A 72,089-nucleotide genomic window follows, 5' to 3' on the forward strand; every position below is an offset into this window, starting at 1 on the left:
CACCTGATGTTTTCTCTCTGAATCACAGGATTCTGACTGTGTGCATATTGAACTGGAGACACATTGTTTTGTTGTTGCATCAAATGCAGATTGTGCGCCTCATCCACCCAAAACCCGAGATTCTCTTTATCCTCCGGAGTGATCTTAGAAAAAATGCCCAAAAACTTCAACATCTTCATTGCAAGTCTCAGATGCATATAGCCGAAGGGGGCCATTTCTTACTGTATCATCCTGCATCCTCTCTTCTTCTCTGTAGCCTGGCATGAGACTTTTTTTTGACATTTTCTTCATTTTTTTTACTTTGACTTTGATCTGCACTGCTTTCAACTCTTCACATATGTTGGTAATAGCCTTGGTGTTCATGGAGATTTTCTTCTTCAGTGCAGAGCAACGGTGGATAATGTATTCACGCCTTTTGAAATGACAGTACTGGAGACAGTGCCCTCTTATCTAAAAACCTGTCTCTGCTGCTCAATCTCTTTGGTTCAGGACTGCGACAGGTAAAGGTGTAAGGGGTGCAGTCCGTGTTTTACAAGTTCAAACTTAAGTTTGCTTTGGAGTTTTGAAGAAAGATGATTTTCACTTGCTTTCTAAATTTCAAGTACTGCTAAATACAGCCATACAGCCATAGTTTTCTACAGACTAAGGTTCCATTAGTGACTGACTTTTTACTGGAAACATAGCAGATATTCATCTCCTCTGTCTATGCTACTGTAGGTTCAACAATAAGTAGTGTGTGTACATAAAATATTACCTTAACAACAACCTTAACTAACCTGAAACAACCTTATTACCATACCTTAACATTAAAAGTAGAGTGGAACATTCCTTTAATGGCAGTGTTATCACCAAATTAGTTTCAAACCTGCGAAATGATTTAAAGTATGTGACTGAGGCAAAATAAAAATACAGCACATACAAGATTTAGTTCAGATCATACAAAAAAGTTTTCGAGCATTGACTGTATTCCATCTCTAGAGTACAGCCAACATGTAGACATTCTCCTGTCTGTTGTGAAAGTTTGTGGGTTTGCTTGCTGAGGTTTCAGTTCTTCTCCAAGAAAAGATAAGGTTAGCAGTTATAATTCTCAGAAAGCTTAGCAGAATAAAATGAACTGAATGAACAAAGAAAACTAAATGCATCATGCTTTGATAAAGTTGAAATTGAGAAATTAATTTATTCTGAACTCGTCTGGGAATTTATTGCATCAACGTGTTTTATTATATTTTAAGCCATTTGACAGGTATATTTAGTGGCATTGTGACACATCTTACATTATTTTTCAATTAATTAACCTTAAGTACATGCTACAGTCCTAATGCAGGCCTTCTTTGTCACTTGCCAAAATGTACAGAGTAGAGGTCCACTCACTCAGTCTGTTGTCTTCTATATATTTTTCTGCAAAGCTGAAACACTAACAGGAGTCCAATGTCTAATCTGTCACAATATAAAATATATATATGTTGATAGATTCCTTAATTCTTTGCTGTAAAGTGAACAAAGGTCAGTCATGGGAAGTCACTGTCTGAGCAAAGGCTACATGATCATTTATAGATGAGCACTACCCACAGCAATTACAGTGAGCAATTACTCTGAGAATCATCCTCCGGAGACCTTTACGCCTTTTACACCAAAGAAAATACAGAGCGGCAAGAGGGGAGCGCTCTCTTCTTAGTGCTGCACAGCACAGAGGTATTTAAGGCTACAATTTGAAAATGTTCATTCACTTATTCTAATAACTCTGCCAGTGCCCAGGAGAATATTCATTTTCTAGTTGTTTTATGGTAAGCGCATAGTATTAAACTGTGCAGTGTAATTATAGATGTTTAACAAGTTAATCAAGGTATGAGGAGGGATGGGAATGAGTTCAACACAGTAGGTAAGACAACGGGGAAAAGGGAGCTTCTTCTTGCTAGTAAATGGTGAGTATTCTCCATATATAGGGCAATGAACAGCTTGGTGACTGTCTTCAACACTGGTAAGGGCTATAACGGGATAAACCTTTCATTTGCATGTGTACTGTGTTGTATTTGTGTTGTTGGGAGACATAGGTTACAGGGAATGGTCTTTTTGGGTAGAAATAAACTGTATCTCTGTGTTGCCAGTGGCAAAAAAAGCAATGATATTGACTTAAATATGGGGAAATGAGAGGCTGCCATAATATGTTCTGTGTGCTTTGTTTCCAGCAGATAGGCAGAGAGCTTTGAAGTGTGGATAGGCACAGCAGGGTGCTAGCTTCTGTAAAGGCAAGATGCTAAACGCTAAGGATGAGAAGGACATGAGGTAGTCTATTACCAATACAGGAGCAAAAAGAGGAAAAAAAAAGGCAAATCCAATGATAATGTACATCTGTTCCAGTGAATTTATGAGCTTTGAACATTTTTTCATGTGGGATAAGTGGATCCTTTTTCTTACAGAATCTCAGAACTTCAAAGCAGATTCGCTTTGGATAATGCAAATGATCGGAATATGCCGGTTTCAGCCTACTCAAGAGCATGAAACGAAAGAGGCAAAAGGGAGAATTAATGCTAATTGGCATGGCAGTCTTTTATGTGCGGAAAGAAGGGCAAAAATAAAACACTTCAATTATTGTCAAGTTCATTCAATTAGGAAACAAGCTGACAAAGTGCTAAAGTTCAGTGTGCCTGACCCAGTGGCCATTTGCATTAAATGTCACTTTTCACTGTCAACATTTCCCTCGTTATATCTGATGAAATTATAATTAGCAGGATTAAATCCGCCCAATAATCACCAAGCTGGCACGGGAGAGAGAGGCTGCTTTGTTCAGCTCTGATGCTGTGGTGGAGGATATTCCTCCACTAGTCCAATTTTGCTAATGAATAATTTTGCTAATGAATAACATTTAAATGAAAAGAAATCAGTTTGTAAACAAATTCAAGGAATGATGCAATAGAAAGCAGCCATGGCCAAAAGCTGGAGCCAATGTGAAAGTGACTCAAGATGCACTCCAACTAATGGCCACAAAATTGAGTTTTTCCCCTGTTTTTTTTTTATTTTTTTAAATGACACCCCAGATTAATGACAGGCAACCGCACCACAAAAGAGCCATTTGTGTCCAAGAGAGATTTTTCATTTTGTAGTGTCTTATATCTGTCTGACACCTGGAAAATATTTACTGTTAACTAGCTTTATTTGTCACCGACAGGAAAAGCAAAGTGAAAACACATTTATCATCCGCAGAAAGCAAAGTTCCATTGAGAACAAAACACTGGGTATAAAAAGACAAACACTTTCAAACTGATAACTTTTAGATAGAGTGGACAAGTTTCATGTGTGTGTGTGTGTGCATGTCAGTGTGAGTGTGATCCATATCCTGAAACAGAATTTAACTACTTCCTCATTTATTGTACATCCAAGAGTTTTCAACTATGTAGTGTGGTATGCTGGTGATATATTTTTCTCATTGTCCACAAATTCCAAGAGTAAAACCAACAATGAATTAATCCTTCTAACAAGTGTTGTATATAGCTTTCTCATCTGTGCCATAGACCTCCATTGTTATCCAACAACTATTAAAACCACATTAATGAGCCACATCACTGCACTGGCTCACATATTCCCTCATAACAATGAACACAGCCATTACAGTTTATTTTTAGGGAGAGGCTGCTTTGTTATCCCACATACATACATGGTGCTGCTGTTGTAAATACTCACTAATGCATACATCAAATGTGTATTCATATACTGTTGAAAATAGTCCCTGACTAATGTACTATTTACTTCTGTTTGAGTAATTTTTGGTGAAAACTACAGTGCCCAGCTGTTTTAGGAAGCTACTTTTAAGCCTTTAGCCTTTTTTTTTTTTTTTAAAAAGAAAAGTTTCACTTCTTTAAACCCCATTTTAAAGATTTACATCTTCAATAGGAACAAATGGGCTTGCAGCTGAGTGCCACTGACAGGTTATAGGAAACAGTAAAGTATTGAAAGATGGACTAACACATTGTCAGTTTGGCCATTTTATGGGATCTGTTCACCATAAGAAAAACATAGAATAATGTGAGGCTAATCCTCTCAGTACCTAAATGGCTAAGTGAGAACTACATTTGCACTAAAAAAACATTTATACTATTGTGAAAGTTTCAGTCAAAAACTCTTGTTGTCAAGGATGTTGCAGTATATGAACCTTTAACCTGGGTTAGTTAACACTGTATTTAAACAGTATACAATATTACAATATAATGTTGGCGTTGATGATGTGATGTGAATGTTGTTGTATGAAGAAGCAGCTAAATCCTTGATAGAAAGACTTGCATATCTATTGATTTGTGACATGAACTTTCCATTTACCACGGTATCAATAAAGGCCGTCACATGCATGCATTAATATGATACCCTGCATACAGGGGCTTATTAGTAGTTATAGTTGAAAGTAATGAATGTTTGCTCAGTTTTCTCTCTGAACAGCACTTTAAACATGAAAAAGTGAAAGCCCCATTCAACATTCAATTATAAGATATGACACCCACTATAAGAAATGCAATGCTGAAAACAAACCTCACCCCTACGCACCTCATGCACGTGAAAACAAACCTCACTACTACTATAAAACATGTAGTACATTTCTCTTTTCACCAGTTGTTCATTCACTTCATCTCTCAGTGAGCACAGTTCAACTTTTCCAAATTCCAAGTCCAGACTTCTAGAGAGTGACTCCAGATAAATGAATAAAACAAGGCTCCAGAAAGTTGCATTGGTTTTTAGTAGATCATTGGAGCCCTTTCTTTTTGCAACATCAAAGGCAGCCGCAGCTCTTTGATGTGGCAGCATGCTGTTTAAGGTACAGAGTGAATGGAGAGATGTCAAGCTGCAAGGTGCCTCTGTAGTTTACGTTGAGTGCTGCAGAGAGCTGCAGATGAAAGGAGCAAACAGAGTTTGATAATGAATGTCCAACAAGTAGGACCCATCTCAGACAGCGCACACTCAGCGGGGTGCCCGCGCTAACCTTGAGCGCAGCACCCCAAACCTCGGGCAGACGCTGGAGACCAGACTCCTTCAACTTGGCTGCCCCTGAAAAAAGGAGGGCTCTCAGATGTGAGCTTTAATCTTCCTGTCAATTAAATCCTGATTGACACACACACCCATACACACATGGTCATGCACACGTGCTCCTCTCAACCAATTACCTCTAAAAGAGATGCCATGCACTTCCTCTCTTGAATACCTCTCTTTTTGGCTTGGAGAGGCCTTTTTAAATTATACACTGATCCCTCCAATGTATGAGTCAATTTGTGGTTTGAACATGTGCATAGCTATTGCTATATATAATAATCCTCTTACAGTTAATGTCTCCATTAATGAAATGAGGTAATATACCTTTATTTGTCAGGTTCTCATTACAGGTTGTTGATAATGTATAATTTACAGCTTATTTACTTGACATCATTAATAAAGTGCTTGTCATTGCTCTTTGAATTTTATAATCCACTGGTAATAAACATAAGATCCTTGCTTGTGATAAAGGCCTATATAAATAAATACACTGGTCAGAGAAATATTTCTTGCATTATATGTTAGGAGACTCTTGCTAAGTGTAAGTTTTTTTAATTGTTCTTTATTCAAAAGATGAATGTATAGTCGTACCGACTGCAATTTACACTCTATCACAGCACCACTCAAAACATGTTAAATCTTGAGTTTATTCCTTTTCTCTAGCTTACTACAAACACTGTATGAATCCCCTTCTTGATGCACTCTACATCTCTGACATCCAAATGTATTATTTTTTCCCAAAATTTCAACAATCTTGTGTTTTGCTTTGAAGATATGCAAATTCTTTTCTCTGAAAGCAATAAAAACACAATTTAAATCTATGAAATTTCTGGGTTACATTTCATATACTGTATGTGCAACAAAAACAAAAATCTATACCTAAACTAATACATAAAGTACAATAATGTCTCATTTGGATTAAATGATTATTTGTTTTGTTTATTATTACTTGTTGAAAGATAGATAAATTGACATGGGATGATTGGTTGTAAATCCTTATATACAGTTATTGTGTCTTATCAGATTTTTATGGTGTGCTGTGACTGTATGTGTTGTTGTGGGTTGTCATGTGCAATTTCCGTTGCAGGGGTAAAACAGTTGCTTTTGCTTTGTTTGATGGATATTGATGGGTGGATTCAGTGACATTTTGCTCTGTGTGCAGTACAATTGTGTGTTCAGTTAAATTTCACAATATAAAGAAAAAAATGATTATTTCTTAGCAACAGGAGAATTGGTTATGCGTACCATCTTGCAAAATACATAGAAGATGAGAGGATGATTTGCTTCTGGGAGTTCTGTGTCTCTGGCAAACCAATCAGTACATGTACAGTACATCAGTGCACCTGGCCTGACTCTGAGCTCAACACATGTGCTTTTGATATCTGCCAAAGAAAGAATGCACAACGATGAATTCACTGGAGCCAAAGTATTCCGTCTCTGCTATGAGGGAGGGATGGATCCAGCACTGAACTGTACTGTTATTCATTGACATACAGGTTAAACTGACTTGGTGGATGAGGTTATTTAGTGCTGTGCAGCAGTTTTAGTGGAGTATTCAGAGCTGAACTGACTCCATATGGAGCAAGACTTAACTTTCATGCCCAATAAACTGCAAGCTGAGAGGGAGGTCCTCGAGGCCAAGTTTAAGTCAACCTATCTGTGCATCTATGGTGGAAAAATGAATACTATCTCTTAACATAATCTTCTGTAAAATAATGAAAGGACTCTGAATCAGTCCAAAAGCCTGGACTTTGAAGTCTGTGTTGAGAACATACATAAAACAGCATTAGGCAGCAGAGGTTGATGCCTATTAAAAAGTCAGACATTGGTCCAATCAAGGTTGAGCAGTTTGACCAGTCACTTGACCTTTGACCCTTTGCTATTACAATGCAAGGCATTACGTTTTTTCCCACTCGCATTCTGCGAAGACCTGCCCTTACTCTGCCTCTGATTGGCTCTGACCCTGATATTTTTACCCTAACCCTCACCATCTCACTCCTCGTGCCTAAACCTAAACAACCTAACCAACGAAGGCAAGGAGCACTAGCCAATCAGAGGCAGGGTAGGGTGGGTCTTCGCATAATGTGGGTAGGAAAAAAAATAAGGCCAATGCAACACATGCAACGATATGATATCCTCTCAACATACACTGGATATGTGATTTATAGTAGTCTCAAAACATCTTATTCAAACTCATTTTTCTGACTCTTTGGAGAAACAAGGTTAACAGCAACAAGACAGTCTATCCAAACATGTGTGTGAGTTGAAGAAAATAATTTAGACTTTATTCAGTACTTATTTGTTAGTAATCGAGTCGTAGCTTTAATAATTTGTATAAAGAATTGGAACCTTTGTTTGGCCACATATGTCTCTTTGCTAGTTTACAGGTCCAAAGATCTCTTCAGATGGTTATATAGTTATCTGTACTTTCACACAAGTCATTAAGAATTCTGCTGCAAGAGAGGACAGAAATTGTCAAAGATGTCATTTGGGATTATATCTGTATTTTCTTATTGTCAATTTCTTACTTTCTTTCTTATCCATCCAAACTTGTCTGGACCCCTTGCTGTGATTTGGATGACAGGACACCACTTTGGCGCTTCATGTAGGATGCCTGACAGAGAAGTCCAGTACACTGCCTTACACTCCTCTTGATAGAGTTGCCTGTTTTATAGACAAGAACAAGAGAAAAGAAGAAACTCACTTTAAAAAGTTTTATTCCAGTCTGTCTTTGATTACTCCTGCCTTTGTGTGTTTGAGGATTTTCCCCCACAGTGCACAGTGAAGAAGCACAATAAACTAATCATGGCGCTCAGGAGGGAGCTATAATTGCAATAATGGTAAATCATCTGACTGTCCAAAAAGTCATTCTTGCACTTACTTTATCTTGACATCAGAAAATGCAAGGGGAGTAAAAAGCAATCACAATGTGAGCTGTTTCCAGGGCTGTGTTTTACATGAACTGTTTGATGTCCATATCAGAAACACAACATGCTGGCTGCAGGTTCTCAGTTGCTACAATAGTAATAACACTGCAAAATTATTGCCATACCAAGTAATACCACTTTCTGTTTATTTCCAACAAACAATTCAAGCCATACTCATAACAGCTTGCAATCATCAAAGTATTGCCAATTAAACTTCTAACAATCAGTGGAAACATACAATATTGCTAAATTATCACTGTGCACTCTGCACAAAGAGAGAGAGAGAGGAAGTCAGCCTTAAAGGAATAAAGAGGGAAAAGAAAGTCTAACAGAAAGGGGAACGAAGACTTAATAAATGTGTCAAAAGAGAAGAAAATAAAAAGTGAACAAAGCAGTTTTGGTTTATTTATGCAATACTTCCATCAAGTGGTTGAATGACAAAATTGCAACCAGTAAGAGACTACCAACAGGAACCTGCAGTTTTCCCCACGAGTATACTTACCAGCATATCTTCTAAATATGCAAAATGATCCAATTCTATTCCAAAGTCCAAGAACTTCTGCTTTTTAAAAACTAAATTTCCTCTTTATGGCACTGCCCATTGCTATGAAAACCTCAGGCAAGAGGATGTGGTAATGTCATCACATCACAGTGAACAGGTGGTCCTAGCATACAGCAAACAATAACTTCCTCTTAACTGAGCCATCTTTGAAACATTGCTTTTGTTCTATTTTGAAATAATATGGGAAGTGCAGTGAGCTGCAGGTCAGTCCTGTTGGTGTTTGAGTTTTGTTAAAGTTTAATCATATTTGCTGTCAGAGTTTGGTTTCCATTTTATAGGGGGGTGTGGTAGCAAGTAGAGCAAGTTTCGCTTTTGGCTGTGGAATGAGGAAGAGGCAGTCTGAAATAGTGCAGTCTCTGCTCAAATGAGAGATAGCGAGAAGAAAGCTTTCCGATGGAGAGAAGGAGGCTCTAACGTGAGTGACAATGACCATGCTGTATATTATTTAATGTGTTTGTACATGTTTTAAAATGGTCAGTGTTTATGAATCAACAACACATCATATATGGTGTTAAATGTTGAGTAACAAAATAAGAATGAAACTACTGATGACTAGTGGCAGAATGATGATGTGGGTATTCACAGGTTGTGAAACTGGCAGCGGTGTAAATATGTGTTAGATGTTGCTGAGTATGGAAGCTGGCAGTCAGAAAGCATGCTTGCCCAGGAGCTGGTGCTGAAACAACGGGCAGAGATACTGCATTCATTGTGCAGCAGCGGATCAACTGAACATCTGGAAAGGGTTCTGGACATACTGCTGGCCCAAGGGGAGCTCATATGGGAGGAGTACCAGAACATACAGGTACAGGGTAGGGCACTGTACACCAATGTCAGACAGTTGCTCGACCTGGTGTGCATGAAGGGTGAGGACACCTGTGATTTCTTCCTTGCTGCTATCAAAGAGGTCCTGCCCGAAGCACAGCGAGCTGGCATCTCCTTTTTAGGGTGCTGTTCAAATTTAGAAAAAAGAGAAGAATCTCAAAGCACATTGACCCAGACTCTTCTGACTCAAAGACCAAGCCTGGTCAGCAAGCTACAAGGCTGCATTGATGGTGCTCTAGACGCTCTGGTTGAATCAGGACACTTTGCCTCAGCAGACTGTGATGATGTGCTGTTACCTATACACACCCCCTCACAGCAGGTACTGTATATATCCTGAGTTTTATTCACATCATTAAACTGTGGCTTGACATTGCTGTTCTTTACCTATTCAGCTGTTTTGGAATGAAGCTAATGCTATGGTCTTTTCATTCCTTATATTGACAACTTGAGATTATACAGGAACTGAAGCTGTTACTGGTTTCAAATTATTCAGTCTACCAGAAGTCTTTTTTTTTTGCTTAAAATAGATTTGATATTGTAATAAAATACATTTTACCCATGTTAATTATAAAGCAATAGTTCAACTTTTTTGGAAATTGCACTTATCCGTTTCTTTGCTGAGTATTAGATTAGAAGATTAATACTACACTTAGAATACTATCTTCTCATCTATGTCTAGGAAAGAAAGCAAATAAGCATATTTCCAAAAATGTCAAACTTTTCCTGTAATAATGGATTTGTTGCCATTCACGTCAAGCAGGCAAGACGTTTGCTAGACCACGTCAGATCAAAAGGCGAGTCAGCAGCAAAGGTTGTACTGCACTACATTCAGGAATCAGGGTCCTCATTGAACCAAGAGAAATGGACCCCTCCCAAAGGTATGTCATTATCATAATCATGTTGAAAACTAATATAGTATGCAATTATACAGACAACACTAGGTAACAGAAGATTGTACATGCTGAACCTGATCACATACTTGCTTGAAAAATATGGAAGTGGTACAGCTCCAAAAATGAAACTTGGTTGAAAAATTACTCATTCAAAGAAGTGACGTGAAGATAATTGACAACGTAAAACATTTCCAATATTACAAAACACATACAAATATACAGCACATACGATTTTGCATTTATTGTAATGTATGTCACGTGTGCACTTTCTGCCACAGAGTTCTCAAAATATCAGAAGAAGCTCAGCAGTTCTGTATCTGCCCAGTCCTGCTTTCTCAGCAACTATGGAGGGACCAGCCATATGCCTCTGGATGAGATCTACACTGAAGGCCAACTGGAACTAGCCCATGACTGTACTGATCTTAGTGGAGCTTTGGACCTGGAGGACATAGTTGGCATGGTGGGTACAGTGAACAAGGAGGCAGACACGGTGCTAGTATCCGGCGAGGCAGGCAGTGGGAAGAGCACCTTACTCCAGAGGCTGCACTTGCTTTGGGCTCAGGGGGTGGCCCTCAAGGAATTTCTCCTCCTGTTTCCATTCAGCTGTCGCAGGTTGAACTCAGAGCAGAAGGAATTGTCTGTCCAAGAACTGCTGTTTCAGCATTGCTGCTGGCCTGATAAGGAGCAGGAGGAGATTTTCCAGTTTATCCTGGACCAGCCGCATCTCATCCTCTTCAGTTTTGATGGCCTGGATGAGCTCAAGCAGGGCTTTTCAGATGAGTGCAGGGTCTGCTGCCCTACCCTGCGTGCACCTGTTCATATACTGTTGTTCAACTTACTTCAGGGTTCCTTAATGAAGGGTGTGAGGAAAGTGGTAACAAGTCGCCCAGAGGCAGTAGGCCCACTGTTGAAGAAGCACCTTCGCAAAGAGGTCCTCCTGAAAGGCTTTTCCCCTACTGGCATTGACTATTTTGTAAAGAAGCATCACAGTGACCCCACAGTGGCAACTAAGGTTTTAGAGTCCCTACAGACAAACACAGCTTTGCTTGGACTTTGTCATAGTCCAGTCCTCTGCTGGATTGTCTCAGAGTGCCATAAGGAGCTGCTGGGCTGTGGAGAGGGCAGCCCACAAACCATAACAGATCTTTACTTTATGATCTTACAGCACTTTCTTCAGCACCAAAGCCCCACGAAGAGCACCATGGGGCTACACTGGCTACAGGAGCACATAAAAGCAGTCTTGCATCTAGGGCAGCTTGCTTTTGAAGGGATAGGAACCTCCTGTTACATCTTCACAGACACAGACCTGGAGACTTGTTACGTAACTGAAAAGGATATCTGCATAGGCTTTCTCATCCTGAGCAAAGATATGTCTTCCAACCACAGTAAACGGTATGAATTCCTTCATGTGACTGTGCAGTGTTTCTTTGCTGCTCTGTACATTGTTTTGTCAAGTAACATTAACCGTTCAACCATCCATAAGCTCTTTGAGTTGGAGGATATGAGGGAGACAGGCCTGAGTAGCACATGCCTCCTAGCCTGCTTGACCTCCATTGACCAACAAGAGCAGAGTTTAGAGGGGGAATCCATAGCAGCAGAAACACCAAATCTGCAAATCACAGCCACCTTTGTGTCTGGGCTACTGTCCCAGCGGTATCAAGACCTATGGCTCCACTGCTGTCCCAGTGCTATGATAGAGAAGAAGGTCAGGCAGGTGGTTAAATGTCTCTCCAAAGGCATGCATAAACACTTCAAATCTATCCCTCAACCTGTAGAAGGGGAGAAGAAGAGCATGCATGCAATGCCAGGCTTTATCTGGCTTATCAAATGCATCTATGAGATGCAGCAGAGCAAGATTGCTAAAGATGCTATGAGTAAGCTGGAGGTGGACCATCTGAAACTGACCTACTGTAACATTGGCCCTGTAGAGTGCACTGCACTAGCCTTTGTGCTCCAGCATTTAAGGAACCCTGTAGGCCTCCAGCTGGACAACAACTCTGTAGGCGACGTGGGTGTGGAGCAGCTTCTTCCCTGCATGCATATTTGTAATTCCCTGTAGTGAGTATGAAAAAGATTTAATTTCTTCTTTTGTTTATTTGGCCATGTATTCATTATAGTGAACAGAATTTCCCAAACAGCATTTACTGTAATGCAGAAAAATCCATGATATGCTTAAGTTTCCTGTTTTTGGGGGTTTCTACCTTCATCAGCCTCAGAAATAATAACGTCACAGATGAGGGGATTCACAAACTGATTGCCAAGGGTATCCAGTGTGAAAACTTCCAGAAAATTGCGTAAGTCTTTTAAAGATGATCAATAACACTATTGTGAAGTTACAAATGACATTTGATCAATTACCATGCATAATCATTTTGTTTCCCTTTAGGCTCTTCAACAATAAGTTAACTGATGCTTGCACACAGCACTTTTCTCTTCTTCTGAAGACCAAGCAGAATTTTCTTGCTCTGAGGTTAGCACATAATTTTAGCACTTATCAGATGTGCTGCTTATATGGAACTTTATTTATACAGTACTAAGTTTGTGTAGTTTAAAGAGAATAGCAAATGACCTTCTCTATTTTCTTTCAGGCTTGGCAACAACAATATAACAGCAGAAGGAGCAAAGCAGCTGGCAGAAGGACTGAAATTCAACCATTCACTGCAGTATTTAGGGTAAGTTAAGTGTCTTTCTGCAGAATTCCATGCAATTTATTGATTATTCATTTTCATTTACTTATCCTTCTTTTTATTCCCAGGCTTTGGGGCAATAAGATAGGTGACGCAGGAGCAGAGGCCCTTGCTAGTGCCCTAGAGGGCAGCAAAACTCTTGTGTGGCTCAGGTAATATTTTCTTAAAATATTGGTACATGATAGGTACACTGAGGCATTGAGGAAAATGCATTACAAATAAAATATAAAAATATATGCTGTATAATGACCACTATCGGGGTTCTGTTACTTTCTAAATGTATATTGCTGCCCCAACAGTACATCTTACTGCAGATGTTGAATACTGTACTCAACAATGTATGTGAATCTAATTTTAATGTTATATAATGGCAGCTTGGTAGGCAATGGTGTAGGGAGTGCAGGAGCTTGTGCCCTCGCCAAAATGATCAAGAACAGTACGTCACTGGAAGAGCTTTGGTAAGACTTGGATCAGACATTCACAACAGTTTGTACTTGTATTTATGATGCACATGACATTTGTATAAGTGGCTGATTTGATGTTTGAGCACATATAGTAGTACTTACATTGCTCCACCCTCTCTCCACCCTCTTATTTCCTGTAAAAGGTTGACAGAAAACTGCATAACCAGATCAGGGGTAGAAGGTCTGATTCAAGCCCTAGAACACAATACTCATGTGAAGTCAGTGTGGTACGTATTTTACAATGAGTCATACACTCACAAATACAATGGTTCTAACTGTTTCTTCTTCTTGTGGTTTTACAGTAAATATATGTGATCGAAGGTTGTTTATGTCCAAGACTTTGGGCAATACATTGTCCTACTGCTAGTTTCAGTGTCAAGAAAAACTTTTGCTGTGGACACCAAGTCCTGTTTCGGCTTAACTACAATGTTATTTTGGCTTCAAACTTTTCAAACTTGCTTTGCATTGTCATTGACTGAGTGTTTTCCTGTTACACTGCAGGTTGAAAAAGAATGAACTCAGTTTGGAGGAGATAGAGGAGATGACACAACGTGAATCAAGACTGATGTTCTGATTTTTGCATTCAAGCTAGGGACTGTGTAATCTTTTTATTTATTATTTGAAAATATATTGAAATGTGAAATGTAAAATGTTGCTTAAGTTTATTTCAGTTTGACGCTTAGAGAAACAAAATCTCATTTGTTCAGGTTTTGTCCAAATATACAAAACATATCAACCTATGTACGTCTTGTGTTTCTTTTCAAGGTGTAGGTGGTGATGAGATCAAATAACACCACACCATATATCACCACAACCACCACAACAACTACTACTATTACTAATAACTAGTACTACTAACAATATTACAATTTATAGAAAAATAAAAATAAGCAGTCAGTGGTGTACATTCCAGAAGGAAATATTGAATGTTTTGTTGCACTACAGCTATTTGACAGCTACAGTTATTATTTTGAGATTCACATTTCCATCCAAAACATAAGATCATAGAAATTATGACACATTGTGATATATTAAACCTCCCAACAATGAGGCTGTGGTAAATAGCTCTACCTAAACCAGTTGCAACAAAAAAGTCTGCTCACAGTGCATATGAAGGCCTCATTAATAATAATCCAACATAATCAATGTAATGTATAGTAGCATTACAGTATAACTCACAAATTTTATTTGTGATTCTTAAGTACATTTTGCTCATAATAGTACTTCTCAAGTTTTAAATATGTAAACATTTTAATGTTACTTTAGTATTATTACTACTTTTATTTAAGTATAAAACAGCATCCTCTGCCTTGGAAGCTACAATCCAACCTAACTATATGCTCTACCATTCATGGGGGAAAACCCCACAGAGTGGGACTTGGTAATAGAAACAAGGGGCAGCCAATCAACGCTTGAGAACAAAGCTATTGACCAATGCCTGACCGGGGTTGTCATGACATCATGTATTCAGTTTAGTGAGGTCGTTCTCCTGTAAATAATATATCTCATCGCTGTAGCGTTACACTGTATGATTTCACGTATTTCCCGTGGAGAACAGGTTCATCTAAATGCTGTTAGCATACCGTAGAGGGTGGCAGTCCTCTGCCGGCCTGCTTTGCAGTTCATCAGCTGGCGAGGCTAACTTTAGCGTGATACTTCGCTGGTTAGGACGCTAGCATTAGCTAGCAATTGAGCTAATCAGAGGTTATCACAGGAGGAATCGTTATTGTTTTCAGAGGCCTGTATCTAATTAAGATGGACATTTGAAATGACAGTCACCTGTGACATCTAACTGAACCAACGCGTATCAAAGGTAAAGTATTCATGTCGTTGGCAATATACGTAAATGACTTACTGGTGCATTTTAGAGCACGGTACGTTAGCTACTTCCCTCTCTTAAAGGGCCTTTGACTGACAGCTTTTTCTGGATGATGACACACTGCATGTTCATTAAGACGAGTCATGTTATTGCTCTTTAGAGACGCCGGCTGGAATAATACAAACTGTATCAACATTGTGGTTGTCACCTCCCCCCCCCAAAAAAACACCCCAAAAATAAATGTCTTATCAGGTCAGCGGCTAGCCCCTGTCAGGTGGAAATTACTTTCAGTTCTCTACCTGTGTTGTCTTGACGTTAACATGTTATTACGCTGACGTAATAGAATTCATTTATAAAACCACAAGATGATAGTAAGGCTAATAACTGAAAAACAACCTTTCACTGTCACGCTAAACTAATGACGGATGTAGCGTGAGTTCTTGACTGTCGGATGGTTTATCATCATATCCGAGGTGTCATCAGGGGAAGTCCACTTCTCTAGTATGCGAGTCTTACCCCTGGGTGTCAGAATAAGTCAACTGTCTGCTCAACGTCTATTTTTGGAATATTCAAATCAGCAGATATGAATAGTTTCACATGAGGTCCTGCTTAAAAAACATGGGCATTGTACAGGGATGACTGGATATGAGAGAGGAGAATACACAGCTTAGACCATCAGGATCGATTACATTTAACATTAAGAATAATTTAAGCCTATGTCTGCTTTTACACAAATGAACCAAACATTTTGCCGGGTAGCTGGTTTCAGTCTGTGCTTAGGAATGAGATGTGCACTGTTACTAGCTGAAATACTATTTTTGTAATGAATTGTGTATTCCTCCTACTTTATTTAAGTCTTTCCCGGTGTTGTACTTGTGCTTTATTTGTTGTGTTATGGAAACACTGTATTCACGACTGTAAAATTTCAAAACAAAACATACAAACGTTTACATATGTGCAGATACATATGTGTGTATCCCACCTGATTCAAAAACAAAAAAATTCAATGGAAAGTAATGAGAATTAACTGTGTTGTGACTTTTTCACAATACCTTTTTGAGGAATATTGTATTTTAATTTATTAATCATTCTTGCTCTTATCTTTTCAGTTGTACATGTCTTGATATGAACTGGCTTGAATACATTTAAAAAAAAAAATCAAATGTTATTCTTTACTACAGACCACAGGTCAAACTTGCCATGACATTGGACCTCCTGTCTAGCATGCAGCCATGAGCTCTGCCCTGTGGAGCCAGGAGAAGCCCAGTGGGGGCTTCAGGGAGGACTGGCGCTTCTACATGGTGGTGAAGGAGTGTACGGTGGAGAAGTCTCCCCAAAAGACCCTGAGGATCCCCCGAGGCAGTCTCGGCCAGGCTTGCCAGGAGCGCAACAGCCTGGGGCGCACACTCCCCCCCTGCAAGGGCAAGAAAAGTCTCCGCATTCTGGACCAGACCAACGTGGTGCTGAGCCTGGACGAGCGTGATGTCCTGGAGCTGGACGAGAAGCTGGCTGAGCTGCTGTTTCCTATTACCAACTGTGAGGAGCGATATGCCCTGCTCTGCAACAAGTCTAGGCTAGAGCGCGTCCGTGATATTGACTGTGGTTCAAAGGTGCGTGTCCAGCTGCGCTCAGGGGATGACTCTCTGCCTGGTGTGGTCCGCTTCAAGGGCTCGCTGCTCCCTGACAGAGCCCTCTCTGGTATCTGGTTTGGAGTGGAACTGCTGGTGAGAACTCTTGTATTTTTTTTTCTCTATTTAGGAGGACGTAAGTGGTTAGATGCTTATTTTGTGTTTGGTCTGCATTCATTGAGCTCCACTACAATAGACATAGCCTACAGTATAAACTTATACAGTATATTAGGAAATGTACTCCTGATGTTTTTATAATCTTAATTATTATTGTTTGTTTTATTCTGCGGTGGCTCAAATTGCTGTGAGCTGGAATGAGCGAAAACCATGAAACTGGAAAAAACTGGAAACGATGTGCATGTGCTTCCCAAGAAATATTAACTCAATTGGCCAGATGGTGGCGCTGTCCAGCTCAATACAAAAAAAGCCTCTTGGACCATAAAAGTCTGCCATGATGGATTTTTTTTGCTAATTTTCATAATGTGAAAAACAGCAATGTGACATTTACTTCTTGGATTTTGACTCAATTAACGCCAAATTTGGTACACAGCATTGCGGGACTGCAATGTGTACCTGAAAACCCAGTGGACAGTGGGTGCTGAATTAAAGTGGCTCCTAATGTTACTTCATTTTTAAAATATCATCTATGATGCATGTCCTACACCCACGAAGAAAGCCTATTTTAAATTCATTTCATAATGAGTGTTGTTACGTTCAGAGGCTGTTGGGGAATGCTTTCAGGTCCTTCAGCGGACACGCTCCCAGCGTTTCAGGGCATCCCCATTGGCTATTCAGGAGGAAGCGTCAAATGTGGGACAAAAATATTTGTACTCATGAATTTGATTTGTAGCTATAATCTTTGGATTCACACATACAGTTGAGTTCTGTGTGACCTTTTTTCACCCACAAACAGGTGTGTAACAGCAAACTTGATGTGAAACTGCAAACCTTTATGCAAATCTTGTTTAAGCACTCACACATTGGAAATTATTTGTGCAAATCTTTTTCAGTTCTTCTCAAAATGTCATGCACAGCTGCAGATCTCCTCACGGATTCAAAAATGAAATCTATTTGTTCAGATATTTTTTACACATTCAAACATTTGAATGTATTCATACAAAATGTTTCTTTGACTTGACTATATACATGTTGACTTAAAGCAGTTGTTTTGCTTCAAAACACTTGAATTATGTCCCACAAATTTAAATTGTCTGGTCGATATCTGCCCTTTCATGAGCTAGAGACTGGCTACAAATATTTAGAGAAGGATGACACAAAGCTGCAGTGTCTTGACAGACATGTGGGTGAGCAGATAATGACAGCACATTCATTTCTATGCTGACTACTCCTTTAATCTCAGCATTTATGTAATTATCTGAGTGTCATGCCATTTGTTCTGTGCTGTATGTAAGCAACAAAATACAAAGGGTTACTTATTGCAGCACAATGTTGTTTCTATTCTACTGAGTTCAGCTGTAGTCTTCTTGAGTGGGCTGATGGAGCTCAAACATTCAAACTGTAGCTCAATATAAAGGCTTCAGTTAGCACATGTACTCCAGATAAAATTCTGATTTTATGCCTCTTACCAAATAGAGATCTCTGTGTTCCTTTTTGTTAATATATGCCAGCAATTATAGTGACTTGGCACTTTTTCATATCTAAAGAACCTGCCTGTGAGAAAAGAAGCACAATATGTTACAGTATGTCTTATGAGAGCATCTAGTATCTGTACTCGAGATTTTTGAATGTATTTATCATCGCAGTAAGTCGTGTTCCTGCTGCAGCAATCGATCATATGCTCACACAGCTCTATGATGTTGACATCCCTTCCCTGAAGAATGCTGAGCAAGCAGCTTTCCTACCTGCCCTCCTTTTTATGACAATAAGTTGCTCATCTCTTGCTCCTCTTTGGTCTCTTTCTCTACATTTTTCTTTTTATTTTCCTCCACTTCTTTTTCCCAGGAGGAGGGCCGGGGCCAGGGCTTCACGGAGGGCTCCTACCAGGGCCGCCAACTTTTCCGCTGTGAGGATGAGTGCGGCGTGTTTGTGGCCTTGGACAAGCTTGAACTTTGGGAAGATGATGATGATGACAACCTGGGCGAGCTGGAAGTGGACCACGTTAAACTGGTGGACGAGGACCAGGACTTCCCACTGGAGATCAACTCCAGGGTCCTAGTGCAGACCAGAGAGGGACCTGAGAGAGGCACTATCATATTTTGTGACTTGCTGCCAGGCAATGAGAGCCTGGGCTACTACGTGGGAGTTGACATGGTAAGTAAGACTCCTCTCTAAATAGAGTCTTTGTATCCACAACCTAAACACTCCCCTCTATCTCTAGACAGGTGCTGGAATAAGTAGTAAATCATAATACTGATGCTGATAAACGGAAAATAATTGTTTTTTATCAAGCAACAATGTCCAACATTTGCTGCTTCTAGATTATCACATCAAATCATATAATTGTAAATTGAGTACCTTGAGGAGTTTTGCACTGATGTTCGCACAAAATATTTTAATTTGAGTCACATTTGGCTCTGAGAAATTGATGGCTATTTCACAAAGTTTTTTGACATCTTACAGACCAAACAATGTATCAATTATTTGAAAAAAAAAAAAAATTCAACAAATGAATTAATAAAGAAAATTATCCTTAACTGTGGCTGAAAGCAAAGTTAAATGTCAACTTTAGGGCTCCTGCTGCTGTCAGTCAGTTAGTAGAAAATGAAGACGGTGTAGATGGTGAAGGTGTTTTTCTACAAGCTTCCTGAGCATTTGTAAAACGACAATATGAACAGTTTCCCTAGAATACAGTTTATTGCTTGACTCTTGGTATTCAAGGCCTGTCTTTCAAGAAATCATTATTTTAGACATTTAAGTAAGTTGAAATCTGTAACTTCTTCATTATTTTATGTGATTTTCACGGTACAATTATCTGGATGTTAAAATTGGCACATTTACTGTGGTTGTACTACAAAGAAAATACATTTAATTTTGATATAAATAAAGAAAACTGAAGATGATGTTTGTCTCAGGATAAGTTTTTGATCTTCATAGAAGTCATCCTCATCTCAGCAGAGGGCGGCAACATGCAGAAAGTTACGGATGTCAGCCTAAACGCGCAGAGTCAAATGATTTAATGGGAATCTCAGGTTTTCTGTCATGACATGCTTGTTTTGTTTATTTTTATGAACATTCATTTGTATGTTTAAGGGACACGCGTTGTTGCCTGGGATCACAGTAGCTGGTATCTATGACTACTGTTGTCAGGCGGGAGTGCTATTGTAGTCATAGAGAGATTGAAACACATAACTGAGGCATTTGACTGCTGATCGTTAGCAGCAGCACCAACAGCAGCAGCAGCAACAGCCCACTCAGTGCATCTGAGCCACCCACACAAAGGCAAGGCAGTCACGCGGGGAGTGAGGTAAAGACTTAGTGCTGTATGACCCAACAGCGTGGCAAGGGGCCAGCAGGCAGCTGAGGAGAGCCCACTGCTCTGCCTCACTCTGCGTCCAGCCTCGCCCTGCCTTCTCTCGCTGGTGGCACTGGCCTCACGCTTATTTTAGATTATCCCGCTGGAGCAGAATCCTGGATTACAAACTAGAGAAGAATAGCGTGGTTGTGCTTTGCAGAGAAAGTAGAGCTTTCAGGGGGGAAGGATTTGAGTTGGAAGGTCTGTTGTGTAGGTGAAGAAGATGAGATGAGCAATTAGGTTATCACTATAAGGAGGATCAAGCTCAAGTGTAATTTTTGGATTAAAGTGATAAGACAATACACCTTCACCTCCTTAATCACCACTACTTGGAGAAGGAGCTGCTGTGGCAGTCAGGCATTCGTGTGGCACCAGTTTTTACTACGATGAAGAACGTCTGAGAGGGTTATAAGGTTCTCATGTCTCCAACTCTTTCAGGACAATCCTATCGGGGACTGGGATGGTGTGTTCGACGGGAAGCTGCTGTGTAATTTTGCCAGTTTAGAGCACACTCGACTCGTCCCCATCTGTGACGTAATGCCAGGTGAGTCACCTACAGTAGTGTCTGTCCCTGTTTTTATACCTTGTGTTTGTCATCAAAGCGTAGCGTTTTCCCAAAAACCTTCAGCGTTCCTTCCCTTGGAACAGCTCTGAGCTCCTTCTGAGCATTCTGAGTTTGTATTTTGCTTGCAGCGGGAACAGAGAGCCTTTTGTGTTGATGTCTCACTTGTTTTTGAAAGTCAAGTGAGATACTCAGGCTCTTTGTTCTCCACATTGGCATATTGATTTGTTTATGTGTGCTACTGCCGCCTCTTTGACTATTCAGACTTGAAATCAGGAAATTTAGAGAATTGGGATTGGTTATTTTACGAACTTGTCATTTCCTTCCTTTTGCAATCTGTAGACAGGCTACATGAAGTGTACTTAGTCACTAAGTAGAGCTACTTAAGAGCTACTGTAAAATACTAGAAAGTTACAATCCTCATTTGTGAGTGTCAGCTTTATTTGCAAAGAGAGAGGCAAAAAAAAAAAAAAAGTTCATCTCTTGTACATGGGGTTACATACTTGCATTTAAATACAATATCTTAAGCCTTGAACATTCCTCAAGCAACACACTATTTGTTGTCACTGGCTAGTTGTTGTAGGCCAGGTTATTACTTCACTAGCTGTAGCGCTACACACCATTACACATGGCAGATCACTTCAGCTACTGCGTCATGCATTTTGAAACCCTGTTGGCCATGTGTAAGAAAACTAAAATGAGAACTTCTGTTGGCTATTATAATCCATTCATCAGAATTTGCAAGATATGATCAGTGCTCTGGGATTTGTTTTCTTTGACACTCATGTAGTGACAGATGGGGAAAGCAATAACTAAAATGATACAGGATCAATGTGAATTTATATAAATTGCATGTGGGCGATGAAAGAGATACAGTATAGCCTAATAGAAATTGTGGTGCATGGTAGTTTAAGGTAGACTGACTGAGGGGTGCTGTGCCTCTAATGTGGATGTATTTCTGGGCTGTACAGAATATTCCATGCAGGAACAAAGGCTGCAAAAGCACAGTTTTGCCCCCAGAGGCACCAACAGTGACAAGTCGTCCTCTGGCCAAAGCAAACCAAAGAGCAAAGGTACTGCACTGCTGTTATGATACAAACATAACTTACATCCCCTCAGCTTGATGGAGTTCTTCATTCTTAAAGGGGCATTCCATCAAATTGTGTTGTTGTGGTTTTGCAAATATAAATAAAAAGTAGTTGAGATCCTTTTTTTTCCTGAAAATGTCTTCACAAATTCTGATTGAGTCAGTTCAGATGATCCCTCTTAAGCAATTTCCTGATAGAAGATATCATTTCTGTGTTTCTTTTGTTACAGAAGAATATCTTGGTGAAATTTGTAATATTTTAGGGAAGCAAAGTGAAGAATAACAACCCATGAAACACTTTTGGTGGAAAGTCCCTTTAAAAGCGTAATAATAACGAAGAGTTTAACACCATTTTACACAAAATATGAGAAATTCCTGCTGCAGCTGCTTTGATTTGATGTGTATGGAATGTGCCACTATCCTGATTTCTTTTCTTGTGTTTCTTTTGTAGAGAAAACTTTGTAAAGTTTCTGATTAATTGACCCTTTTCTTAAGATTTTCAACCATTTTACTCTCACTTGGCCTGCTCTTGAAACACAGTGACAAAACATACTTGAACACACACACACACACACACACACACACACACACTTGCACACCTGCCGCATATGTTCTGCTTATCTCTGTGTGTTTTTTTCATGTACTTGTGTTATTTACAGGATTAGGTCATCAGTGTGGCAGTAGGAGCAAGTCTGAATTTTACTATACTTTAAATGGCAGCTCTGTTGATCCCCCAGTCCAGCCAAAATCCAAAAGCACATGGTACATTGATGAAGGTAAAATACGGGTACTTGTAGGATGTCAACCATCTTACCGGCAAGCTCCTGTTCACAACAAGCTACTCAGTGATCTATTTCGCTAAGGCACACTTTTCATAGGTGCTTTATATAGTTGAATACACTAACATTGCCAGGATTAAGGGTTTCACTGTCATTGGGATAACCCTGTGGTAAAAGATGTATGCACTCTGGTACTGTGGGTTACTCTAAAGAGAAGCGTCCTCCAAAACCAGCACATAATAGACTGTTAATAGTTGTAGAAGATGGTGTAGTCATGTATGGAAACCTGTTCCTTCCACTCTCTAAAACATATGGCACATAGTTTAAAAAATATTTTTTTGAATTGGTTTTACTCAGATGACTTAAGGTTTCTCATAATTGTAAAATACAAGGTCATAATAATTTTTCTCACAATATCTCACAAGTGAGGTACGTATTCTTAATATTTTATAATTTACATTAATACTTAATCTAGTATGAAGTGTAATTATGAGGTACAGTCTCTCACAATAGTTTTATGAGAAGTTTCAACAAGTTCAAAGTAACACATAAATATTATGTAACCAAGAGACCACCTGTCTGAATCACTCCATATACTATATATGGTGTATATTGCTTGTTTCAAAGTTTCTAATATCCTTTCAAGCAGCAACTAAATGGAGCTGTGATGCTGAAACAGTGTCTCCACCATGCTGGATAATATCAGAAATACCACCAAAAACATCTGATCTGATGATCCACAAACAGAAATAAATTTCAGAAGGTTATAAAAGAGGTGTATTTTATACATACTGTATAAAGATGAGAAGTAAAGGGTTAATTACCTTGTTTATTCTTTTAAATTTCCTTTAAGTTGTAGGTATATGTCATTGTGAAATTGGGCATCCCCTCAAGTTGTGTCATACAAAATAAAAAGACTTGGATCAAAAAGAAGGGGGTTGCATATTTTTACACATCTCTCGCAGTAAGTGTGGAGTGACGCATTTATAGAAATGGACTTTTTTTTGTTCTGTAATATGGTTGACTCAAAATACTTCAGAAACCTGAGTGGATTTTCCTGGCGTGTGTCTCAGAATTCTGACATTTTACCTCCACAATTACGAGAAAACCTGAAGTCACAATAGGCTATATCATGAAAAATAGAAGATTGTCCACTGGATCTTTTTCTTTTTTTAAACACGTGGGAGAAACGGAGTTCTATACAAAATCTGTTTTAGACATAATATGTAGTATATAGGTCATGTACTGTAATTACTGTATGCTGGGACAAAAAACTCTCTTGACTCTGCATAAGGAGGAGGACTGTTAACATAAGTTTATATAACACTTTGGTAGCTGTAAGAAGTTACAACAGGCTTGAAGTAAATGTATACCCCTAACAGAAAAAGTAGTAGTTTGTAACAGTAGCTTGCTGTAAAGACCTTTCCACTAGTCATGTCCTTCATCACCATTTTAGTGTTGAATTCCACCTGCATGGAGTAACTGGTGTTGTCTACGGCTTTTAATAATGCTGCGAACATCACTGCAGATTACGTCTTAACTGGCTGCTGGACACAGTTAAAAGATTTAAATTTCTCTGTTATACTACTTGCGGGCCAAAGCATTAGTAAAAGCCTTCATCTCTGGTGTCAGGGCTGACTAATTCAGTCAGCACGTTGTGTCATTGTTTTCGTATTTCCATTGGTGAAGGGATTGAAATTAGATTTTTGTTTAATGGAAATCCATTGTTCATTTCATCACTGATACATGTCAGTTGTGAAGAATTTGATGAGAAATAAAATCACAATGTTTCCTGTAGTCTAGAGGACGGGAGGCAGAGTGTCGCTAAGTGTGTTTTACATGTACACAGCATTATGAATGTTAACTCTTTACTCTGTTTATAGTCACATTATTGATAAGATTCATATCCTAATCATGAATAAATGCACAACTATGAATTTTCTTCAAAAGCTGTGTACTTGTAAAAAAAATAACCGAAAAAGAAAAGGGGGTAAGTGCCTCAGTTTTATGGCAAATATGAAATAATCAAGCTCTAAAATGCTCATAATTAAAACTGCTTGTGTAAAAATTATTCTAGTGTTGCCATCAAGGCAAAAACAGGCTGCTTCAGTGCTTGCGATAGCATTTCAATACTAATGCATGTAAACTCTCTTTCCTGTTTGTATTGCAGAAATTAGGAGAGGTCTGTCACAAATAGGTGATGTGGTGTTTTCACAACTGCTTACTCATCTGTGAATGTGTATCACTTTCATCTTCTTCAGGGGGCATATTTCACAGTTTGAGTTATGGATTTTTTTTTTCATGGTGCTTTTATTTCGGTCATGAAATCATCAGACTGGTCATCAAACTCATGTGGTTCTCTCAATGTGGGAATAGCGCAAGTTAGTCAGTAACTGTCTGTTTGGATAAACAAACTTTAAAGGGAATGTCACCCAGTTCAAGAATTCATGATATTTATATGTGTAATGACAGTTTTGTTAGTAGTTGTGATCTGGCATCATTCTTTCTTAAAGTTAGAATTCAGAGAGAACTTGTGATGTCAGTGGGTTGTAAGTCAGAGGTGACTCAAACAATAAATGTTGTGATGGCTGTCCCCCTGTCATGAGATACTGAGTTGAGTTGTCACCACAGAATCACAAACAATTATGAATCCAAATTTAAAGATTTATCTGTAATGTTTTAATTAATATATTTATTATGACCATCTGTGTTAAATACAGCACATTTATCACAGAATGTTGATGGGGTTGTTGTGTCAATGCTAGTAAAGTCAACATCGTGATGACTAATGGGACCTAATTTCAGTGGCTTCTCTTTTCTGCAGAAGATATGAAATTCCAATATTTCCACATTTTGGTTCAAGGACAGCTTGCACATAAACAAAATAAAAACATGTTTACGGCAGTACCAGATATACAGATATACAGTGACATCACAAAGTTCTCCAGTTTTTATTTTTAGCGAAGAATATTTCTGTATGGACTCAAATGCCCGGGTTCAAGGAATTCTTCTTTTGTGAATTCTTAAACAGGGTGGCACTCCCCTTCCACAAACACATTGTTTTAAATTGAATAATCAGGGTTTTGAAAGGTGTGATTTGTTCCACAAAGCACGTGTGCACAACCTGTCATACTCTATTTTGAAAGAAAGCTGATTCCAAATGTGATTTCTCTGAAAATTGTGAATTTGACACTGCATGAAGTGCACAGCAACACATTAAGTAGGAAATGAAGTCTGCATACCAGACATCACGCCTCGACTGAGGGCATTTTCACACTTAGGCCAAATACTTGAGCCTGGATGAAGACTTATTCCATCAGGGGGTTCATCATGAAGAGTTTTTACCCATAAGAATCTTTATGAGCTTTTGATAATTTTGTTTAGCACTATGCACACAAGACTTGACTACTCCACAATTATCTTTTAAATATTTTCTTCTCTTTCAAATGTCAACAAGACAACTCATCTGTACTGCAGACCGCAACATCACTTCCCCAGCAGTTGTGAATTCAAATTGTATGTAATTATAGTATGGACAATGTGACATGGCAAGTTAGAACAATCATTTTAGTTCAGCTCAGTGAGTCCAAATCATATGAGATTTGCAGCACAGTGCCTTGACAGAGATGCACGTCAACCGATGCTCATCTACACTGGATGTGGTGGATACAGTGTGGCACATCAACTGGACCACAGAGCACAATATGAAGCATTATATCACATACAGATTCAGAATATTTTGTATTGTTTCTAACCTGAAGAGTAAGTCTCTCCAACTATAGCTAACTAGTAAATATATTTTTAGATACCTTTTAGACTTTTGCTTGAGATTTTTCTAGATATTTTTATACCTCATCAATAAGTTTCTTCTCGCTGCTTGTGATGGCTATAACACCTCGCCAAATAGTAGGCAGAATGTGACAATTGAACAGTGAACCTCAAAGAAAAATTTTCTGGACTGTTAGCTGGAATTAACGCTGGAAAATACGACTTTACCAATCATGCCATTCATTGGCAAGAGGAATATGTCCTCATATTAGGTTCTAGTTGGCCCAAGAATGAAAATGTCCTGAAACACTGAGAAAATATTTTTTGGTAGAAATCCTAAAAGATGTAAACGTGTGCAGGTCCTATTCTAGGATGGTGTTATTAAAGAGTAACTTAACACCAGCTGAAAATCTTGTTTTTGCTGATCTCTATTGATTGATGATCCTACATTGTTGCCCTGAAGTAGAAGTGTCCTCAGTATGTTCAGTACACTGTGACATCACTGTTATAAGTGCATGTAAATCAGAAGAGGTCAGTGAAACAGGGATTTTTAGCTTTCTGAAAATTACTCTTGAAGGACTGACATCTCTTTGTTGGTTAGTACGGTCTGCATGAAATGAAGGTTGAGTTTTGGTTTCTGGTTTCTCTTCTGCAGTTGGGGAAGACCCCGCCAAGTCACTTACTGACACGCCCCCAGACTTCAACCAGTCCTCGCCGCCCTCCCGGGCCCCGCCCTCTGCCTCGTTGTCCAGTGACAACAAGTTCCACTCTCTGCCCTTCAGCTTGAACCGGAAGACCGGGCCCATTGACAGCATGAGTCATGGGCCTCTCTCCCTGTCTGTGCAATCAGTGATGGGAGAGCAGCCCGAGCCCCCGTCACCTGCTGCCCCTCCCTCGCCGCGGCCGCCGACACCTCCCCGAGGACAACCAGGTCTGGAGGTGGGCTCTCTGGTGGAGGTGAAAGAGAATCCCCCACTGTGTGGTGTCATCCGTTGGGTGGGTCTGCCCCCTGGCCTGCTGGAGCCTTTGGCTGGGCTGGAGCTGGTGAGACAACACAGTAATGTAAACTTGGACGTTAGATTTAGGTTTCAGTAGCAGTAAGTGGGGGGAAAAAAATCACAGATACTGTATAATATTAGTGTTACAAGTAATATTATGTTAACTGTTCTGCTTCATGGTACTTCAATCCTTTGCTAGGCTGTGTTTGTTTGACATTTAAATAATAGTGCATGTGTGAGAATGGGCCCATCTCGGTCATTTCCACTGATTCTTTTCTGTGCAGTTTTTCAAGCGTGAGTACTGCACTTTCCCTTACTTTCAACTGTTAATACCTATTGACAGCTTAAGCTCTCACCATAGGTTCAGATAGGAACATGAAGTCATCAATGCCACCCAGGTGCCTGTTTCACCAAATGTGCATCGTGCAAGCTGTGACTTGAAACATGAGATCATTCCTCTCATGTTAAACTTGACACATTGAACTGATCAAAAGAAGCACCATACTTGGGACCCATGCATGAGCATGTGGGAGGATTGTGGGACTTGCAAATTTATCTGCATTTTCAAGTGACAATCAAAAAAAACTTGTGATACAGAGTGCTGGTATCATTTGCAATCTGCGTGTAAGCAGTGCTGGCAAATTTCTTTTGTGAAATCAGATCAGCTGATAATCAGCAGATCTATAGGATTGGCAACTACACACAATTCGCATAAGAGTGTTTTATTTCAATTTCTGGCTTGATACATCTTACTGCCACTGCTGCTATTACAAGCTGAAATCGCTCCACTCATCACCACAGCCTTAGTCTATATTTATGTTGTTCAGCTATTTCTGTTTGCAACACTAGTTTTGTTGTTGCTAGTTGCCAGTGACTATAATGTATTGCAACCTGACCCACCTACTAACTCAGCCTTTGCTCAGTTCTGTATTTAACTACTATCACTACTGCTAACTCTCATCCACTTATGACCATCAAAACACCAGCAGCTGTTAAACTTTCTGACAAGTTTGTTTTGATCATTCACGCATTTGTGTCATAGTGGACTTCTGGTTGTGAGTTGACCATGTTTCTCTCAGTGTTGAAACTCAGTCATAGAAGTCATATAACTGTTCGGGTTTGTTTGTAAGTTATTACCACATGATTTAATGCAGTTAAAATGCAGAAAAAACTCAGTGTTATGATAACATTTAACTCATGATTGTTGGAATGCACATGTGCCAGTGTTGGCAGAAAGTAAAATACAACATATCCCTGCTAACAGCCAGTTACACTGTTAAAAAAAAAGGTTAATAAAGTCTGATTCAAAATACCTGATCAGAAAGTCCCAGGTTCTTGCTTCTCAGTTCCTGAGATTTCATCCATTTTTTTTTTCCCCCTGTTGAAGGGTTTTTTTGGGGTGAGTTTTTCCTTATTGGAATCGAGGGTCTAAGGATAGAGGATGTTGTATGCTGTGCAAGTTGCAAAGCCCACTGAGACAAATTTATAATTTGTGATACTGACTGACTTTCTCCTCCAGGAAGAAGAATGCCCTGGTTGCACAGATGGCACCTTCAAAGGTACGCGGTACTTTACCTGCCCTCCCAAAAAAGCCCTGTTTGTGAAGCTCAAGTGCTGCCGGCCCGACTCCCGCTTCCCATCCCTGCACCACTCCTCCAACCCTATAGAGCGTTGCAACTCCATTGGTGAGTCAGCAGAGCGAATAGGGATGATTATGACAGTAAAAGACATTTGCAAGGCTCCTTATTGTTCCCAAACGCTTGATGTTAACAATTGTGCTCTCTGTGTTTATGCAGCATTTGGGGGTTACCTGAGTGAGGTAGTACATGAGAACACTCCTCCTCGCACAGAAAATGATGGTCTGGATGTCATGGTGGGAAAAAAGAAAGGCATCCAGGGCCACTACAACTCTTGCTACCTTGATTCAACCCTCTTCTGGTCAGTACTCTTTTAATCCAACAGTAAATACTTTCAGCTACAGTGAATGCCATTTTATAATATATGGTCTCAGGACTTTAGTCATATTGATTGATGTGCTTCCTCAGCCAGCGGTGCTGTGTTTGCCCAGAGGCAGAGGCTTATTAGTAAACTGTTTTGATTTTGACCACTGGCTCTGACAGGAGGGTGTGTTCCAGCTGTGAGTTGGCTGGTGGACAGTGGTGCATCTGTTGTTTCTGCCAACACTGCCAAAGGGCCTTTGAACAAAGCAGTCAGCCCAAACTACAGGAGATCCCATGCTTTAAATATGCTTCAACCAGTTTGGAGTTTTGAATTCTATCTTTAAATTTAATCAATCCAGAAGTAATAAAAAAGACCTCCAAGTAAAATTAGGGAAATTCAAGCTACCAAAAGTATTTTTTACTTAACTGCACAATAAATAGAAACAAACTGCATTATATGCATCATGTGAAGATTTACAATATTAATATTTTTGGATGACATATGTTTTTTTCTTCAGTGACTATCAGCCAAGGATTCATCATTTAACTTAGATAAATTAGATAATAGATGCACTCATTTTAATCCCTCGGTTGTGTATTCTGCTCCACAGTCTTTTCTCCTTCAGCTCAGTACTGGACACGGTTCTGCTGAGACCACGCTCAAAGACTGATGTGGAGTATTACAGAGAGACCCAAGAGCTGTTACGCACAGAGATAGTCAACCCTTTGCGCATGTGAGTTTGCAGCTACAGAGCTTTTGGGTTTTTGACCTTGACCATACTGTAGGTTTTCTCATCACCTGTTTTAGGCATGCATTTTTGACTTTTATTTTTTTTACAGAGATAAAAACTTCTTTCCTAGCCAGGACTTTTAAATAAGAGTTAACACATAATTTAAATTCAGATAGACAAAGCAAAACAAACCTATGTGGTTTTGAATCCAGAATATTCTTGGTTGTATAATTTACTTCATCAAACTCTGAATGTAACATCTAATGCAAATTGCTCTAGCAGAGCTAATGTCACTAAAACATGTGGCTGTTTAGCTAGCTTGTAACTTCCTTGGTCTTTGTCCTCCAGACACGGGTATGTGTGTGCCACTAAAGTGATGAAGCTAAGGAGGATCCTGGAAAAAGTAGAAGCTGCCTCTGGGTTTACCTCTGAAGAAAAAGGTAGGAGGATGAGACACATAATTCGGTTATTGGCCTTTCAACAGTTTCTCATAATTTTTCACTGTACTCATTATTATGAGTTTGTGCTTGTTTCAGCTTATTTGTACTGGTGTTTCTTTCTTGGCCAGGTCCACTTGTGACTGTGAATTTTGAAGTGATTATTATTTTTATTATGAATAAGCTGCTATACTGATAAATACAACTTAACTATTTAGAGATAAAACACACTCTTTAGAAACATATACTGCTGCAAGTCATGAGAAACAAAGGGAAACAAAAGCAAAAAACTATTTTAACATACATATACATTTAACATACACATACATTTAACATTCACATGAATTCTATTGATCAGTGTCCGCACTGTTTGGCAGCAGTTGTACAGGAATGTTGCCCCCGAGAGTCTCAAATGTCCTCTTGTGTTGCAGATCCTGAGGAATTCCTCAACATCCTTTTCCATCACATACTGAGGGTGGATCCATTGCTCAAACTAAGGTAAAGGCCAATTGTCTCTTGAAAAAAGTACAAAACCTCTTTGGCTACATCTAGTGGCCAAAGGCCCAAAAGAGATACAAACACAACCTTGAAATGTGTGTATTGTTCTTACTGAAACAGTTTGTTACATTGTTTTTATGCCTCTGTGCCGGCGACAGCCGTGGCCGGAGGCATTATGTTTTCGGGTTGTCCGTCCGTCTGTCTGTCCTATTCACTCGTGAATGTGATATCTCAGGAACGCCTTGAGGGAATTTCTTCATATTTGGCACAAACGTCCACTTGGACTCAAGGATGAACTGATTAGGTCAAAGGTCAGGGTCACTGTGACCTCACTAAACACATTTTTGGCCATAACTCAAGAATTCATACACTAATTATGATAAAATTTCATACATTTTATCCTATTAGACATACATGTCTAATAGGATGTAATGATGACATTTATATCCAAAAGGTTAAAGGTCAACTTCACTCACCTCGAAAAAATGTGGTGATTGTATAGATCTTCTTTCTCTTCTTCTTTCTTTCTTCTTTGGGTTGAAGATGTGTTTGAAACACCCACGTTTCAGAATGTATTGCTTCTTTGCAGCAACATTCATATCTGAAGTATCGTCTACTGTCTTTGTTTTCTTTCAGAATCAGCTTTACTGGCCAAGCATGTGAACACATACAAGGAAAATACACTTAATATCTTTTATTAAATTCCCTCAAAGTCTTCACCACAGATATTATGAGTCTGGACAGACATAGATGTAAACTGTAACTTGACTGGTTGGCGGACGCATTCAACCGCAAGGCGATATTTCTAGTAATGTTTTAGCTGCCAGTTTTAAAGAGCAGAAGAGATGCTTGAAATACTTTAATGATACATTTATAACTTTTCATACATAAAACCATGTGTATTACGGTACTTTGGATAAAGTAATGAACATATGTCTGGTTGCCACCCTTTAGCAGACTCTGCAAATATAATTATACACACATCACTGCTAAGCCACAGAAATTTACCAGACCTTCTCTAAATCTGTAATATGTAGATTTACACAGTCAGATAAAGTTTCACTTCTGCCGCAGTGATTACACTGAAGATTGAACAGCGGAGAGCGTGAGTACAGTGGTTTAACTGTAGGAGTTGTTTGGTCACAGTACGGAAATTCCCTTTATTGTCATGTTTAAGGATCTTTGCGATTCAGATGAGCAGAAAAAATGGCTCAGCGAGCTAGAGATCATCATTCCTATGTTGTGTACTACAGGGTTATGAAGTTATACTTCCATAGTAATTCTGCAGTGAGCCAAAAAAAACCCAAGATAGGAATTTCCTCATTTAATAAGCCTTAATTGCTTGTCATAGTAATCTAAAAGATGCAAATAACACAGGTAGATACCACACTCAGTCCATTTGATATCTTGCTGTTTTTAAAACTTGAAAAGATAAATGAATACATTTTGTTCTCCAGGTCAGCGGGACAGAAGGTTCAAGACTGTTACTTTTACCAGATTTTCATGGACAAGAAAGATAAGGTTGGAGTTCCCACCATCCAGCAGCTCCTGGAGTGGTCCTTCATCAACAGCGACCTAAAGTTTGCGGAGGTGAATTTCATTTTGTTTAAACTTTTTAAAAAGCTGGTTAGCTTGGTCGAACGGTTGGTAATATTGTTGCTGGATTTGTCAGACTGAACTAGTAGATAATAGTTTGGTACAGTCATTCAAGATTAACACTACATCACACAGGGTCACATAGTCTTTGAACCAGATCTGAGCATATTCCCAAAATGTAGACAATAGGTTGAGCTTTAAAATTACCTTTCATGAAACTATTTACCATTTTTATGTCTAATGTTTTCAGTTACATTTTAGTGATAAGAACATTGTGTTTTAATTCAATAAAGTTAATCAAATTCAAAGACATTAGAAACAGAGTATACAATACGATGTCACCAGGACTTAATCACGTCAGTGAGAAATATTATTCCAACCTTTCTTTATAACTTTGTAACTTTTGTAACTAATTGTCATTAAAAATGTAGCCTTGTTATCCAACAAAAGCAGACGATAGACCTGAGGAGAATGTAAATGGACTGTGTGGTGTGTAGGATGAATTCAAATTCAGAAAAATAAGCTGAGTGTGCAAAGCAGGGTTCACTGATGGGTGGCTTTGAGGTCTAAGTCTTTAAGTTTCAGTGAAAACAATAGATACATTGTACAGTCCTTAATGTCTCTAAAAGTACACCTGGGATGCTTTTAGCCTCTCCAGCATGTGGTGTAGGAATGGCTCCCCCCTTGTGATAATTGTTATTAACAATGGTAAAACCTGAAAGCACATGTGTAGTTTTAATAAGGCTACATATAGTAGGTATAATTGATCCTTATGTAAATCAGATTTAATTAAATTTATTTTGGCTGTTTCAATGATGGTGAGGAGATGGAAATGCTTTATAGGTAAGACAGAAAGAAAGAGAGAAAGAGATCATACTATGTAGTGTCACCTCATGTAGTGGTCTAAATGTTGTAATTCAAAGGGAAGAGTAGTGAGTGCTTGCTCCCCACAGCTCCAAAAATCACAGGACTGTGTCCCAAACCGATAATCCCAAAAAGGATACTTCCCAGATCAAAAGCAGCTTCCACTACTGATCAGTCACCTAATTTAAACAAGAAATGTAGAACATAGATCGCAATATGAGACAGCTTACAATTTATATTCTGAATTTTATATCCTTATTTTCTTATCTTTAATTACCCTCGATAAAGTAACACATTTTTAAAGAACCAAGATTGTCTGTCATCACTATTTACTTTCAGACTTAATCGTTTAGGTCTGTAATGTGATGGATATCAAGTACATTGTGTAGACTCTGTTCTGGCAGCCACTTGGCTTCAGGTTTCATTTCCTGTGAGCTTTGCTGATATGTCCACCCTGCTTTGTTGATGACTACATAAGCTTTCTCTTTCTCTGTTTTCTGACCCCCAGGCTCCCTCCTGCCTTATCATCCAGATGCCCCGCTTCGGCAAGGACTTCAAAATGTTCAACAAGATTTTCCCCTCACTAGAGTTAGACATCACAGACCTTCTTGAAGACAGTGAGTTGTGGCTAATAATTATTTTTTTCGTGTGTAAATGCGATGGGTTCTTGCCGATCAATGGTGATTCAGAGATCTGTCACATTTTGTAATGAAAATCCACTGTGTTGTCACTGCAAATCAGCTAAGATGAAGGAACCCTTTTTTCTTGTTTTCAAACCTGTGAAAGAACTACACTTCTGTGCAGTGTGTCAGCAATAATGAACATATGTGTTTTTACTATGCAGCTCCCAGGGAATGTCGAATCTGCGGTGGCCTGGCTCTCTACGAGTGCCGAGACTGTTATGAGGACGGGGATATCACCGCTGGCAAGATTAAACAGTTCTGTGAAAAGTGCAATACACAGGTAAACAACAGAGGGCATTGTTGCAACATTAGTTCAACAAAAACCAAGTTGTAAAAGTGTTGGTCAGAATGATCCATTTGGTGGCGCCAAATCCAAAGAAATGACACTGTCTTAATGCAGAAGTTATGTTGCAGAAGAGTGGCTTATATTGGGTTTATATCTGAATTGCCCATCTCGCAGTATGAATTATCAAATGTAGTTTAAAGCTTTTATATTCTGCTTTTCTTTTTTTTTTTTACCTTAACAGGCCATGGTAACAAACAGTGAGCATAATATTGTGTATCTGCTTGTATTTGATTTAGGTTCACCTCCACCCAAGACGAAAAGCCCATCGGCACGGCAAACTGTCTGTCCCCAAGGAGCTACAAGAAGGTACGGGGCGGCAGGGCAGTTTTCCCCGCCAGAGGATGGAGCTGTTCGCTGTGCTGTGCATCGAAACCAGTCACTACGTGGCCTTCGTCAAGTACGGCAGCGCAGATTCCGCCTGGCTCTTCTTTGACAGCATGGCTGACCGTGATGGTAGGTGTCATGGCTTTTTGATTTTGGGTTTGTTATGACATCAAACTGATCCTTGAAATGCAGCTGTTATCCAGGATATGCACAGGAATATTGTTTTTGTTACACCGGAGAAAGAATCTCACAGTACTTGGTGACACAGATGATATAATAGAGCCTCAGAAATCCAGTAGTAGACTACACTCCTTAATCACTACACAAAACAAACATACACTCTAAATTACTGTTTACACTTTGGACCAAAGTTGTGGTTTGTTACATTATATTGCTCTATAAGACTTACAGCATGACTTTTCTTCCTATGTCATCAAACATGACAGCCACAGCAACTGTAATAACTACTGCTGTAAATGTATTTCCAATCTGACCTGGATAAAACTGCTATTAGGGCTGAAACTATTTACATTTATTGTAATGAATCAGCCAATTATTTTCATGCTTAATTGTTTGAGCAGTGAAATGTCAGAAAAAACAGAAAATAAATTATATCATTTTAAAAAATGATTTATATGAGTGGTCCATTAAAACTAACAAACTAGTTGCTGAGTATTTTTATGCCTCTGTACTGGCGACTTGCCGGAGGCGTTATGTTTTAGGGTTGTCCGTCCGTCTATATGTCTGTCCCATTCTCGTGAACACGATATCTTAGGAACGCCTGCAGGGAATTTCATTACATCTGGCACAAATGTCACCTTGGACTTGAGGACGAACTGATTAGTATTTGGTGGTCAAAGGTCAAGGTTACTGTGACCTCACAAAACACGTTTTTGGCCATAACTGTAATTATGACAAAGTTTCACACAGATGTCTAATAGGATAAAATAATGACGTGATGACATTTTATATCCAAGAGGTCAAAGGTCAACTTCACTGTGACATCATAATGTTCTGCAAAAACACTTTTCTGACCATTATTCAACTCCATAACTCAGGAACAGATCATATTACACATTTGATCGGATACTGAGTTGGTGACACTAATCTTCTGTGCTGCTGGGTTGAAGATGTGTGTGAATTATCCACGTTTTAGAATTTGAAGTTCCTCTGCAGCAATATTCCTATCTGAAGCTTGTGCTCTATCAGAATCAGCTTTATAAGCCAAGCACATGAGCACATAGAAGGAAAATACATTTAATACATTTTATTAAATTCCTTCAAAGTTTTCACTACAAATATTAGATGAGGCACACAACCGCTAGGCGGTATTTCTATTTTTCTCGATCAACTAATTGATTAATTGGCAAAAAAGTTTCAGCTTTAATTCCTTTTTACCAGTGTAAATAAGTGAGTATTCGATAATTAATTTGATATACGTGTCTGCCATTGGCAACTTCTGAGACACTGTGTTTTAACCTGATGCAGTATATATTAATCATCTAGTATTTCAAAACCTGAGAATCACTTGTGACTATGATATGGCTTCAGCTTTACTGTTTTATTATGTTGTTTGTAATAACTGTGCATGTGGCTCTGCAGGAGGGCAGAACGGTTTCAACATCCCCCAGGTGTCTCCCTGTCCAGAGGTGGAGGCCTACCTGAAAATGACCCCAGAGGAGCTGCATGCCCTGGATCCCAAGAGCATCCAGGGCCAGGCCCGACGGCTGCTGTGCGACGCCTACATGTGCATGTACCAGAGCCCTACCATGAGCCTGTACAAGTAGAATCCTCTCTCCATTCCCAGCCCCCCCCCCCCCCAGCCCCTCGGCCACTCCACCTACCCCTCCCTCAGGGCAGGAGATTCCCAGAAAGACCAAAAATGAAAAATAAACTAAAAGAAGAAAGGCTGCCTGCCAGCAGGGGTGCTGTCCAGAGTTAACCCTCTCCACCCCACCTCTCCTCAATGCCTGTCCATCTCGAAAGGTTGAGATGGAGAAGAGGGGGAGAAGCCTATTTGCACTGTGCATTAGTTGAAGTGTTGTGTTCTTCATGTAGTCCTATGTAGCTTCCCCGTGTCTGACAGCTGAGCGTTGGTGGTGGATGATGAAGCAAAGGGAGGCCTTATGAAGATTAACTCCCTTTTCAGGGAGGACGGAGGAGAAGATGAGTGGGAGGGTGTTCGTGTCGCCGCAACTGACAAAACATGTGCAACAAAAACAAGACAAGCTAGCGGGAGGACCTTGGCCACCTCATTTACCTTAAGAAAAGAGGAGTCCTGCTATTCTTAATCACTGTAAAAGACGGGAGCTTTCCATAACGCCACATTAAGGAATCAATGCAGTGCGCAAATCCTCATCCAACCTGTGTGTACTGTTCTAAAAACTTGTGTAAAATCTCTTAGTAGCATAGAGTTCTCCAGGTAGTAACATCAACAGTATAGATGTCAACCTACTGTGCAGTTGCATTAAGACCAGAGCATTCTGCTCTTTGTGAACCGGTTTGCATATTTTCCCATCACACTGTGTAAATGTCTTTACAGTATATGTTTTGCAGAAACAGATGTAGCCATTGTAAAAGTCTCACGTTTTACTGCACACTTGCTCAACCAATGCTGCACTTTTGCTCTATCCCCAAGTGGACCTATCAGGAAACATTTAGGTTTTGCTTATTTTTTTCCTCTCCCATTGGAAGTCACAGTGAGTGCTAATTTGTTGGTTGGGAGACATCAGAGTTTTGCGTTACAGAATACAAATTTGCTTCTCCTCTGTAGCTGTAAAGAATGGCCTGCATTGCTAATGCAGAGTAGATGCCAGATAAATGCATGAAGGGAGACTTGTACAATGGCTGCTGTTGTAAAGCCGGTCGGTGGAGCACTCCATGCATTCATAGGGTCAATGAGGTGAAATACTGGAAAAGTCTGGCGGTTCTTCTTTAAAGTAAGAGTGTGATGTGAAGAATTTCACATGCAGTGTTTGTTAGTCTCTGACTCATTGTGTTGATGACTAAATCTAAATTATATTTTATGTTTACGAAGCCTTCTCTCTGCCCGTCATGGCAGGTCTCATTTCCTTATGGGTGAAGAGGAGCAAGTATTGACTCTCGCTGCCTTTCATGAAGATGTGACATGCGACGTTTCCAGCCGTGCACCAGATAACAAAAAAGTTGTGATCAAATGTTATTATTTATTATATTCTAATCATATTAGAAACTCATATGTCGTCCCTTTTTTTTTTTTTTTTTTTTTTAAAGAAAATGAAATAGGGTTGATGATACTTTAAGGTTTGCATACCCTATGTTTGAAGTGAGTTATTTTAGTTTACGCTGTCTCATAGCAACTACTGAATGTTAATAGTGACACGTTGAACAGTGTAGAGTCAACAATGGATGGGTAATGAAGAGGCACAAGGCTGGTAACCTTGAGGCACCATGTATATGTATTTAAAAACAAAAATTAAATTAAAAATAAAAAACTTTATCCTTGATGCCATTGTATTCCAGTTTTAAAGAATACCATAAGTATACCAATCATACCCTGGATCGAGATATAAAGTACTTGACGGTTTTTATATATACATAACACAAAATTGGATAAAGATAACAAACTGCAGATGTTGGCGTCAGCATTATATATATTTTTCCTAAATCACAACTTAATCATGGATTTAGTTGTGAGTATAATATTTGTGTGTACGGGCGTTTTATAAATTTGGCTCCAGCTGACAACTTCCATTTTGCTCCGTGGTTGCTTCCACTGTCCCAGGGATTCTGACAGGGGACCGTCCTGTGTGAACTTTTTCTGCACTGCTGAAGCTTGTCACTGACTGGAGCGCATTCTCTATGAGAGAAGTCTCAGAACCAGAGGATGGGATTTTGATTTTTCTGTTGCATCTGTACAGTATAGACATATGTAACGGGTGGAAATTAATGTCAGTGATGTTCCTGTAAATGTTAACAAAATAAAGCCCATTTTGAAGGGTACACGGCATGTTGTGAGTAAATGTGAGAATGATAGCAGCATGGTGAGATGGCAGACCTTGTATACTTTGTGTATTTGTACTGTCATCTGCAGATTCTTTGGTGTGGGCTGGTGAGTTTTCAGATTGCCGTCTCCTTGTCACAAACATTTATTCACAAAGGACAGTGAGCATAATATTGTTTTTTTTTTTTCCAGCAGGTTGTGTGGTGTCAAGAGAAATTCAATTATTTCACTGAAACAACACAGACTAAGGGTGAAAGATACTTTTGACAGTAGGTAGCTGCTACCCAATATTAAATGCTTTGTGTCTGGGGTCATTCCTGGACTGTAGTACTCAGTGAATTAGTGGATAAAAACACACTGCCATGTTGGATTGATTAACTAAAACTAAAATTGTGAAAGAAAGCTCATTTGCATGTGATGCAGGAATGTTCAAATCCTACATGCAATATATTGCTTTAAATTAAAAATCAACTTTTTCACATCAACAAGTAACTGAGGGTAGAGCTGCAACTACATTTTTTATTTATTTTTTTATTATTATATTATTATATTGTTTATTTTTTTCTCGCTGAATCGCTTGGCCTATAATGTGTCAAAATAGTACAAGTTCTAATTTGCCAAAGTTAAAGGTGATGCCTTCAGTTGTTTTCTTTTGTCCAACCAGCAGTCCAAAATCCACATTAAATCTTCTCATTTGAGAAGCTGAAACCTATTTTTTGGTAATTTTGCTTAAAGGACCACTGTGTTGGATTTAGTGGCATCTAGCGGTGAGGTTACAGATTGCAACCAACTGAATAGCCCTCCCCTCCAAGCATCTAGGGGAACCTACAGTGGCCCTGAAACTCACGAAAAACGCAAAAGGTCCTCTTTAGCCAGTGTTTGGTTTGCCTGTTCTGGGCTACTGTAGAAACATGGCGGTGCAACATAGTGGGCTCCATGGAAGAGGACCTGCTCCCTATGTAGATATAAAGGGCTCATTGTAAGGTAACAAAATCACGATTCTTATGGTCAGGTGATTATACACTAATTAAAACATACTTATGAATATTATATTCCATTTCTGCCAAGTCCGTTCCACTAGATGCCACTAAATTCTACACACTGCACCTTTAAATGACAAAAATAATTATTCAATTATCAATATGGTTGCTGATTAGTTTCCTGTTGATTGACTTATTGATTAATTGACTGATCATTGCAGCTCTAAATGAGAGATACAATCTGCAGCACCTAAAAGAAAAAAACTCTTTATCCCATCAAAAGTGAATGGGGCATTCGTTTTTAAAGAGCAACTTTACAGCAGCTGAAAATCTTTTTTTTTAAACTGGCTTTCAGTGGTTTAACTTCTCACCTTGCTGCAGTGATGTGGGAGTGGTCTCCAGGGTGTGTCAGTACGCCATGACATCACTGTTAGGTGTGGTTACAGGTGCACAAGCGCACTTCTGACCAAACCCAACAGACTTGAAACATTCAACTTGAGAATGCAGCGAAAAAGAGCTTTTCACAATGAAGTTACTCTTTAAAGTATGATGGTAAATTCCTAACTTACCGATCAATCTTAGATACCTATATAAGACAATACACCAACTGTTCCTATATATTAAACTTACTTGAGCTTTAAACAAAATTAGGAATTGTTCAACTTTATTGTCATGTACAGTTTTGTCACACTGGTTTTCTGTTATGACAGTAAAAGCACTGTGTGTGTGCCTAAAAGCAGAGAGTTGCAGCAATGGTCACTCCTGAAAGAGATCTAAGGAATAGCTAGGACCTTATCAAAGTAGCATTCTCAATTGGTTCTCTAGTTACTTCTACTGAGTTAACTTCACTGCCCTTCAGCATGTGTCTATATTTGGTGCAACAAGTTTCACTGGAGACTGTTGTTCCCAGATTCTGATATAGATAGCACTGAAAAAGGGGATTGTTGTGTGCAACAACAGGGAGCTTGAAACGTACCTTAAACATGTTGAATACTACTGAGTGTTTCTGTAAAATTAACACCTTTTGTATACTGTATATCAATGGCAAAATGTGGTTAGTATAGCACAAACCTGTCAAGTCTCTCATTTTAGTGCCTGTGGTTGGCACGTCCTTGAAGTGTAAATCTCTGATTATTACTCTGTTAAGGAAAATAAAAAGTGCATTTTAATGTGTTGTAAGCCCTAACTCTAACCCTTACAGTGCTGTCAGCAAGAGGTGATGATCACACTCACCAGCATTAGAGGTGCAAGTGCTCAGAGAGAAGCAGAGCAACATGCAGAAGTAGTGGGTATACATTTTCAAGGAGATGCAATTGTGTATTGTTGTATTAAGAATTTATTATTATTATTATCATATAGTGGGATTTTGGTGACAGTAGCAGTAAATCCTTGTAAAACCTGGCTTTATGGTGTGTTTTCAATGTTTGAAGTGTGCATTATCCACCCCGAGAAAGATCTGATTCTTCACTGATAGGATTACTATGATCAAGCCCAATTTAGGCTTCTGAAACGGCGATCATCCACTGACTTGTAAACATACAACGCAATATGATCACAGCTTGTTATGCTTACAGAGGGATGAGAAAGATTAAGTTTAGTTTGTTTTGATCACTTGGTTGGCTTTCGTCTAGTATCTGCCCTATATGTTCAGATTAATTCTACATCCAGTGACCCAATTCCCCAGACAATCTCTGACAAAGCGATACCCTGGAATAAATCGGCATGTATTATACATGCATCTCCCCCACAGGAACCCTATTCCACACCTTACCCCGTTTAGTTTTCAGTCAAACTTGAAACCAGCTTAGCAAGCTGACTTCAGAAGTGCCAGATAAGTATTTGTCAACAGAACAGCTGGCACACAATGCCCTCTTGTAGCTTTATGCCACAGCATATGCCAGCCGCTCGTAGCGTGTGGTAATTTAGCCGGGGCTGGTTCTACAGGAACAGATGGGCTCAAGTATTGTTATTCTCGCTCCAGCTCAGGGCCCCTGGGGGGAATCACTAAATAAAATCAAAGCAGATGGACCTCTCTGGGCTAGGCTGTGTTTATGATAAACAGCCAGTACAACCAGTGTCCATCTAACACCTTAACCCCACCCTCCACACAAGCTCACAGGAAACAAGATTACAGTAGTTTAAGCTTACCTGCTACACTGGGACTCAACTCTCCATTCACCAAAACAGCAGCCAAACCCAAACAGATAGAGACAGGAAGTACATTATGACATAAAATATGCTGTGGAGAGTTTCAGTGATTTCTACCCACCATAACAAGTCATTTTTTACCCCTTTGACCTTAAACGGTAAAATTCTCTCACAACAGAAACTTATTTTGGTGCTGATTTTGAAACATCTGACTTCCCTGTTCTTTCACATTGACAGAGGACTGTTTTGTTCTTTTATAACCTTGCCAAGATTTCACTGTGGTGGTTCTCACACCCATTGCATGGACACAGGCCTTGGAAAATGTGTGGCAGTATGGTCATAGTAAACACCATCTCATAAGGTAATATGGTGTCTCCTGTTGTTATACAGTACATGGGAATGCAGAACAGTTCTCACCTAGCATTGAACTCTAAACCTACTTTCATTCCCATGGGAAAAGACAGCAATAAACAAAGAAATCCTATCAGTGCAGAAGGAAGGTAAATGTTTAAAGTCATTCAGACAACAGGAAAGCAGTGATTTCCGGCACTAAAGATGAAAAAGAGTTGAGCATGAACAGTTGTAAGCCAATCAGACCTAACTCAATATACCACTTAGGTGTTGTTTTAACTCCATCATGATAACCTGTTTTATTTAGTGTCTTCAAAGGTCAGTTTCTGATGAAGTCAAAGTAGTGTAATCAACCTAAATGTTTAAAGCCAAAAGTATTAACTCAGCAGTTACTCAGTCACTATAAGCTATCTTAAAATCTTTGTTTTAGTTTTTCTTCAGGCCTCAGCATACAGTTATTTTTCATCATTACCCAGATCTCTTTTCTTTCAACGGACACATGCTCCTCCAAAATTGCACTCAGTCAGTTATTTAGCCGATCTATCTCTTAAATTCATCAGTAGGGGGACACGAGTGCCTCTGGCTTGAATGTTGTCAAGACACAAAATTAGCATTTCTATCTCCTGTCATTGTCTCTTGCTTAAAAAAACCCAATTCTGAATGCATTAGCCAATAGCTTTAGTTTAGGCAGTTCTAATATGACTTTTTTTTTAGTTGACCAAGAAAGAACTTTTCCCATTGGTATTCTTAAATTAGTTTACAGTTATACCCCTCCTTCACCTCACTTTAACATTTTGAAAATGCTAAGAAATTAATTGAACTTGCACTTTTATAGTAATTAAACCCCAAATTGTAAAGTTTCTCAATGACTTTGGATGCTGTAAAATTAATTGCCAAAAATTGTGACAATATTTGGTTCACCAGTGGGTATTTGTACTCATCTTAGTCCTTCTCAGACATTTTCAGAAAGGACCCTGGTCGCTTGGATGAAGAATTAATTGCCTCTAAAGCAACAGCTACCAGATGTTGTTGCTCCTAAGAGCTAGGTGTGGATAAATTGCATATGCAGAATGTGTGTAAAATATTTAAAGTTGTATCTTTCACTTAAGGTGTGAAGTGTTTTTATTGCCCATCACTGCTTTGAGTATGGCGAGAGGAAAGACCGGCGGCTCCCTTGGGCCTGCCATGCTGGAGCTCAGCACCTGTGGTGTTAAGACTACGGATGGTGAGGCTGAGTGTGAGACTTGGCATGGCAGTGTGTTGTGGTGGAGTATGGGTGGGTGTACGGGTGGGGTGATGGTGGGGGGTGGGGTTCATCCACCTGTTCGCCCTTTAATCCCCTCCAGGCTGCCACCTTTAACACTGCATTATTTACAGGTGCTCACTGGATGAAGACACAAGCTGCTGTCTGCTTTAAATATGGATGATTGTGTGTGTGTGTGTGTGTGTACTCTGTATGTGTTTTACTGCTTGTGAAACAGACTTGGACCATGTCCACACTAATGTGGCTTTCAATTCACACTGAGACGTTTCACATCATGGAAAACTCTGTTTTTCAAAAACTGACTCCAGAGTGGATATGTTTGAAACTGCTGAGTTTGCATGATGTTATGACAAGTAAAACAGCCCTTTGAAAGCTCTGGCGTATGATTGTCATCTTGTCATCATTTTACAAACACGGCTGATGTGTTTACAAGTCACATCAATGTTAAGAACTGTCTGACACTTTGTTTTATGATCACTTATTTTGTGATTCAGTATTGCAAATTACACCACACAGTTATCCCCAAGTGCATCTATACATATGGGAAACATATATTTATTTATATACAACAGATAATTTATGCTCTTCAGGAAGATTTCTTGGAATATAGCCTTTTGGATGACATTTTATATCGTCACAGATGAATGATACTAGTCACCAGGTTAGCTTAGTAGCTAGCTAATGTACTACTCATGCTTTATTTTAAAATACATTGCAAAAGGATGACTTATCTGCATGTCATTGCTATCCAATGAAAGACATGTACCTCCAAATTTGGTAACTTCATTAGTTTGTCTGAAAAATGTTGAAAATTCACAAAGCTTAAAACAGACTTGTTTGCTTTAACTCATGAAAAGTTGATGTTTTGAATATACATGGTTTTCACAAGACGAGATGATGTGTGTGTGCATACTATTTCCAGCTACTCTCTGCAGGCTTCATGAATTAACAGTGGGAATTGAACCTATGATCTTCTAGCTTCTCCTTATAGTTCTATGAGATCCATGACCAGCGATGTACATACAGTACCCTACATCAAACTCACTATAGTTTCCATTATAGATACTAATTTCACTTATGAGCCATCGTGTTGGCAACACATATAGAAATTGGCCTCAGGCAGATACTAAATAACTTTTGTTTTAGTTATGAGTATTTTCATGAACTGCATACTATTATCCACTGTAATCAGTACAGAATGACTGTGAGGGTTAGGTTAAGCTAGTTCCTACTCTCTTCATCAATAACCTTTTATAATCTCCCTCAAAATTTCCACTCACAAACTATGCAACAATGATTTGATTGGACAGATGTGCTCAAAGCCGCTCAGTTGTCTGAGGCAAAGAATCATGTGCGGATCAAAGGCCAATTAAAGGATCACTCTGAAAGCACTTATTACTCTCAAAGTAGGAAGCTTATTTTTCAGCTCAGTTTAATAAAGGCGATACACTCACACAACAGCGAAGTCCTACTCCCATCTCAGTATCAGTGAGCAGCTCTGGACTTTTACTGTGTCTGCCTTGGGACATGTTCATTATCATTAAATTGTATTATAATGTCATAAACTTAAATCTATACATGTGTCATTAAATACAATGGTTAAACATTAAAATTCATTCATTGAAATCTTCCAGATCTTATAGTTTGCAATAAAACAAATGAAGGGAAACAGTTTACTCGTTCCCAGATGACCATGCTATTACATCACTTGTTTTTTATTTATTTTTATTTTTTTTTATCAGGATTCCTACTTGGTACAGAATCTGTCTCTTGGAAAAATGACTCTCTGCTGCCTGCTGGATGGACAAGGTACACCCTGTACAGATAAATGCATAAACACTCCTTGTACACACACAAAGGCATCAAGCAGGCATTTCATTAGACCATTGTGTGATATGGCAGGCCGCTGCTGTGAATGTATTTATTAGTTTGCGATACATGCCTTTTCCTGTTGTTCCCGGGGCACTGGATAATGCTGGTTTTGTTCACGGCCCAGTGTGAACGGCGCCTCGGCTGCCAGCTGTCAGGGCTGATACCGTCTCATTTGGATTCCCAGCCTGCTTGTTGAATGGCTAATTAGATTTGCCATTTTCAATCCACTGATTGCTATACATAGTGGGACAAAGGAGCTGACAGCATGTAGCATTCAAATCCAACTGTAACAATTAATAACTGCGGTAATTAACATGTGTGTTGGACACCATTGATTATGACATTACCTGCAGAACGGATGGCCTGGGCTCTGCCATTTCATTAAGGAGCACAGATATAGATTGTTATTAATAAACTGCTCTCTGCAGCTGAGAGGAGGTTATTAATTACACAAATTAGCGGGTGCAAGGGTAATCAAGTTAAAGCGATTTCGTTCACAATAATTGATCTAATTTTTACTGACCATTCCTGTTGGATTGTGTCACATGCCCCCGTGTGAAGAGAAATCACCTCATTAACAAAAGTTTAATCCTAATCATAGTTCTTGGTCTGCCTGGCTTTAAGGTCATATCTGAATGTCAGAACCATTTGAAATTGATTGGTGTTAAATTGAATCAATGTCATGTTTAGAGAAAACAATAACAACTAATGGATGGGGCAAGCCAGCCCCAAAACAAACAGGTTTATTGGGAGGTGTGGGACACTGTGTGTATGTGTGTGTGTGTGTGTGTGTGTGTGTCTGTGTGTGCAGAGGGAGGTTGAGCTCGGTCTGCCACTTTCATAATTCATTATGTCCATAGTAAGAGAAATGTCAGGATCTGGGCAATTAGCAGCAGCTGCAGGGACCTGTTGGTTGGTGGTGGTGGTGGGGGGGCTTACTGGGGAAGAGACAGAGACGGAGAAGAAACAACTACAGTGAGACTGATTGAACTCTAACAAATACAGTTTCACATTTTGTTTTACAGTTTAACAACAGTTTTACTTATAATTCAAAAATGGCACAAACAGTATGTCTACTAGATGTTCCATTTAATACAGAGAACTCAATGTTACATCCATTTTGTATCATAATACAAGGCAATTATTCATACAGAGGCTCAGAGCAGATGTCAACAGAACAATGTACTTATACACAAACTGTAGTTAAGCCATCATTCAGTAAATCTACAGATCAGACAGGCAGAATATATAGAAAAAAGTTAGTCACAAAGCTTAGTAAACAACTGTCAGAGGTGAGATTTTTTTTTTTTTTTGCTTGTTTGTTTTTTGATCCAACTGATGTAGCAGACATTTGACATTTGGCATCAGTTTTAGTTGACTATAGGCCACAACACAACCCACAAGTCCCTTTCTTTTTACTTGGCTTTTCTGTTTCAGGTGACGGGCAAGCTGCCAGCAGAAACAAATCCTCTTGATCCTTACAAAGCTGCAAAACATGGAGGGGGAAATGGCCACTCTCAGTGGTTCTGATGGGCTCGCATCGTAGCTGATAATAAAACCTGCATCTCCCCACCTCACAACACATCGCCTCAACCTCTTTGCACATCAACAAATACACATCAGATTTCTATTTCCCCTCCACCTGGCAAAACAGCAGCCACTTTCATCATCCGGAGCGTGTGAAATTTCACACTCATTTTTCACAACACATCTTTTAATATGCACTGCTCCTTTTTTCTTCCTCTCCCCTCCCGCATATGAGATCCTTCCATTCTTGGCTGCCAACACTGAAGATGCAGCCAATCATCTCTGAGCGATGGCAGTTACAATTTTCTGTGAACAATTTGCTCCCTTAAGAGGAAAATTGCGTTCAATATAAGCTCCCTTTGAAAGACAACAACAATAAAAAGATACAACTGTAATACCGTTGCCTCTGTCAGCACTTGGCCGGGACAGCTTCAGCAGGAACGTATGACTGGGGGATGAGGTGCTTACAAGTCAGCCTTGTAATATCAGCATCTGTGTGAAACAGTCCTGGCAAATGAATCCCACTTTGAACATAACAGCTTGGCATCACATGAAAATGACTGCCATGAGCAATGGTTGTCAGATATGCTCTTGCCATTGTGATGGTGAATTGTCATTTATTATATGTTGTGCCTGCCTCTGTCAGGTCCTGTTGACTGTGTGTATTGATTTGCAAGAGCACAGAGGTACAGAGGTCACTTTGATCAACACTCTGCAACACGCGAGAATCACGCCGAGCTGACATTCCATTACCTGAGACAAAAAGGACTCAAAACAAAGAATATGTTAAGGAACACTGGACTTCAATACAGCAATATGACTATAATTAACAGAGAAATGGATGGCTTATGTTGAAACAGCTAGAGGCTCTCTGCTCCCAGAGGCTATTGTGCACTGGAGACAAGTGTGTTGTCTCCTTGATATTACATGTTTGACCTTTTGGCTCTATCTCTCTCCTAGAGGCCTTGTTGCATTTCCTTAGCTTCTTCAAATCAAATATTGTCCTTTGAGGTGCTTTAAAAAATCAGGGATGTGATTGAACCCATATAGGTACAGACTAAAAACACTATTTTAATTTGCTTACCTAAAAAACATTTCTACATTCTCATCAACTTCTATAAGATGAAACACAACAGTGAAAAAGTCTGATGTGAAATAATTTCAAAAATTTTCCATACTTCATTGTATGTATTTAAAGCAATTGAATATCTTCATGGCAGTAAAACATTCAGTAAGTCTGTCCCTTTTTTGAATTCTTTGTTGTGGTATAATAACAGCTGCAACACTGCAGTTTTTCTTTTTCCAAGGTCAATAACATACTACATTTACAAGGTTTTTATGTTTTTCTTGCACAAGATCCCTCGTGCAAGCAGACAGTTTAAAACAAGAGGGATTAATGGGGTCATCTTTATTTTGAAGTCATTCATTATTAAAAACACATTTAAAATCTAGGAAATGGCATACCCGACGTCTTCGTCACTAAGGCTTTATCAACTGTGGGACCACCATGGTTTAATTAAAATCTCGCCAGATTGGAGTTTATCTGGGATCTAAGAAGGTCATGTTAAAGGAAAACCCAAAATCATTATAAAATTAATACCTCTTACTATAGATGATTAAAAAAATATTTAAGAAACAAAAGCAAATATTTTACAGGTATATTGGTTTAAATGATGTGGCCCTGTCTATATAAAATGGAGGGGGGCATAGGATTTTTTTGGGGTGAGTTGGGGGTTGGGACCCTGAGGCAAAGATAATACAAACAATTCAGGTTTGTACACAGCAAAAAAAAACTTACAATCTTTATGGTCGTAATAAACCCATTTAAAACCAATGATGCAGTTTTTAAAAAGGCATGTTTGTTAATCTGAAATCCTAGAAACATAATTAAGGACCTGTACTACTGACCTGACAGCAGCAATATGCTTTTATTTAAAGCTGTAGGCAATAATTAGGGATGCGAGCGTAGGTGTTTAGTTTGACTGCTTTGCTGCAGATGAATCGTGTATGTCAGTGCTGTGGTTTGAGCGAGAGCCTGGTTGACTGGCGTTATTGCGTGGGCCAGCCCTGCTGCTGTCTGTCGTGCCTGTCAAAGTCATGAGAGGATCACTTTATCATCGTTTGTCTGCTGTGTCTGATGCTATTGAGTAGGAGGCAGCCCTTAGGGAAATGGGGGCTGGCTGCTGTATTTGCTGTATGCTCCGTTTTTACTTAGTTGCTAGCTTGGTTTCATCAGGATTATTGTTCTAGCCTGTCAAATTGCTTGGTAAGGTTTGTTACATGGCTCGTAAAAACCAACAGTCTGGCCTCATGTGGTATTACTCAGTATGACGGCTTGTCAAGGCCTCAATAGCACTATAACAAAGCTGCTCTGTAAGGCCTGAACAGCTAGATGTATGGCTGCTATTACACACACAATCAAATAATATGACCATACAGCTCTCAAGCAGCTCAAAGATGCTTCTCACAGAACATACAGAATAACACAATATTTGTACCATGAATGAATCAATAATAAAACATGATTTACATCTAAACCCGACTTTAAAAAAAAGAAAAAGCTGAGTTCAAACTGAGTGTGAATAAAAGTTGCGTAACTGCTGGTCTGAGTGGAAAATTGCATGACTTGTTGTGTAGGTTGTATAATGGGAGGGGGCTCAGATGAATGTGAAGTTGATTTTAAATGCAGGTCATAATAATCATTGGGTAATACTGAATAATTAAAAAAACTAAATAAAAACTCAGATTTTAATTTTCCAGATGAAAATGAAGTTGGTTTGGATTTTTTTTATCTATACTTGGACAGTTTGGCCTTTTGACACGGTCCCTAACTTCAGCTTGCCAGTTTCCTGTACAGTCAAGTTGTGGGGCTCCAATATTGGAACATGAAGTAAAATTAACCAACAACATCACTCAAGCTTTATCTAACACTTCACAACAAATATGGTAGCCTATTTGCTTACATTTAGGCAAATCTGCATTATATATAGCCGTGCTACTTTCACTGGATCCCCAAAATGTTGTTAGAAAAGAGCTGTATTATCATTTTTTAAGACAGCCACACAGAGAGAAGTGTAGGGTATACGAGCAGATGGACAAACACGACTTGAATCCATCTCAGCTTATAAAGCTCTGTAACGAGGCCAAAGACAGTCTCTCACCATCACCAGCAGATGATATGAGCAGTGCCCGCCATATGAAAACATGACACAACATCGGGAGCTCATTAGTGCAACATTATGATGCTGAGAAGCAAATTACATGGGCTATGAGCCTATAAGCACAGGAAATCACAGTATTATTCCAATGCATTACACTCAAGTGAAATTGATGTAGCTTCCTGTGAAATTGAATAGTCATGCTGCGGCCCAGTGAAATGAGGTTAATGAGTTCTGACTGGTATTAACATTAGCAGACCGTGTCAGCTGAAACAGACCAGTTTGCATGACTCAGACAAACTTCTGCTTGTTTTTGAAAGATTATCATGAATGGCTCAGTGGGTATTATGAACTAAACGGCCAATGGCAGTCTTAGTTGAACGATACGGATGATTCAGAGTCAGTTAACACACATGTACCATTACCAGTAAGCCAACATGTCAGCTGGCTGTACAGATTCTTTGTTATTCACCATTACACATCCATTACACCAATTAAAATGTCATATCTACAACTTTGAAATTAATTCTAGTGAATTTTCAAAGCATGCAAGGAAAATAAGTTCTCTACTAATGTCACTTAAGAGAAGACAAACTGCCACCAAAAGGATAGCAGGCTGAATCCCTGGACATGCTATGTATCTTGGTATGATAAATGGGATTAGCATTAGAGCAAAAATCCTTTTCTCACTAAATAATTATCTACAGAAAGGTCTGAGAGTGGGCATTGCAGTGCATGTGTGCACCCAATATGATAACACTTAGTGATACTGAGTTCTCTGAATGGTGAAGCCTCCTCACAGTTATTATCAGAAGTTTGAGTGAAGAAGCATCTGCGTACATCCATCCCAGCAAAGACACTGCATGTATTACACACTGCTCTGGGGTAATCCACAATGCAAAATTGATTAATATTTGCTTTCAAAATGACACGGCTTGATGCATGGGGGCTCTCCACATGTAAATGAACACTTTAAAGGAGATGAATAGCCTCAACGGAGGATTGTAAAGTTCAAGCAGCAGATTTGCATATTTATATTACAAGTTACTGATAATAAGCAGGGCAGGAAGAAGTAAATGCAATCCGTTTGTCAATGTACAATTCCCACATTGCAAAAACTAGGTTCTTATTAGCTTCTGTGAACTGATATGTTCAATTACTTGCCACAATAGCTGTGCTGAAGATGTATTGTACTGCGTTTTGACTTTATAATACAATTTAGATGAAGACAGAGACATGAGACGATTGATAATTCATTTAAGATGCCACACCGAACACGGTGAAAGAAAATAAATCTCATCTCAGCAGCATTATGTTATTTCTCACTAAAGCTGTTTCTGAAAATGAGTATAAAATGAATTTCACAGCCAATTTTATAACATTTATAAAGTATCGAAAGTGCTTGAACTTATTTCTTTGTCGTGTACTGGTTGACAACTTATATTTTTGTACTGATGCGAAATCAGCAATTCAATCTAACCAGCTATGACAGTATTCTCTGCAGTCATGACTTTCTTTTGGAGCGTCACACTTTGCCTTCAGCATGGATTTCCTGTTGATGAGGAGAGATACAAAGACTGGACACCACAAGAGAGACAAACTGCTGTTATGTTTTGTGAAGGCAGAAAACAGGAGGCTTGTGGTGTCCAGTTGTGTCCAGGATGATGTCACTTTTCTCTCCTCAGCAAAGCATTATTCCAGTATTTCCAGTACTCTGTTGTCTGTACTGTTGCTTCCTTGGTCTGCAGGAGGAGGCAGCCAAGAACATCAGTGGTTTTTAAATGCCAGTTGTTTGGTTCAGCTTGAGAAAAAGTAAAACTAATGTTGATCAAAATAAAAAGGCTACTGCTACAATTACAACCGTCACAATCATTAGTAATGCTAATAGTATTAATACTATACTACTGGTAATATCTACATGAAATCAGGATTATCCAGTGAGTAGTCATTTATTATGCTGTGTAACAGTGAAGAGAGAAATACTAATACTTCTGGACTAACTAAAATTGCAATAACATCATCACAAAATTCATAGACTTAAGGTATAAAAAGAAAACATGGAAATAAAAACAAATATGGCATGGTGCCTTGTCTCAAAGACAAAATGCTTTCAGGAAATTGACTGTTTGAAAAATGTGTTTCTGCTGTTTTTTAGCTACACTAGCAGCATGGTTGCATGATGTTGGTTGGTTGGGTGGTTGGTCTAGCTGTCGGATGGATTGCAATTAAATTTTTCTCATTGGGCATTCATGCCCCCCAGAGGATGAATTTACTGAAGGGATCACTAAAATTCATAGGACTTTTTTTCTAGCATCATCATAAGGTAGATGACGGACTGTCATTTCCTCTTAAGATGAATCAAAATAACTTTGGTGATCTTTTCACTTTTCATCGAGCACCGTCATCAGGTCAAAATTTTAATTATTTAATGTTTACTTCGGTTTATGACCAAATAGCCTTCTTGCAAAACTAATGGAATTCCCATCATCCTCAGCTGTATTTGTGTTTGGTGCTAACATGCTCATTAGGATGTTACTGTGTCATTTTGAGCATGTTAACATACAGATGTTATCATTTAGTCCAAAGATATTAACAGCGTCACAGAGCTGCTAGCATGACTGTAGACTCTTGGCGCTGTAAACGTAAAAGGTCACAGGTGTTACAGATCTGATCAGTCTGATCGCCGGCTGTGATTGGCCACCGCAGCATGACGTCGGGTTGCGTTTCTCCAAAAGTTGACTCTGGACCAACTTTCTCGCCACAGACTGGTGCGGCGCTGCTACGGCCATTGCAGCCTAAACGCACAACCACCATTCAAATGAATGGGATGACTGGCGTTTTTGCCGCAACGCCTGATATGGTCTGAATACGGCCTAAAAATGCTGTTAGGAAGATTTTCTCCCTCAACAACTACAACTGAAGTGCCAAGTTGTTTGTATTGTACTAAACAAAGCACTGAGCCTCAGTGGTTCCAGCAAATGTGGTTCATTGTTCCAAAATGTTAAGTAGGTAGGTGAATGCAGTTTCAACTAGCGTCGTGTTCACAATATGTTCACAGTGAACTTCTTTGTTTTAATAGGAATAAAAACAGCCTGTTTGCCAACCAGAGCTTAGTGGTCCTTTATACAGATATAAAGTACTATAATAGCTGGTATCAGATACCTTCATGACTTCAATAGCTGGTGTGATGTGAGGAATGGGAGAGAACATATGTTGCATGAAGCCAATGGATGAGAAAGATGATACTGCCAAAACAAAACACAATATATGAGTAATCTAATATGTGCCATATGTTGACCATACATATAGGACCACCTCTCTTTGCTGAAGTGAAAAATGAAATCAAATATCACAAATGAGGAGAGGCCATTAAATTAAGATGATAGTGACTAACCGTAGTGTAACACACACCATCCTTTGAATGGGACATTTTTGTGTTTGGCTGACACTGAATATCTCAAGTTGGTTTTTCCCCCCTTCTCTTTTTCATCAGGTGAATTGCCCCTATTGAGCTCCTTAACAAATCATTATAGTGTGGTGCTTGGAGAGGGCCTAGCCAGGACTGCAGGTGTTAAAACGCACTTGGCTCAGCCAGCAGGCCAGACCAGCAGGAGAGTCAGCCAGCTCTCTTCCCCACATCCTCCACCCCTTCACGCTGTAAGAAAATTCCAAGTCTGCTTGCACAAACACATATGCTGCACACACTCATTTTATTTACTTAACAGTAGCCTTAAACCTTAACCGTATAACCATCTCTACTACAGTACATGCCTGATCTTAATCTTAACCCTTAACTTTAAACCTAAAATACAGTATACAACTAGCTCCTAAAGAAGTGTAGACTGGCAAACTATCCTTGACTTTGACACACACACACACACACACACACACACACACACACACACACACACACACACACACACACACACACACAGAGAGAGTCCATAAGTGGGTGGCCAACACCTTTTGAAAGTGCTTAGTATAGTATTAAACATGTTTCCTACTATAACACCAAGTGGACATTTAGTCAAGTACACATTCACTCTCAGTATCTAATAAGAATGTTAGTTTTGCCAATGAACTGGACATAAAAATCTAACAGCAGACAGATGCAGATTTAATTTAATTTAATACAATTGCTGTGACTATTGGAGAATGAAATATTTTTGTTGGTGCATTCATGAAGCTTATGTGGGCAACGACAGACAACAGCCAAGACCTTGTGCTACAGCCGAACCATAAATCTCCATCAGAGTAACAAGAAGAGACAGGAACCAATTTGTGAGATTTATGTTTTTATTCCTCTCAAATATGAACCAAGAACAGACATATCTGTGAAGTGATGATGATAACCCTAAATCTAATCAGAGTGGAAAATGAATTTTAACAGGCTTGTCGTTACAATTTAAGTCTTATAAGGAGCTACTCCTTCTGTCACGTTAATTCAATTCCTGATCACGATGATCTCTACAGAAAGCAGAAACTTCTGAACCATAAAGAGGGGCTTTAAGGGCAAGCGTTGCATGTTTGAGAGGGAGAGATATGTCCTGTAATTGAATAATAAACAATGTCTAAATTGCATTATAGTCATCCAGAGTAATTGGATTAGAGGAAAAATGCAAGTAAACCACATAATAATAACATATAAAGAAATGGATTGAGAGCAGTATGCTGGTCATTGATGGGACAGGAAAGGTCTGTGCTGCACACTGCTGCAGCTCTCTCAATGTGCCATTTTCAGCCTGCCTTGTCTACAAAAGAGGTTTCACAGCCAGCCGAATGAACATGGACAAGCTCGCTCACACATGTATGCAAACATAAGTCACACTCTAACTGTAAATAAAAACATACAAAATGAAGTGTCAACTTCAAGTTCTGCACTTGAAAGACTGTTCCTTCACAGGCTCTGATGCCAGTTTAAGCTAATGTCACTGTAGCAGAATCCTTGATATATTAATTCTTGTGATGTCAAGAGAGGAGTATTAGAAAATTATGTTACACACAAAACAGTCTCTGACCTCATTAATGAAGTACATGTCTTGTGAAAAAAAGAAGAAAAAAAGAAAGAGGAAGTGTGTTTCCAAAAAAAAAGGAAAATCACAAAACCATAAAACAATGTTAATGTATTGAGGTGGAAGAAAATGTGAGGTGCTCAATCCAATCATTACACTTGGGGAGTCATACAAATGTGGTGGAAATAAACCAATGAGGGAATGCACGAATTTAGGTTTCAGAAAAACTATTAATTTACCCAAGTCAAGGAAAGTCAACTGCTAGGATATTTTCACACTTTCTGAAGAGGAGTCGGAATCGTCGACATGCAGCCTTCAAACCAGTTGAAAACTGTGAAATGCTACATGAGTGACATGGGTACATTTATATAGCTGTAGCAGCATTCTAATACAAAATAATTTTGTATTATCTTCATGGATACAAGTATATTGGATATTCTAAGACCTCCATCCTTGAGTTTAAAAGCTGATGTGATTCTGTGACCTCTATCTCGCTCATTGGAACCTCTTATATGTACACAAACTTATTACTTACCTACACATACACACACATATATATTGCACACAGCCGCATGCACCCTCACCCCTTCACCGCAGACACACCATTTTTCCCACTGGAGGAATTAAGCGAGACATCCTGAAAGAGTGAATACCTCAGCTCGGCTCACCCAGCATGCCTTGTCGTGCATGGCGTAATCTGATAATATCAATCATAATTGTGTTAGATGTAATCCATCTGACTTTCAGTTTGTCGGGGTCAGGGTAGGAAGCAAGGCCCCACTTGCCATCAATTATCAGACATAAGAGAGTAGTGGATGGAGCTCTCCTTTATAAATAATATGGTGGGGCCCCGGCGCTGCCGATCGATGCTGTACAGTTCCACTGTCATGGCTTTAATGGCAGCTGGCTTTCTTGGCTGTGTGGATCAATAGCGTGTCTCCTCAGGGCTCAGTCTGGGTCCAGGTCACGCCTGGTGACGGGGACGTAAATGACACCTCTGTTGTGATTGGAAAAATGCAAGCCTTTTGGGTTATTTAGTCCCACTACAGGGTGCTCTGACTTTTTCCAGTGCCTAGAGGGAACACCTGTTGAGATGAGTCAGACCTTCCTCTGATGATCTGCTGCCAAATTCTTCCAAAATATGAAGAAATAAGGAATTTTTCCATTTAAAAAAAACGCTGGCCATGTGTATTTGTTTCCACTACTAAAGAGCATCTTCGTGTGTGTAAATGTACTAATGTTAATCTCCTTTACCTTTATATTTGACTGATCACAGTATCTTCCCATTTACCCATGCAAGCAAACTTCACAGTGTTCTGAGTAAAGTACAAGGTCACAGGAAAAAAAGTATGCATGTATGTCAATATTTCTTCAGAAAAAAAAAAAAAAAGAAATCCTCAAACTGCAGACTTTTATTCCCTGTGTTCCCAGGGTGTGTAAACAAGAAAAGTGAGCTCTTTAAATTCCCAACAGGGTGGTTTGAAGTGATGTCTAATTGAAAAACATGAAGAGGTACAGCTGCTCAGTCTGAATGTCAATGGAAGCAAGAATGACAGGCAGCACAGCAGGCAACCAGGCCAAGATTGCTCGGCCAACTTACGAGACACATAAACAAACACACACAAAACGAGTTAACATGGAGACACAGGCACAAAGCCAAACTAGGTGGTATCAACAACAACAAAAAAGTACAGACGAATAAAACCAAGAAGAAGGACAAGATGGCTTCAAAGAAACACAAGAATAGAGGTTAAGAAAAATAAACCTTGAAAACCTGAAACAATTCATTTCTGCTGCACACACAGAGTGTTCTTCCTGTAAAGCAAAACAGTTATAAATCATCAAAATCAAGCTAGAGGAGATGAAGCAAAAATACAATATTTAGTATCAGGAAAACATGTTCTTAGATGTCAGTGTCACATGTAAAATGCTGTAAGAACATCTCCAGGGTGAACAGATAGACATGAGATAAGACTTGTTTGTGTCACTGAGAGGTCACAGAGCTGACACAAGTCTGTGTCCTTGTCCATTTTTTGTGTGGGAAGTGGCCTGACAGTAAGGCCCGAGGGTGTGAGTGAGAAACTACATTTGTAATTAACAGAGATATGGGTCAGTAGGCAACGGAGGCCTTGTCTACCAGTTGGCCCTTTGTGTTGTTCTTTTTCCTCCCTCGCTGTTTTACAGGGGGATAAAAGGAGATGTGAGAGTCTCATCTTCCAACATACAACATACATTTCTGTTTCATTTTGGCTAAAGAAACACCCTGATGTGAATGAATCAACCTGCGGTGAAGCACTCAGGATGGGGAGGAGCTCCTCAGAGCATGTCTGACTTTGATGTTAACACAATCCTTCTCTATAAAACTGTGCTGGATAACTTGTGTTCTCAGTTCAAATGCTTACACAAAATAGTACTATTCAAGCCGCTGCACAGTTAATACATTTATACTGATGCCGGACCAGCTTCATTACACAGGTGTTACACTGTAAAGGACAAAGCAAAGTCATCAGATACTTGAAGTTCAGCTCCCATTCTGTGACTTGACTATGTTGTGTAGACATGACATGTGGTAAGACTTCCTCGACTGATTGCTTTTTCAGTGATACAATACTTGGAACAAAGTACAAGCTTGACACTGTTCACAGTCAGTGGTCTACATCAAAGAGAACATGCCGTAAAGAGCTCTCAGGGCCTTGGTCACACTAGAGGCAAGACTCAGGTACAATTCCAGTGCAATTTTCCCAAAAGCTTCTTTCACTGAAAAAAAGAAGAAACGTGTAAATAAAGTTTAAATCAGCCTCCACCACGAGGCTGTGTTCATTGTCCGTAGACCTCTTTCCCAGAGGAGTAATTGAGTGTAGAGGGTCGGTGATGCTGGAAGAAAAAGAGAGTGTGTTTCTGCTCTGCTGCTGCCATCGGCCACTCAGGGCCCGGGCTGTCCCCGGAACTAATGGAGCTTCCTCTGGGCAGCTTTTCCCCTCAGATAGGCACAGCTGGGGGAGATCTACCATCCAGAGCTGGGGTTACACTGCCCTCCACACCCAGCTGCCGCCTCCTCCCTCCTGCTCCTATACCTCCCAGGTCCTGCTGTGCCACTGCTGGGCCTTAGCCTTCAGTCTGCTGCACAGAACTCACTCCTAACAGAAGGGGAGGTGAGCGTGGGAGTTCCAGACGTGGGTGGACCACCGTGATGAGTACTGTCAGGCTCATATCTGCCCTCAGAGGATACAGAACGATGGGCGGCTGCCTTGCTTGCCCATTTTTACATAGCAGGTCCCCCCCACAGGCCAAGAGACAGGCATGCTTAAATAACACGGCCATCTAACGAGGGCAATGAAGCCGGCTGTGTGTGCTGGACCAGGGGGTGGTCGGCCTTTTGATATGCCTCTGTGGAGCAGCCCTGTGGGCTTGCTCAGCCCTCCACCTCTCTGACATTTTACATGGCCTGGGAGACAAGTCCGGGAAAAAAGAACCTGTGTCATAAAAACGTTACAACAGTGCTGTGAAGCAGGCACACAGGAGTGTTTGATGTTTTCACCCTGCATTCTTTGTCAACCAAAAAAAGATGTCCACTTGACTCTGTACCAGCTGCTTGTCCATAACTTTGCTCATTTAACTCAACTTTACTAACCTCTGAAATATGAGTGCTCTATTATTTGGTATAACCTAATATTGAAATGCTAACCCTTTCAGTAAATTATACTTTGTTTAAATAGAAATATATTGACATACTTCACTCAATTTAAAACTGTCACAAAACAAAGGAAAGTTTTGCCAAGTGTTGTATGTCTGCAGCAGCGATCTTTCGTTAACAATACAGGGGAGCAAGAACTCTCCTCCCACTTTGTGTGTGACGGATGGTGCGTGTGTGTGAGCAGGTTATAAAAAAGTGTACTTCCACACCGTGGAACTTGTAAAACATAGCGAGGGCTACACCCTCTGCAGCCACACAGCAGGATCCAATTAGGACTCTTATCTACTAATTATGTCCCTTACACATCTGCATTCCAGAATTTAAAAAAAGCCTGCTGTCCTCTCCCGCTAACAAGCTCTCGAATTAATGAGATTGCTCTGTAATTGAACCTCTTCATGGGTCCCTTGGCAGAGAAAATACGCTAAGTTAAATTTGTATTAACAGAGCATCAATCATAGCTGATCAAACGATAAACAGTGTTGATGATCACAGGCGCAAAGTGGTTGCACCTTTATGTAAATGTGCTGTCCACCTTGGAGCAGAGGCACATGCAGCTAGGAGGACAGAGGCGCTGGGGGAGATGGGAGAGAGGAAACTTGTCCCACACTTGGCCACTGTGGGGCACTGTGCTCTAGATCACAAACTAATCAGACAGGGCTCATGAAGACACAAACACATCCATTATGTACATGTTTGTGTGTTGTAAAGACGCACACACGTACTTTTACACACACATACACATATAGCTATTAATGGAAGTTTTTTTTATTGTCTTTGGATATGGTGCTTCCAGACTGAGCTGAAATACATCCTTTCATGGCGAAGTTAACAGAAAACATACTCAACACAGTAGTGGTGTTATTTCTTTTCTTTTTTTTTTGCCCCTAGTAGGATATCAGACCATATACATAGTTTCTATGTATAAATACGATAAAGAACATTTTGGTATACTGTAGATCAATCTCAGTACACTTTTAAAATAAAAATAAAAATCCCACATTGCATCTTGAATGTTTTCCATATGTGATTATATATTTGGACATAATCATTACATTAAAATATTAATCTTAATTAATAGGCGATAGAGCTGAAGTCATAAGAGGGTTTTTGTTTCCTACATGTTAATGCATGTTTGTGCCTTATAACAGAAATTTGATCTCTGGTTAAACAAAGTCACTAGTTTCAGTACAACGAAAAGGAGTAGAGTTCATTCAGTTTCCATGAACATTTATTCCATGAATGTAGATGAAATCAAACAGACCTTGGGTAATTTGACCTCCATGAGCAGATCCTAGTAGCCCTGTACTATGCACAACAACATGAGGTTACATAAGACTTTTGATATTTCAGTAAATACTAAAATGACAACAAATATTGCAGCTATATACGATGGAACTGAACTTCTTCACAAGACCAATATATTCTATTTCATATGGAAAATGTCCTTATCTTCCATAACAGTTGCTTTTACACAGATATACTATGATCCACATTGACTTTAAATGATCCTAACAGCAGAACAAGATTTAATTTCCAGATTCCCCTTACAAACAATCACACTTTCTGGTATTTCAATTTCATTCTAACCACAAAGCTACTTTCTGCATACAAAGATATTGTGCTTTCCCAGCCAAACTGTCCGTTTCAAGATTATTTTGAGAACACAGTCATGCAGTCAAGTGTTCTCAGAGTTTAACAGGTGCTTGAGACTTAAGAGAGGGAGACATGCTTATAGTGTGGAGGTTAGCACAGGTATGTAGAGTAGAGTCCCGGCAGCCAGCGCTGGAAAAATACCATGAAAAAACAGATGGAACATATCCATCACTTTGCACACCATTAAACAGTATGCTTTCCTCCAAACACTGTGATAGTATATTGTACTTTTTCAAGTAAAGATGGGAAATAGGATGATTGTGTTTATGGAAAAAATGTTGATCATGCAAAACATGTAGTGAAAAGATTCTTTCAACAGTATTCAAATCCTTACTGAATCATTGTTTTTCATGGCCCTGATATTCAAAACACTGCAAACTGTACAATGTGAGGACATTTTCCTGGAACACAACTGATCAATATAACAGCATAAGGAGAATTTATAATCATTAACAAAACTGTCTTCTCAAATGATTTTATGTGAGAAGAAAGTTGCTTTTTTGTTTTTGATATGATATGGTGCCTCCCTCTTACTGCCATGATATTTTGCTGTGAGAATGAACCTGGCAATTAATAACTGTTAATAGATGTGATCCCTGACCTGGACTTTGTGTCACTGATAGTCCACCATGTCTCACCTATGACTGAATGAGGAAGACAACAAATCTGGAGGTGAATGGAAGGGACAGAGGCTTTCTTGTGAGGCTGAGCTCACTTTATTAGCATTGATTCGCTTTTTATGTATTTTGTCACAGCTAATGCTATCGATCAGGGCTGCCACTAGCCATGCCCCCTTTAAAACTTTAACAAATTTTTTTTGTGTGTCTGCAATTTGGCCTCAAAAGTGTCTGATGTCCTTTTAGAGGCATTAATCATCCTTGGAGTGAGATTGTGCTTCTATCACAAAAAGGGCACAGTGGAAGTCTATTCTATTGGGCTACGTCTTCTTTGTGTATTTGGAAAGCATAGAATTTTTCAGTTTTGAGATGGCCTAATTAAAGGTTTCTTCTCAAGTTTAAATAAAGAATAGTTTACAGTGGCTCCTTCAATACTAATGGACTGTACAGGTATTTTTAACACAGCACTTTAAGTTCTCACAAACAATAAAAGATAAGGTCAGTTGATTCCCATTTCTATTCAAATACACATCCTCCATCTCATGCTGCATGTTTGTGATATAACCTTGTTAATGTGGTTATAAAGCACACAGCTATGGAGTACCAGCTCTGGCACCAACGAAGGGGGTGATATAAAGTGCTCTTTCTGTGAGAAGAGAAGAAATGAAAGGAAAGGAGTTGAGTTTAAAGATTTGTAGCTAGTGTCAGTGTCAGCTCTCCTCTCCTCCCTGCGGCCCAGAATGTTGACAGTACAAGCCAAGAACAGCAGCCAGGGATCAAGAGGAGTTCACATGTACCCTCCATCTCAAACAGGATCCCCACTGAGGAGTAGAATAGCAATTAGCATGCTAAAGGTAGCACTAATGCGCGACCATCTTTGAACCCCCTCCGTACCAATCTGCCCATTACGAGTCTCGGTAATAGGCAGATTGGTTCTGTGTTTATACAGCATAATCGAGCATGTGGAGTTTAGAGAGCAGATTTTGGAGGGTAATTTGTGTTAAACTGAGGGTCAGAGAGTCAGTCAGGAGTGATCTGAAATGGAACATCACATGTAGCCACATTAAAGTGATTTATTAACTCATTCAAAGAGACCATCGTATATACTGCAGTAGACAAGATGCAGTAGATAATATACAAAACTGTTTGAATCTTTAACATTCCTTTTCCATAGCTATTGTGTTCATGAGCTTTATGAAATTATGAAGAGAAATATGTTTTAAGTGTTTTCCGAGGTCATGCCCACACTTAAGTCTAATCCATTTTTAAAAAACCAAGGTAGAATTAAAAATGGTGTTAACGTGTCAAATGTGGTTATGTCCACACAAGTGTCTCAGATTGTTTTGTGAAAGTTTACTGTCCACATTAAAACATTGCAGGTAAGAATGGTCTCAATCTTCTCTTAGCTTAATGTCAGGTGGCAAATAACAGCAGCAGATGGTTGAATGGATGGATTACTCTCACAAAGATGGTTGGAAACTCTGTTTATTGCTTATTTTGTGTTCTGTTATGGCCATACACACATTAAAATGTCATTTTTATTACATAGCTTTCTGTCTCTGTTGTCAGTCGACTTCTGCTGCTAAGTAAATCCTGGCCAGCTACACTTACAACCTTGTTCAAATCACTATTTGATATGTCTGCAGTTGTCTGACAGTATAAATATTCAGATATGGCAATGACAACAACCGTATCATGCTATCAAACATAATCACACACAAAACAAGTGAGCACTGAGTGTCTACCACAAGAGCATTGACAATCATATATCACCCTTTTTCAAAAGTTTTAAGTTTTCACACTACAAGATGATGCCATTTCTTTCAAAATTAATCCGCTCTAGATAAATTCCATTTCCAGTGGTAGGAAATGCCAGCTTACAGTGGAAGGAAGCTGAAAACTCATAGAAGAGGATGCGTTTTCAGATGTATGTGTATTACAGTGGACATGGGACTAAGTCTCCCGTGTGCAGATCAGAGCTGCACATCAGAGTGTGTGTGTGCTGAGACGAGCTCAAGCGCTCCTCATCAGCTTATGGTAATGTTGTGAACAGTGTGACTGCTCCAATAGAAAGCCAGCTGACAGCCAGTGACATGGCCTGCCTGTCACCTGACACCTGCCAATAGAGGGGGAGGGCCACACGCGCACGCACGCACACACACATATATATAAACACACGCACACATACACACACCTGATAATCATTGAATTATACACAGCACGCCTCTTTCACTAACCTCTCCTCTCCCGGGACCCAGCTGTTCATGAAATACCTCCCAGTAAGACAGTGGGGATAGAGGAGAGGGGCAGCTGGGGGAGGCTGGAGGGTGGGGTGTAGAACGAGGTGGAGAAAAGGCATAAAAAAAAAAACATTACGCCTCACTGGCTCCCAATACCATGCACATTTTTAAGAGATCCAAAGTGAAAAGATACAATTTCACTCAATGAGGCATGCTGCAAAGGCAGGCACAAAGGAGACAAGATAGTGCAATCTAGAGGTCACTGACACCGCTGCTGCTGTAATTACTACACTTCCTTTAATACTTCTGCAATGCAACTGTTCTCCCACCCCCATCACCCTCCCAACCACCCCGACACACACACACACACACACACACCTCTTCCAGATGAACATGAACATATCAGTAAGATCACTGCAGCTCACTGTTACAGCTGCATTGTGTGTCCTCATTCTCTGAGGATCAGGCTTTTTAATGTGCTGATCTTGTTGATATTAGATGACAAAGAGCAGGTTTCTGACCCTTCACCCTAACCCCTGGATGCTGCAAGAAAACATGCTCCATATCCTCACTTCTCACTCCGCTGACTGTCAATAGGTGAATAAGATACATAATAATAGCTGCTCTTTTGTAACATGACTATGGCATTAAACTTCAGGCCACAGTTGATCAAGAGTATCACAGTTGAAATAGGTAAACCAAGCCTGAGGACACACTAACTCAAATAGACATAAAAGCTATTGCAGATCTGTGGGTTTTGTCTGGTCTCCGCTGAAACTTTAAAGTCTATTATTTGGCCTTATTCAGTGTTTGTTCAAAGTATAGGTCTACCACAACTTTCCCTTTAAGTACAGGGTTCCTGCCAGATTAATCTGGAACAGTTTTCTATTGCGATTCAGGTTCAAATTTGCAATTTTCAAACAGGAAAGTAATGGTGGAATCTAAAGGGATTCAAAGAGCATCTTCTGTTTGTACACTACTCGACACTTTATCATTTTTCAAATCAAAGTTGTGTCCCACAAGAGAAATTCAAGGGGTGAGCGGGAATGAATCACATCAAAAAGCAGTGTATTTGTCTTGGGTTAAGTTTTGATGTGTGTGCTTGTGTTGCTGTTTTAAAGGATTGCAAACTGGGTAAAGGAAAGGGCTGCAGTCAACAAAAGGCATTATATACCGTGCCCAGCCAACCACTTAAGATATCTTTGAAGATGAATCAATCACTATATTATAGTGAAAGTCCACAAGGTGCCTGGCTCATGATCGAACACTGCGTCTGCACTTCATAGCAGTCTACAGGGCATTGATGCTCTGATTGATCGCAGAATGGAAGTGACTGGAAAGAAGAAAAGGATTACGCTTGTCAAACGCAGTCAATACACCAGGCCGGTGGTCAAATGTTTGCAGTAAATCTCAAATAGTGTCTGCAAAGCTAAAAAGGAAAAACAGGCCAAAAAAAAAAAAAATTCATTTGCTCAGAGGACCATCCTCTTGCATCCCCACTAAAACTGACAGGCCTGCAAATATGCAGTGGGATGAGTAGCCTAAGGCTTTAGAAGATTAGCAATGCTTTAAACATCAAAACAGCTCTTCTATCATCTCAAGAGGGACCTGCTATCTAAAACTGAACAGATTCAACTCAGACCAAAGAATATACTGCTTCATACACAATCAATGTGCATTATTGTTTCACGTCTGCACGATTGTGATTTCAAACTTTTTTTTTTCATGATTCTTTGCCTTACACCACAGGTTCAGTTTGTGTCTCTTGACAGCACTGGTATTAAGTGTTTCCCCATTTGAAGAAATTATACGCAAAAGTCAAAGCATCAAATCCCAGCATTGGCATGAGGATATTGGAAACAGGTAACAATGATATCTGCACATCAAGCCCAGCTTAGCAGGGCTGCTATTGGGCTTAGTGTATTCAATGCACCAATAGCTCGAGTGTTATTTACAGAGGGTTTTTCTTTTATGGAAAAATCAAGACATGATTGATTCAGGTTAAAGTGACTGCAAGCCAGCACCAAGCAGCATTTCAGTGCTCAGGTTAACAGAAAACACTAACTTCCATAAAGTGCTATGGAGATAAATCACTGTTATCCTGACAGTGCTGACAGCAGTTTAAGCAGCGGCAATCATCGGAAGCACCTCGGGAGCCCCTGCACTGCATTTTGCAAAATGTCATTGGGGGTTGATGGAAGGGGAGGAGACGGGTGGGCTGTAAGGAAGATTTGGGGAGGGAGGTGGGGGGGGGACTCAGAGAGATGGCCATATCAACCACCCATCAGTGTGCAGGTGCTTTACATAAACATCCCAGAGCAGTAAGCAAATTCTGTTGACGAATAAAGGTAATAAAAGAGAGAGGGGTTGGTGGGGCGACCGGTCCCCGGTGTATTCCCCTCGCATTGCGCGTTCACTCACTCACCAGCTCACCCGAGTGAGATTATGGTGTTTGCTTTTATCTGTCAGAGATCAATATTTCAAACGTCCGATAAAAGAGAAAATTGAACTGGGAATAGACTGAAGTGCTGTAAAAGTACAAAGCACAATTATCAAAAAGCACTTAAACTGCCTAATAGGATACACATATTAAAAATGCTCAAATGGATGTCTCACAGCCATAATGAGAGCTGATTCTGGTTTCCCATCCCCAGTAGCCTCACTGCTGTCTTTTGATCACAACACAGTGCCCTTCTGGATGCAGTCACAGTGGTCAATGAATTCTAGGTCGTATATGGACCCCTAGAGGCTGTGCTCACTGTGTTTTAACACGGAACCATTAGGTGTGATTGGGCCTTTATGGTAAGTGCATTACAGATTTGAACTTTGCGTGAGAATGCTAACTGTGGAGACACAAGGACATATGAGAAGCATTGAAAAACAAACAGAAAAGGATGTGAGTCCATAACCCTGTTTTGTTAGAGGAACTTTACCCAGTTTACTCTGTGTAATGGTCACTATGCTGCCAAGAACTCTACTTCACATTATACAGCGTGGCATCAGACTGTTATGGTTCTGAGTAGGTCAGCAGATAAAACTGGCCATCTGCAGGATTGAGAATTCCATTCCCAGTGTAACTCAACGGGAAGAGCATGGCACTAATACTAGTTTAGGTCATTTAAACCGGTGTTAGTATTAAAAAAAACACCCTGGATAAAAATCTGAACACTCACTGTGCTGTATAAAATCTTACGTTTGACCTGGCTCCTCTCCCTACCTACTGTAGCAATGCCTTGTATAGCATTTCTCTATCTGACACTATTTTTAAAGATTCTGTATGGTGGCCCAGAAGTGCAAAACCCCAAATTTTAGAGAAATAAATCAGTTTAACAAAAATCATAACATATCATTAAACACAACAGCCATTTATAAAACACAATGACTTCTCAGAAAACACAACAGTGTTTCAACTTAATTTGTCTTCTGAAATGCTGTTGTGTTTAGCTTCTCTCCATCCATATTTACAACCAGACAAATGTCAAAAGCCCACCCAGAATTGATAACATTGATAAACAAATCAATATGAATATATGAAATTAAATTTAAAAAGCCACAGAAGCCATCAGGTCAACAGGAAGATCCATAAATTCACAAATCCAATAAACTGACACTGTTTCTAAGGCTTACTAACAATGCTCAAGGTTCATGATGAGCTGGCGAAAAACTGACTTTCGACCTCAAGATGGGTCCAAAAATGAACCCATTTTAACATTTAACTGACCAACTTTCTTTATATTGCTTAAGTTATATATAATGTTTTGCAATGTATGGCCTAATTAATGGGAAACTTCATCCAAAAATCTCCCACTCTGCATAGCCTCAAATGCCTTATTCCAAATGTGGTAACCATGTAATGCAGCTGATGTCCCACTCTTTTTAAAAACAGCAATAGGATATCAACTCATCTGTAAAAACATCTCCAACTCTTTATTCATTTAGGTTCGCTTAGGTATCTAGTTATTTGCTCAGTATGTCCCAGACAGTTTTGTATTTTCACCAATCTCAGAACCCATCAGCTATCTGTCTGATGACAGTTTAGCCTCTGGGGGCAGCGGCCAATATTCCTCTTCCTCTTCTGTGTGCCGGTCATTGTTTACAATCTGAACGCAATTTGAGACAGTCCAAACAACATTTTGGCTAATCTCTATAAACAGATATATGCATATGAATGCAGATAAATTAACAAACTGTTTACCTGTATGGAACCAAAGCCCGCTCAAATGTGATTGATCAATACTACTTGGACTAAAAATGTACTACAAACAGTAACCAGAATGCTTCTGGTACCAAAATCTTGTCCCGTTGCCTACAGATTTTGCATTCATATGCAAATATATGTTTATCGAGATTACATTTTCACAAAATTGTGTTGAAAAAGTCACCATAGATGTGTTAAGAGAACTAGATATGGTGTCACCACTCAGCCTTGCTGCCAATTTGCCCTAGTGGCCAACTGCAGTACTGCAACAAAAGCAATCCCCTGTGGATCCAAAAAGTATTTTCCTCATAGATGAAAAGGAGACATCAAAACTGTTCCACCACAGACAAGGTCAATTATTACTCTTAGTATTTAATATTTTAATCTATTAATTAGTATTTAGTATTTAGTCCATTCATTTTTATATTTGCAAAACTTTCCCAGGGCCCAGAGAAGCTACTTTTATATGTGTGATATCATTCCAATGTGAAGTCAATGAGCTGAGCTGGACCGAGCAGGCAGGGCCAGGAAGAGAAACATTGATGCACATGTGCAGTGGGCTGCACAACGCCGAAGCAAACCATGAAGCTAGAAAATCTTTTTGGCTCATGCACTGGATGAGCAGTTTTCTTTCAAATGAATGGGCACCATCTTGAAGTCCGGTATCCAATACTGAACATACAACTGGATACTTAAAATAGGGATTATACTGCATAAGTTGATGGGGAATTTTTTCAGCTTTTTAGTGTTAACCTTCTTTTGTCAAGAAATACCAGTTAACCACTGTATCTCAGATATACAGATGGGTGACAAATTAAAGGAAAAAACAGTACAGGTCTGAATGCTTGACCCCTACAGTGAGGGGATCTGGTGGCTCTGTTATGCTTTGGGGGGCATTTCGCTGGCATGGTTTGGGTCCACTTGTCTCCTTAGAGGGAAGGGTCACTGTGAATTAATACAAAGTTGTTGTGAGTGATCACCTTTATCCTATGATAAAAGATTTCTATCCTGATGGGAGTGGTCTCTCCCAGGATGACAATGCCCCAATTCACGAGGCACGAGGGGTCACTAAATGGTTTGATGAGTATGAAAATGATGTGAATCAGATCTCAACCCAATTGTACAGCTATGGGAGCTTTTGAACTGACGTGTTAGACAGCGCTCTCCACCACCATCATCAAAACACCAAATGAGGGAATATCTTTTGGAAGAATGGTGTTCATCCCTCCAGAAGAGTCCAGAGACTTGTAGAGTCAATGCCAAGGCTGGGAAACACCATCCTCAAAGAAAGTATATTGAGTTTTTGACATAATAATTTAGTAATGCAAAATAAAAATGAACTTTAAACTTTTTCAACATCAACTGAGACTCTAACAGAAAAATTGAGTGATGATGCCATCATTTAGCACCGTGTTGCAGAAAAGCTGGTAAATACCAAGTGAATGCTGTGGAAAAATCATTCTGCAGTGTATTATATTTGGAATATCCCTTTAAGCAGAGAACATTAGATATTCAGAGAGCAATGCAGGTTTCCATTATGAAGATATGGAAGGCTTGCTTTTACTGATATCCGGGAATCTTCAGATAAAGACATCCTATTACTCCTTGACATGATATGATACGCTGGCCTATTCTTCTCCACCCTATCTAAATGATCCTTCATTAGGAACCTGATCAATATGCTGTCTTGATTAAGTGGGCTGAGAGATACTCATTTTTATTTTCAAGCATTTTTACAAATCAATGGCAAGATTATCTTCCAAGAAATGACAGGGATGCAAGAAGGCATTCTGAACAGAGGCCAATAACATCACCTCTCACCATCTTGTTTTTCTCTAACACCCTGAACACACACACACACACACACACACACACACACACACACACACACACACACACACACACACACAAAGCAGTGATTCACCACTTTCATGCATAACTTGCATAAATATAGGCACATACAAAAAACACATAAACACACACAGACGCACACGTTCACTACACAGTTGGAGAGTAAATCATGGAACTTGGTAATCACTGGCCTAATATAATTGCAGACAGAGCTTTTAATCGGGAATGGTAAGACATTAAGTAAATTAGTTTTTAAAGATTTAAGATGTTTAAAGATTTCGTTTGCAGATACCTCTGATTCAATGTAGCAAGGGGAATCACTGTTGATTGAAACTGATAGATGGCAGAGTGCTGTAAAATGTGTTGACACTGCAAAGCCTGGCTTCATTATGGAACAGTATTTACCTTGCATTTTCACTGTGTATGTTTTTAACCTTTATTTATCCAGGGAAGTGTTTCACTGAGCACACATTCTGTTTTCCAGTAACACTTAACATGAATATATTAGTTTGCTTTAGAAGCTAGCTGCAAGTAGAAACATTGTCTTTTAGTTTTCTCTCCCTTTTCACTGGTATAGCTGCAGGATTAGTGCCTCTCTCCTGAGAACGTTGATCATAGAAATACTTCGAACGTTTTGGGAAATAAGCTTTTTTGTTTTCTTTCTGAGAGTTCAATGAGAAGATTGATACTACTCTTTCATAGTGAACTTGAGGTGTTGGTAGGCACATTTTGGGGCCTTAGGGGAAGCTGGCTTGCTGTTTCCCGCTGCTTTTACTTTAATCATGTTCTTACTCTAGCTCCTCACTTTATGTAACTCTTGAATATCGAATAAGCATATACCCCAAATGGTTAAACTTTTCCTTGAAAACAATAAAGTTTTCTGGTCAAGTTTCACCATGATTTTCCCAGGCCTCTGAGACATTTAGCTGTTCTCATAAGCTACTGCTCTAACCTTTAAGTGAGCACAATCCACTTGGCCTTATTACCAAGAAGAGATACTTGTGGTAACGGCAAAAATACCATATTATTATCAGCCTAGCCCTGTTCAAGATGTTCTTTTGTTATTCAAGTTCAGGAAGTTAAGTGTTTTTAAGCCCAGCCACATCCGAGTCCCCCTCTCAAGGACAGAAACGATGAGAAAAAAAGCCCATAAGAGGATACATTTTTTCCCATTGCTGTTCAGAAGTCCAACATTTTATGGGTTGACCCATTAAAGAGAGGGCACTTGAGTCACTCAAGGGACTTCAATTAACCCCTGGGGCAGTTTGGTCTGCCGTTCAGTGACTCTGGGCACAGCCTCTCCAGGGTTTGCCTCGCAGTGTAGCCAGCTGACGGTGAGCTAAACAGACTCAATCGATGCCTGTAAAAGATGGGCCAGTGAGATGGTGTGTTGTCACCCACTGCACTGTTCCTCCTTCTGGCGTCCTTCAGCTTTAATTTTTTCCAGGATTCAAATCACATTTTTGATATTTGCTTTATATGATAGAAAACTGAAGAGAAAAATCTTCAGGGAAGAATTAGAGTCTCTGTGTTGGCCTCAAGGGCACCGATCTGAGGCTCAACCTAATTTGGAAAAATAGAAAGGTCTTGCTGTGTTATTATCATTTGTGCTGGTGCATTTGATATTGGGCTGCCTCTGGGGGTTGAGCAAACAGACGCCAATGGCGAGAGGCGACATCTTAAAGTGATATTTCACTTTTGTGGACTGTTTTCACTTAACAGAAGTTCAGGAGCATACAATCTCCAACATTAGCTGCCCAGGGGATCCACTGACTCCCACCCCCACCAACATACGCACACACACACACACACACACACACACACACAGACACACACTTTAAGGCCTTGATTTGATCATAGGAACTACTGTTATGGATACCTAGCAACTTGCAGAGGAAGCAGTGAGGCCACTATGAACGTTTCACTAGAAAGTCGACTTTCACCTTAGGTTATGTTTAATGATATTTTTGACTTACAAAGATTAAGAAGAGTTGAAAGTCTCACATTGTCATCTTGATTGCAGAGAAAGGGGACTGGGTATAATCTTGAACTGGGTCAGATCAGTGTGGGAAAATTCAGCCCTCAGTTCAATAAATTCAAACAGCTCCATGTTATGAGACGTGGGATAGTGCAGCTTGCACACACTGTCTTGGCCCCTGTGAGGATAATTCATTAACTTCCCTAATCCTCTCATGCGGTGTTGCAGCAGAAAAAGATGAAAAGCTCACTGAATATCAAAAACAACGATTTCTGAGCTCCTCGCCATGGCCCTAGCACTCTTTCACAAGTGTCTCTAAAAAAGGATGCTACATGTTCCAAGCATGCGCGTCCTGTATTAATGAGCTTCAAAATACATTTTCGGCAGCTTATGGCTGCGCGCACCGCTGTGGGATGAGAGCAGCTCAATAAAATATACACAGGAGGTCGAAACGGTAGGGAAATAAAAACCCCTTTTTGACAATGTTAAGCCTCGCAGCTGCTTTGAGGCAACTGAAGGGTTTTTATCAGCTCTTCAGATGTTGGATCATAGGGCGCAGAAAGCTTTCCAAGGGTAAGCAAAGTCAGAGGAGTCAGTACTGTACCAGCACATGCTTCTACCAACTTGATTAATTTAACACACATGTCATAGTGTTTTCTTGCAC

At 39.6% G+C, this 72,089-nt stretch overlaps 2 protein-coding genes across 6 annotated transcripts; both read left to right on the top strand.

Annotated features, from left to right (window-relative positions):
- The first annotated feature begins 8,811 nt into the window (after positions 1 to 8,811).
- On the top strand, positions 8,812 to 14,092 carry nod2 (nucleotide-binding oligomerization domain containing 2). 2 transcript variants are annotated; one of them, XM_042412439.1, is made up of 11 exons: positions 8,812 to 8,917; positions 9,088 to 9,643; positions 10,085 to 10,202; positions 10,496 to 12,275; positions 12,428 to 12,511; positions 12,604 to 12,687; positions 12,806 to 12,889; positions 12,973 to 13,056; positions 13,279 to 13,362; positions 13,512 to 13,595; positions 13,870 to 14,092. In XM_042412439.1, the coding sequence occupies exons 2-11, from the start codon at positions 9,158 to 9,160 to the stop codon at positions 13,940 to 13,942; spliced, it is 2,961 nt and encodes a 986-aa protein (XP_042268373.1). In that variant the 5' UTR covers positions 8,812 to 8,917; positions 9,088 to 9,157; the 3' UTR covers positions 13,943 to 14,092. The 2 variants fall into 2 exon arrangements, with proteins under 2 accessions (XP_042268373.1, XP_042268381.1); XM_042412447.1 differs by having other exon boundaries at positions 8,812 to 9,643.
- A 731-nt stretch (positions 14,093 to 14,823) lies between these two features.
- Positions 14,824 to 38,145, top strand: cylda (cylindromatosis (turban tumor syndrome), a). Of its 4 annotated transcripts, XR_006095855.1 has the most exons (18): positions 14,824 to 15,181; positions 16,369 to 16,911; positions 18,778 to 19,086; positions 20,726 to 20,831; positions 21,821 to 21,922; positions 22,596 to 22,712; positions 27,139 to 27,527; positions 29,001 to 29,166; positions 29,278 to 29,419; positions 30,033 to 30,155; positions 30,501 to 30,592; positions 31,021 to 31,087; positions 32,545 to 32,677; positions 34,056 to 34,164; positions 34,392 to 34,510; positions 34,813 to 35,029; positions 36,503 to 37,839; positions 37,962 to 38,145. XR_006095855.1 is itself a non-coding variant. In XM_042409346.1 (17 exons), exons 2-17 carry the CDS (start codon positions 16,420 to 16,422, stop codon positions 36,685 to 36,687), a joined length of 2,868 nt encoding a protein of 955 aa, XP_042265280.1. In that variant the 5' UTR covers positions 14,824 to 15,181; positions 16,369 to 16,419; the 3' UTR covers positions 36,688 to 38,145. The 4 variants fall into 4 exon arrangements, 3 of the variants coding, with proteins under 3 accessions (XP_042265280.1, XP_042265292.1, XP_042265303.1); XM_042409346.1 differs by having other exon boundaries at positions 36,503 to 38,145; XM_042409358.1 differs by lacking the exon at positions 22,596 to 22,712 and having other exon boundaries at positions 14,825 to 15,181; positions 36,503 to 38,145.
- The last annotated feature ends 33,944 nt before the right edge of the window (positions 38,146 to 72,089 follow it).

Source organism: Thunnus maccoyii, chromosome 1 (assembly GCF_910596095.1).
Source record: "Thunnus maccoyii chromosome 1, fThuMac1.1, whole genome shotgun sequence".
NCBI classification, from domain to species: domain Eukaryota; kingdom Metazoa; phylum Chordata; class Actinopteri; order Scombriformes; family Scombridae; genus Thunnus; species Thunnus maccoyii.

Coding starts and splice junctions, on each gene's coding strand:
- nod2 (XM_042412447.1), top strand. CDS start 9,158: ATGCTTGCCCAGGAGCTGGTGCTGAAACAACGGGCAGAGATACTGCAT. Junction 12,512..12,603: donor GAAAACTTCCAGAAAATTGC/GTAAGTCTTTTA, acceptor GTTTCCCTTTAG/GCTCTTCAACAATAAGTTAA. Junction 13,057..13,278: donor AAAACTCTTGTGTGGCTCAG/GTAATATTTTCT, acceptor ATATAATGGCAG/CTTGGTAGGCAATGGTGTAG.
- cylda (XM_042409346.1), top strand. CDS start 16,420: ATGAGCTCTGCCCTGTGGAGCCAGGAGAAGCCCAGTGGGGGCTTCAGG. Junction 19,087..20,725: donor ACTACGTGGGAGTTGACATG/GTAAGTAAGACT, acceptor CAACTCTTTCAG/GACAATCCTATCGGGGACTG. Junction 32,678..34,055: donor GCGACCTAAAGTTTGCGGAG/GTGAATTTCATT, acceptor TCTGACCCCCAG/GCTCCCTCCTGCCTTATCAT.